Genomic DNA, 72089 nt, shown 5'->3' on the forward strand with positions numbered 1-72089 from the left:
AGATATACACACAATAAATTACGATAACTGCAACCAGTACCCAATTAGACAGCCGAGTAAGCACACTCTTAACTTTGCACCCAGTAACAGAAACAGATGACTGAGTGAGCACACTCTCACTTGGCACCCAGTAACAGAAATGGATTGCTGAGTGAGCACCTTTCAATTGGCACACAGTAACAGATACAGATGGTTGAGTGAGCACCACTCAATTAGCACCTAGTAACAGAAACAGACGGGTGAGTGAGCACAGTCTCAATTGGCTCCCCGATGGGAAATACCCAGGCATCCCTGGAGCTCCCTCAGACCTTCTGGGATGTCTCCCAGGTTGGCAGGCAGTTACTCCTGACACGTCTGTCAGTAACACTCCCCTCCATCCCAGACAGGGAATTTGTTGCTCTCATGTGCACAGGCTACTGTAAACTAAGAATACAAAATTCAAAAAAAGCCTGCAGACAAAGACATAGACAAAGACATAGACAAAGGCAGGATCTTACCACTCAGCGGGGATTTCTGAGAACTGGGGTAGGCCACAAATCTCAGCAAATGAGCACCCACATGTAAGACCACCAAAAGCTGGGCCTCCACTCAAGTCCTAGGATGAGCTGGCCAGCACCCCAAAGACTCAAGAGAAAACCCCCCCTGATGCCAAATTCAAGAGTTTTTACTAAATCTAGCTGAGGACAAACTCCTTCTGCCTTGCAGGGCAGGGGAGTTTGACCCTGAGCAGTAAGAACAGGGGGTTTTAACAGCTAGATGAAGAATTGGGAGGAGTTGGGAGGAGAGTTCGGAGGAGATGGGGAGAGTTGGGAGGAGTTGGGAGTAAACTTGGCTATGGGTGGGGAGTAGTCTGCATATCCTCTCTATCTCCATATCCCTATAGGTCTTCCTACAATTATCACATCTCTGGCTGTAAGGCACAGAAACAAAAAGGCTTTTTGCTGCCTATAGAGAACAAAGAGCTTCTTTCTGAATGTATTTTAGAGATTAGGGAAAACAAGGTTGGGGATTGTCCAGGGTTTTACCTTCCAGGGAGAAATGCTCTAAGCCTTGGCCTCATATTTCTCTTTTGTACCTCATCTTTCTGCATATGAGAGGGACTCTCAGCTTTTATTCCTTTCTCTGGCAGGGAGAAGCCTACTGACTTTTGTCAGTTTGAGGGACTCCTTGAAGCTCTTTGAAGGTGTTTGCCTTCCTGCTTAAAGAGCTTCCTGGATTTCTTTTGAGTTGTTTATCTCTCTGCTTAAGGAGCTTCCTGTAGGGTGGAAGGTTTCAATCCTCTGAGGATACTATTATACAAATGTATATTAAGGGCTTTTGGAGTTATAGTAGTAATAAATTCAATGTTTCTTGTATTGTACAGTTAATAATTTTATGTCACAAAATAATATTATACTAATAATTATTTAAACTGTGTCTTATACTGCTAATATGGTTTCACATATACATGGGAGTTTGGTAGCCTCAGGACTCTGTCCAGGTAGCTGGATCATGTTAATGAATTTTACACTCAGATTGCCATTCATTTTATTTTTAGTTGCCAATTTCAAGGGCACACCATTTACTTTGCGACTACCAGTACTTTAGATTTTTTTTTTTTCATGACAGGGTTTCTGTGTATACCCCCAGCTGTCCTGAAACACACTTTGAACAGCAGCCTGGCCTCGAACTCAAAAATCTGCCTGCCTCTGCCTCCAAAGTGCTGGGATTAAAGTCGAGTGCCACCACCACCTGGCTAGTACTTTAGATTTCTAAATGGTCCCCTCTGGTAAGTTGGAACAGGAAGAAAATTGTACAGCTAGTCCCCAAAACACACAATCCTGATTAGGTGAGAAAAAGTATAATCGAGGCTGTGTACCCAACATATCCAGTATAGCCCACAAAGGGCATGGTACCTGATACCTGCATTGACATTTTTTTTCGGTCCTGTCAGAGATTAGAGAAACTAGACAAGGAATAGATGTTTTGTTCAAAGTGGTTTGGGAATCCACACCATTGACTTTCCCAAGTGACTGCATTAAAGAATGTTTGGCCCAGGCATGTGGGGCTTCCAGCTGAAGTTTAAATCACCCTTCCATTAGGTAGGTCAGTTTTCCCCAACAACTTAAGTATTAGTTCAATTTTGGTTTTGGTTTTGTCCAGGATCTCATTATGTAGGTCAGAGTAATCTGGAACACACTGTGTAAACCAGGCTAGCCTCAAAATCACAGAGGATTCTGACTCTGGAGTGCTTAGGTTTAAACACATGTGCTATTACCACTCCTAGTCCCAATAATTGAAGTTTTAGTGAGTCAAGATTTGTAGCAGGACCGGGGAACCTTGTCTCATACAAAGGATTACAGGAATCCAGTTCTTTTTTTTTTTATCTATCCAGGCCATAGTTCTTCCATGTTAGTTTTTTCACATGCATGGCCAAAATACACCCTTAGCTACTGGACTCTAGTGTCTACCAGGATGCCGCACATGCACACTGTAGTGAAGTCTGCTTGGCAGTCCAAGAGCCCTGGAAGCACTCATGAGTCAAAGAGTTTCAAAATGAACTCAACTCCTGGAGCTTTGGCATTCTCATAACCCACATATTCATACCCTATCCCCTTGTTAGTCTGGTGTACAGATCCATGTGCTCTCTTTTAGTAATATCTTATTATAAGTGCCTTTTAAGATTGATTTCTGACATAGCTAAGCCTTTGCCAGTGTTCCAATGTCCTAGAAAGTCCTTGAGCTGACCATGGGTTTGGAATTCAATGTTGCCTATTCAGTGACATTCAGAATTGCCTTTGGTATTACACTATCACTTAGAATAAAAGCCAAATCACTCCCACATACAGGAATTTACAATGGTTTAGGCAGTAGATCTGGCTGTGGTTTTAGGGTAATGAGATGGTTAGCTAGAGCCAAACTCCCTAATTAGAAATATGACTTGGGTGTGAAAGCCATTGCCCTAGGAGTGTAAGACCTCACACCTGGCTTCTAAGACTTTAGGTGACCTTAGATAGGGCTGACTTTGTCTCAGTTGTTTTATTGACCAGTTCCTGCCTGTCTTTGTGTTTACATTCCTCTGTTTTGTGTAAGAGCCATTAAGCACCCAGTAACCTCATTTGTACTTTGCCAATGTGTCACCTAACTTCCCTATTTTCTTGTGTATAAAAAGTTTGATGCTCAATTTGACAAATGACATTCAGATAGTACACAATCTCACGTGTTCATCTTTCTGTCATTCGCAGACTCTTTTGCCCATCTCAGACTAGTGACTCTTTCCATGCAGAAAGAGGGACCCAGAGGGTCTGTGGCAACAGGACCAAAAACAGATTTCTTGCTATGGGAGCAATGAGAAATGGGCTAATTTTTATTTCCTCATGAAAAGAATGGAAGATCTGGATGTCACTTAATGCATGATAGAAACTCTCTTGACATTTAACACAGACCCTGTGATCGTGCCCTTTCCAATCTGCCAGCCAGTATTCTGTCAGGGGTTTCTTAAGTTAGTGATATTGAAATTAGAATGTTTCCAGGTCCCTAGTTGACAGTCTGATGCAGAAGGCTCCTTTTGAAGGAGCACCATTTTTGCACTTGTAGTGCCAGGTTGTTCATAAGATGTGCTTCCAGTAGGAAATGTAAAAATGGGCTTTAGGGGTACATCTGGCCAGAGTTGAAGGATGTTCACATATATAGTTATCATTTAGCCTGTATGCCCACTCTGAGTGCTACCACTGACTCAATGAAGTTGATCAGCCATAATCTAGGTTTGCAGAGACATATAAAATTATTGACACTGGTTGTCCTAGGTTAGAGAATAGTAACTTTTGGATCATTTGTCCCTGTCCTAAGGGATGGCTCTGGTCGTCTTGTCATTCCACTGTTGGGGAAAACTGCATATCAAAAAATAATGTCTCCCATGTTGGTAGATGGAGTATGTGATTTTTTTTATACTTGAAAAGTGGATGTGACAAATGAAGCTGGGTCCAAGTAAATCCTTATCCCAAATGAGTCAGACAAATACAGTAGATAACAGAATTAGCAGGCTGGGCCCACAAAGCAGGGGAAGATCAGTCCAAGCAAGTAGTTAAAAAAAAAAATCTGTTCATGCTGTAGGCAGCCAGCACCTAAAAGATGGTGCTGGTCTCCGGTACACCATCGCAGTAAACAACACCACTGAGTAGGTGCTAGACCAAATCTGGCACCAACCCCTCCTGAGTGGGTGCATGCAAATTAACATGTCTGCAGACTGACCAACCCTAGCAGAATGCATAGCCCTCCCCAGTGCTGGGGTGTATTTAAGCAGTCCTCCCTGGGTTCCTGGGGTTCCTGTAGCATTGAGGCATTCCTGCTCTTAAGCTGTTGAAAAGAATTCAACTGTGTTGAATTCTCTTTACCAGGAAGAGGTAGGCGAAACATCACCCCAGCAATTGTGTTCCTCTTTTCTTGCCTTTGGGAGGGCCTCAGCAAACCTAGCCCTTTCTGAGCTTCCTAAAACTTGGAAGTTTTATTTGCTTCTGAGTTGTAGGATCCTCCATCCTCCTTATAGGAAAAAATGTATGAGAATTTTGCTTCCTATAAAAACCCAGCAATGTTATATGTGTAGTTTTTTTTATTTTGTTTTGTTTTAATCTCATGTCTGTCCCCAGCTGCAGATAGTTTTTGTTTGAAATTCTAGTGATTCTTGAGAGTGAATAAAAGAAAGAGCTCCTGAGAGGACCTAGGGCAGATGCTGCTCCTGCTGCACCTGCTTTTGTTATCACAGGATTATATGAGCAATGCTCTTGTCAATGGAGCAAGTTTGTGGATTTATTTGTGTCAAAGGGCACTGATGGACATACATTGTTGCAAGGAGAAAAACAAGTGCATAATTTAGCATTCTTAGTGATTAGGTAAGGTTAGGTTATCTGAATTTATCTGAAGGCCAAGCCAAATGAAATGTTGTTTTGATTCCTTTTTGGGAATACAAAAATCCATGTCTCAAACTAATATTTATAGATTTTGTCAGTTGCTTTTAATGTGTTAGTGTTATGAAATATGACATGGCAAGGGAATACATTTGCTGGACCCATGCATGTTGTGACCTTCAGAAATTACACCACGGAACAGACCTGGTATAAAGGGAATGATTGGGAGAGGGTAGAGGAGTGAGGAAATGGGGGAGGTATAGAGGCATAGAGGCAGAAACAAAACCATTAGGTCAGAAAAATGTGGGGCAAAGAACAGATAGAGGGCTAGCTGAAAACAAAGAGAGAGACAGAGCTATAGAAACAAGAACAATGGGAACAGAGAGGTTGGGCCTAGAACAGAGAGAGGGGGCTAATCAGTCCTTTTATCCTGCCTTGAAGTTAGCAGTTTAGTTTCTTTCAAGAAAGAAATATACTTTCTATGAATTTTGTAAGTTAACAGGAAATATTTTCATCTCTGAGAGCAATGTTAATTTTAAAGTGTTTATAGGAAATTTTTGTGGGACTACTTTCTTAAGAACAATATAAGCCAGGTATGTTGTCACATACCTGTAATAATACCTACATGGAATGCTGAGATCACCTGGAACCTACACATTCTAGAACTTCTTGGACAATACACAACATACTATGTGCCTATTTCAAAAATGAAATGAAGTGAAATAAAATCAACCCAATGTACCTTCTTTATTTGTATCTCTTACCTTTGGAAACTAATAAGATAATGAATCAAAAAATAAATAAATTTCAATTATCTGTATGAATGAAAACAATTTTAAATGTTAAGAAGGTTAAAAAAATCACTACAGTGATGGGGAGGAAAGAGCCTGGGTGGGAAATGGGACAAGAAGGTGAACATGATCAGGTATTATGTGTGTGGGGAACATAACTGAAGTGCTGAGGAAAAGCAAAAAGAATGGAAACAGGCAACTTTTTGAGGTAGGAGGTGAGAAAACCCTCGGTTATATCAGAGACCTGGGAGGTGAGAGACCCTAAGGACTCAAAGTGAGGGACCTTAGAAGAAATGCCCTACAGTGGGGAGAGGGAACTTGTAGAGTCCTCCTCCAGTGGAGGGACAGGACATCAAGTGGAAAGATTGAGTTACCATCCCACAGTAAAAAGCTCTAACCCAGAATTGTTCCTGTCTGAAAGAACTGCAAGGAAAAAACATGGAGAAAAGCCTAAAGAAAAGGAGATCCAGTGACAAGACCAAATTGTGATAAAGCTCAAGGAGAGGCATCAAGGCCTGACACTATTACTGATGCTATTCTGTGCTCACAAAAAATGGGCTTATCATGACTGCTCTCTGAAAGACCAAACCAGCAGGTGAAAGAGTCAGATGCTCAAATTTATATGCAACAAATAGACAGAAGCTGGGAACCCCTGTGGATGAATTGGGGAAAAGCTGGAAGAAGCTGAGGAAGAGGTCTACCCGGTAGGAGGACCAACAATCTCAAATAACCTGGACCTCCCAGGATGTCCTCAGACACTGAGCCAGCAACCAGGCTTCATACACCAGATGATATAAAGCCACCAACACATATACAGAAAAGGACTGCCAGGTCTGGACTCAGTCAGATGAGGTCCATCTAATCCTCAAGGGACTTCAGGCCCCAGGGAGCAGGGAGGTCTGGTGGAGAGGGGACACGATGGTGGGGACATACTCTTGGAGATGGGGATTGTGGGCTTGGGGCCCTGGGAGCATGGGGGCATATAGGCAGGAGATATGGGGTGTGGAACAGTAAGAGGGGGAACTAGGAGAAGAATAAAATCTCGACTTTAAAAAAAGTATAAGAATAAATTTTAAATAATTCAACTATATTAGTGTGTGGAATTTCAGTCCACGGGACTATATACCATTCACATATTCATTTAGATTTCCTTTGGAAGTTAATATAAAGATGCACTTACACTTAAACAAGAAAATGATTAAAGATATTTAAAAATAAAGAAGTTCTATTTTAACTCTAAAGGTATAACTGCTAGTTAACTTTGTAATCACATCACTGGGATTAACTTCCTTCTCAGAATCATCAGAATAACAAGGATTAAAGAAACTTTAAAACTCTGTTTCATATGAAACAAAAAAGTTAGAGATTTTTTTATTTGTTTTATATATATACCAGCAAGTGAAAATTTTTCATGCTTCATTTTTCTGAAGATGGGAAAGTAGAAGAGTACTTCAGATTATTCTCCATGATGGCTCTTTCAAACATAGACATTTTTTTTTCTCAGTTCACCATCTACACCAAAAAGCATATCTTAGTTCTTGGTCCCCAAGTTCATCAAAACCTAAAACAGAAAAGTACCTCTTATTAAATAAATTCCCAAGGATACAAATATGAAAGATTCTGTGCAGATGATGTATAGGGTAAAGGTTAAGGTCAGGATTAGGATTAGGGTTAGTGTTAGGGTTATGTTTAATAAAGCAGGATAATTATAGTGTTATTAAAGTATGAGGTACATCTGAGGTCAAATTCCCCTTTTATCATTTTATATCTTTAATAATTCATACAAAGCCATTAGGATTTTATGGATAATAGCAGTCATTTCAGTAAGAAATAATTCAAAATAATAAGTAGTTAAAACTTTATGATTATTAAAACATATTTAGATTCCTAAGGTCATTTTATGGACCATGTGCAACATACCTCCATGGACTTCTCATGCATTTCTTTAACTGCTTCCAGGGTCTGGTTCTGACTACATTTGGACAGTTTCAATGCTTGTTGTTCTTTTTGACAACTATTCTACAAATGTAAAAGGAAAACATTAGTATAACAATTCTGTTTATTTTTGTTGTTACTGCCATGCAACATGCATGGTAGTCTAACAATAAAACACTAAATGTATATCTAATACTAAAACATTTATGTGAGCAAAAATAATTCTATATGAAAGTTAAAAGGAATAGTTTTCCAACTGATTTAAAATTTTAACAACTATTTTGACTAAATATATATATATTTACAATAATATGAAATAACATTATGCTACCAATTGTGGGGTAGGAATTTTTTTTAATGTGAAAGAGTTTTTCATAATGCACAGACTGGCCTTAGCCTCCCAAGTTCTTATGTTTATAGGCATGCACCATGTATACATGAACTCGGTAAAATCCTAGTCTTGGAAGCTTAGATTGGTTTTCTCTAGATTCCAATCTCAAGCAACATATAGAAGTAGTAACATAAAGTTCTCATTGTATTCTTTAGGGTTGCGCACAACCATGATAATTTGCATTTTAAAAAAAATTAAGACAAGCCCTTTACACCTTTTCACCTTGGGCTACTACAATCCTGTTTTGCCCTTTATTCACTGTGATCAATTTTTTACCTCACATTTGCACTCAAATCATCATAATTAAGTAAAATTACCTCTAATTTGCAATGCTTATCTTTAAAAAAAAGTGCACCTGCATACATTTGGAGACAAAGGGTTAATATTGGGTGTCATCTTTGATTTCACAGTACTGTTTCAGAGACAGAATCTCACTAAACCTAGAGCTCATCATTTATGCTACACCTGGTGGCTACAAAGATCTGGAGATCTTCTTTTCTCTGAACTAAATCTGAGATTGGTTGTTTTAAAATGCTCACAACCACACCAACTTTTTTTTGTTGTGGTGGTGGTGGTTTGTTTTTAGTGTTGCTAGTTTGTTGTTGTTTATTTTGTTGTTGTTGGTGGTGGTGTGGGCATTCATCCCAATGCAGGGAATATAAGCTGGGGTCTCCATGCCTACACGGGAGAAAGATTACCAATTAAACCATCTTCCAGCCCTGTAAATCAATCTTATTGGGCCCACATGCAGCATATGACACATTTAGGGATCTTTTCTTCTTTAAAACTTTCCTTCACTCATGGTAGTTTTCTTTCTACCAGTGGTTCTCTTCCTTTACTGGCTCCCTCTCACCAGCTGCCATATGCAGAATTACAAATTTTGAAGTACCCTGCTGTTCTGTCTTTAGACTCCTTATTTACAGGGATGATCACTTTCCCTTGAAATGTCATCCAGAGTCCAATGTTTAAAAACTGTCTTCAATTGGAGTATTTATTATTTATCTTTAGTTCCTATCTCTTTCCAGAACTGACTCATAATGGCAGGTTCCTCAATGCCTTCTGAGGCAAGAATGAATTTGCTGTTCCTTTCAAATTGAATACTTTCCAAACTATTAACCAGTAAATAAAATAAAATAGTTAATATGATTATCGTTGTCTCAGATCTTACTTGGAAACCAGGTGATGACTCTACAGGTAGAGTAATGGAGACGTGATCTAAAATTGTTTGCTGATATTCTTCCACAGGAAAATTCTTCCAGGGCTGTTGAGATTGTTTGTTTCCATCCTCTGTTGTTACTAAATCTTTACTAAATTTAGGACTGTAAGAACTGATTTACCAAATTGAGTTGGTTTTTTAATATAAACAACAGAGTCCAGGTGAAACCAATAAATAAGCTTTCTCTCTTCTTTGAACTCTGATATATTGTGGTTTTTTTGTTTTTTTTTTGTTTTTGTTTTTTTTTTTGTAGTCACTGGTAATCATCTCTTGATCTTTCTGCAAATGTCTGCCTCTTGAAAATTTATGATCTGGTATACCATAAAATGCCTAGTCGTTTTCATTGATATAGTATGCAATCAATAGTTTATATCTCAGTAAGACTAGAACAGAAGCAAGGATAGATAGATAATGGAACTTAATTTAGTTTCATATGCTCAACTCAAGGCTAGTTGTTCCATTCCTACTTAGTAATACTAGGTTAAATATTAAGTTTTTTTTATGGTACCAACCACTGATTTTTCTTTTTCTTCATTGAATTTCTGTACATCCATATCAGACTTCTGAAATGTAGTTATATACTGCTCACAAAATTTGTTGTTGATGTTCTTCCTGTAAAGCACAGTAACAAAAGCAGGCACATTTCATACCAATATGAAAATGAACACTCAGAACAAATTCAATTGAACATTTCATACTATAAAAAGAAAAATAGCAGTATAAAATATCTAATGGGAAATCATTATAGATTTTTCCGCTAACATATTATCAGAGAGGTTTTCATTTACGTTTTAGCTTTTCAAAATTAAAGAAATATAAACACACACAACACACACGTAACACACACACACACACACACACACACACACACACATATATATATATATACATGTACAAAATTTAATTATATTTCAATGTGTTTTTTTTTCATTATTTTCTACCAAATATAAGTTCTAATTTATTTTTCATACATTGCCTTAGTAAAGACAGTGCAAAACATGTCAACTAAAATATACAAATTGTCTGCATATGTAATTGTAGTTGTTCCTTTTGAATATTGTTAAACATAATAATCCATAAATTACATTCCTAAGACTATGTGCAAGACTTCTGTATTTCCACAATGAATGTAAATTAAAATTTAAATCTCATTAACATTGACTTAAAGCAGAAAATAAAATTTTCATAGATTTCTATGAATTAGATTTAGTTTGCTTGAAGACATGATGTTATAGGGTTAACTGTTTAGACAAAATCAAAGCCACACATTTTTACTAAAGAATCAGACATGATATAATTTTTTTTTAACTTCAGCCACATATAATTTTTAAAATGATACACATTTGACCCTACAAATATAACAACTCTACCTCTCTCGTTCGTTCGTTTTGCAAAATCTTTCTAATTTCTGGTTGCTGCCTTTGAAAGATTCTTTGACATAAGTTTCCATCCATTTTCTCTTTATGTGAAGCGTCTTATAAATGTCATCTATATTAAAAATAAAGGGTCATTTTGAAGAAAAAATAGATGATTCCATGTATTCAAGTAAAAATAGATATAGATAAATTTCATTCAATAATGCTATGGAAACAAAATTAAATGATAGATATCACAAACATGCTTCATACTTTAGAATACTTAGGGTTTGGTATGTTCAGATGAAGGATGTTCAACCTGTAAAGTCTACAGAAATGTTCCACAACATAGAAAAAAACAGTCCATGTATTTTGGATAAGAAATATCTAATCTTATCTGAATTTTAATTTCTGTAAGGAAAATAATTTTGAGCTTCAAGAACAGTTTTCAAAAGAACAAATGCACAAAACAAAGGATCAAAAGTATACTTAATTCTTCATAAGGAAACACTTTTAATAAAGGCTAATTCTTTTCCAAATCTAAAAAAGATGATGCAACTGAAAGAACAAACTTGACTGTGGAACTGTTAGACCCATTGTTTAAAATATTCAATTAAAATAAGAGGGCAACCGGTCATATTGGTTCCCATGTTAATCCTAGTATTCTGGAGGAAAAGGCAGAGAGATATTTGTGTATTCCAGGTTAACCTGGTCAACATACTGAGTTCCAGGACAGACAGAGCTACAAATGAGACCCTGTCAGGATCAAACCTGCGTTTGATTCCTAGCACCTACATAATGTGCACAAATATCTCCAACTCCAGTTCCAGGGGATGTGATGCCCTGTTCTAAATTCTGCATGCACCAGGTACATATGTATATGACTCACAGACATACTTATAGGCAAAATACCTATATAAATAAAAATAGATAAAAATGTTAAAATCTATGTTTAAAACAATGATCTCCAAGTTTTTTTTTAATCAAAATAAAATTATTTCTAAAGTGAATTGGTAATTATATTTCAGAACATATCCTTTAAAAAAACACTTGAAGAAAATTATGGTAGGAACTTTTGATCAGTAACTGCTGCAGTTCATGAAAATTGTAATGCTTCAGAAAATGTTTAGTACCTTTCTAGCATGCACAGTTAGCTTTCAGTAACAAGGATGAAGCTATATTTCGGTGTACATGTTTAATATTCTCACCATACATAGTACTAGACAAAATCAGATTATTAAATGATTATTCTGCCTCCTCTAAATAGAGCAAATCCTTCAGTTGAAAAAAAATAATTTGGTAAAATGGGTAACTTGAAAGAAGCAAAATATTATTTTTTAAAAATATAATATTGTTTCATGGGGGTAGAGATATGGCTCAGCAGTTAAGAGTACTTCCTGTTCTTTGCAAAGGACATAGGTTTGGTGTCTAGCACTCATATGGTGGCTCACAACTATCTGACTCCAGTTCCAGGTATCTGAAATAATCAACTGATATCTGAACAACAGGTACACATGTGGTGCACATATATAACTGTAAGCAAAACACTAATACACATAAATAAGTCCAAAAATAGGTATTAGGAGCATTGTTTAGTAAGCCATGTAAAGATTTTTTTTTTTTTGTGTGTGTGTATGATCCTAGTTTTGGAAGCTTAAGCAGGAGATTTCCAGTGTAAAGACTGCATAGGTTAAATAGGAAAATGCAGGCCAGCCTGAACTACATAATGACACCATATCTCAAAGACAAGTTACTGTCTTCTGAGAAAGCTCACTTAGCATTCAGTTACATATAATTTAAAACAGATACTTTAGAATCTGAGTATCATTCTCTCATTGTTTAGTAAGTTGTCTTCCACTTACAGTTACATAATTCATTTCATAAAAAGAAAAAAAAAACAATGAAGGGATTGGAGAGATGATTCAGCAGTTAAGAGCACTGGTTCCCTTCCAGCTTTCTGAGATTGGAGTACCAAAACCCACAAGGTGGCTCACTACCTATAACTTCAGTTTCAGGGGATTCAAGGCCTTCATCTGGCTTCCTCAGGTACAAGACACACTAGTTGTGCACATACACACGTGAAAGAAAAAAAAAACAATAACCATAACATAAAATTTAAAAATAAGTTATAAGGGTTACATTAAAGAATTCAGTTTTGCACTGTGCCATATAAAGAAGGAAGCACAGAAGACTCCTAGAAAAGAAACTGACTTAATATAAAATTAGCACTGGATCAATGAAAATATGTTTCATGTACAGAATTTTGTATACATATCACTTAGCTATGAGTACATGGAACTGTGAAATTGTTTACATCTATTTTTTTTTCCTTTTAAAATTCCTTCAAAGCTGTTACAAAAAAGCCTCAGTAGTCAAGAGGGCCTACTGTGAAAAGAGGAGGTTCACAAAGTACTTTTTTTTGTTTTTTAAGGTAAGTAATGTTACTTCATGCTTATCAAAGGATAATTCATCAAAGATGAACTCACAATTCTGAATATCTATGCTCCAAATACAAGGGCAACCAAATTCATAAAGAAATTTTACTAGAACTCAAAGTACATATTGTACCCCATATAATAATAGTGAGAAACTTCAACACCCCACTCTGAGCAACGCAGAGGTCCTGGAAAAAAGAAATGAAAAAGAGACACTGTGAAACTAATGAGAAGTTATGAAACAATCGGATTCATCAGATACATATATATGTATCTGTCACACACACACAGACACACACATCCAAACATGCACACATATATTGAAGCAAATTCACACACAGTTCTCACTAGATGAAGAGAAATTATTTGAAAAAAAATCAACAAACCTTCATGATAATAGTCTTGGATAGATTAAGAATTTTAAGCACATACCTAAATATAGAAGCAAACCAGAAGCCAACATCAAATTAAATGGAAAGAAACTTGATGCAATCCCACTAAAATAAGACAAGACAGGACTAGACAAGGCTTCTTACTCTTTCCCTACCAATTCACTATAGTACTACAAGTTCTAGACAGAGCAACTAGAAAACAAAAATTGGTCAAAGGAATAAAAATTGGAAAGGAATAAATCAAAATATCACTATTAGCAGATAATAAAATAGTATACTTAAGTGACCACAAAAATTCCATCAGAGAACCCATAAACCTGAAAAACAACTTCAGCAAAGTGGCTAGATATACAATTAACTCAAACAAAACAGTACCTTTCTTCTACTCAAAAGATAAACAGGATGAAAGGCAATTATGGAAACAACACCTTTCAAAAGTCACAAATTATAGTTCCTTGATGTGACTCAAACCAAGCAGGTGAAAGATTTCTATGACAAGAACTTCAAGTCTCTGAAGAAAGAAACTGAAAAATCTCAGAAGATGGAAAGGTCTCCCATGGTCATAGATTAAGTTAGTAAAAATGGCTGTCTTCCCAAAAGCAATCTACAGATTCCATGCACTCTCCATCAAAATTTAAACTCAATTCTTCGTAGAGACAGAAAGAGCAATATGCAAAACCATTCGGAATATCAAAACTCCAGAATATCCCAAAACTATTCTCAACAATAAAAGAACTTCAGGGGGAATCATCCCTGACCTTAAGCTGTATTATGCAGAAATAGTGATAAAAAATGTATGGTAATGGTACAGAGACAATGCCTTCATGAAATGGAGAGATCTAAAATATATCATCCTGTGTGATCTCAAAGGAAAAAAAAACATGGTATGCACTCACTGATAAGTGGATATTATCCTAAAAGCTCAGAATACCCAAAATGTAATTCACAGACCACATGAAGCTGAAGAAGAAGGAAGACAAAAGTGTAGGTGTTTCAGTCCTTCTTAGAATGGGGAACATAATATTCCTGATAGGAAATGTGGAGATCAGGGCAGAGACTTAAGGAATGACCATCCAGATTCTGTCCAACCTTTGGATCCATCCCATATACAGAAACCAGGCACAGTCACTATTGTGGATACCAACAAGTGCTTGCTGATAGGAGCATAATATGACTGTCTCCTGAGAGGCTCTGCCAGGGCTTGGCAAAAACAGAGGCTGATGCTCACAGCCAACAATCAGACTGATCATGGGGTCCCCAGGGGAGCAGTTAGAGGAAGAACTGAAGGAGCTGAAGGGGTTTGCAACCTTACAGGAAGAACAACAATATGAACCGAGCAGACAGACCAGAGCACTCAGGGACTAAGCCACCAAACAAAGAGGGGCACCCATGACTCTAGCGGCATATAGAGCAGAGGATGGTATTGTCAGACATCAGTGGGAGGAGAGGTCCTTGGTCCTGTGAAAGCTCCATGCCCCAGTGTAGGCAAATGCCAGGGTAGGGAGGTGGAGTATGTGGGTGAGGGAACAGGCTCATAGAAACAAAGCAAGTGTCAAATGGAATAGGGATTTCCTGGGATTAAACCAGGAAATGGCTGATATTTGAAATGTAAATAAATACACACACACTCACACACACACACACACACACACACACACACACACACACACACAGATGGCTTTAACTGTGTCTTCAGGTGGGTTTACATCTAATCACAGGATGATCTAAATTTTTCCCATTCCTGCTAGTTTTTTGATAAATTAGAGTAAATGTGTCTGCATCTCAATCTCCAAATAAAATCATAGTTGCTCTTATCACAACCAAGCTCCTCAACCTTTTTACCTTTTTCATCACAATACAAATCTAAGACAAATCTTAAATATAAAATTCTTCCTGGCTGGACAAATATTTTACTGCTACAGCAAGAAGCTCTGGTTTCAATCTTCAGGAATGAAAAATAAAAACCCCCAAAATTTAGATATAAAAAATAAAGAAGGCATGATTCCTCGGGCCCCATTACATTTCTGAGGCTGAGGACTTCAGGTACAAGGCCAGTCCAGGCTGCAATTGAGGTTTCAGACAATCCTGAGATATAGAGCTAGAGGTTACTTTCCTAAACCAAAACAACAAATAAATAAAGACAGCCTGGTCTGAATTATGTCTGAATTCCCAGCACTTCTGAGGCTGAGAGAAGCCTCTAGTATTTGAGGCAGTTTGGAACCTATATATAGAAATTTCGGCAATGTGGCATTTTCACAACACGTTAAAATGTAGACTGGTCTTCAGTTTCTTTTTAATAAATTCCTGGTGGGAAGCAGTTGCACAGAAGAGGGTTTTGTCTGTTTCATCCACTAAGTGAAGTTCAGTTTACTCACACCTCACATCCCCAGTCCCCAAGAATACTTTCAGGGTCTCCATTTCCTTGGCCTTCCTGATTTCTGCTAGGAGCTAGTCTGTTCAAACTCTTGCACTTACAGTGAAGTTCTCAGTTTTTCTCAGCAGAGGCCTAAGTGGGAAAGGTCGATTGTGAACCTGGAAGTAGCAACTTCCTGAGTCCAGTGAGGGTCACCTAATCTCATTACTCCTGAAGAAACACCTCCAAAACTCCACCTTCATCCCCACCCAGACCCCAGGCTGAACCAGGATTAACCAACAGACAATTGACTACCTCCACTGAGACTTCATCCTACCATGATTCCTCAAGAATTTTGCTTCCTCAAGAACTCTTTGTAGCCACCATACTGGGTAACAGGGTTTGAACAGCAGGAAAATAATCTCAGCCAAGCCCATTGCTGATTGGCTGTGTTTGCACATGAGTACTAAGGGTAAGAGAGGCTCTTTCAGTCATCTGTGATTAAAGCTTCAAAAAGCGGGTAGTATTTTAACTTCCACTACTACCCAGAGGCTTTCCATTTTCTAAGTTTGCAATACTAACTTGAAAGTTAAAATAAAATGAACTCCAAAGACGACTCTCCTACTTTGTTTCAGATGAAGGGACTGTTCTGTGTAACTCTAAATTGTTTTTTGTTTGTTTGTTTGTTTGTTTTGTTTTTTTGTTTCTTTTTTTTTTTTAAACTAAAGTGTTTTTGCATGTTTGTATTTATATAACATGTATGACTAGTTCCCCTAGAAACTAGAATAGGATGCCAAAATCTCTGGATCTAGAATTAAAAATGATTTTGAGAATTATGTGGGTTCTAGGAACTAAACCTTGGTTCTGTACAAAAGCAACAAGTGTTCTTAATTTCTAAGCCATCTTTCCATTCCTATCCTGTGTGTGTTTTAAGGTGTGCTGGACCATTTCTCACGATAGATGTTTAATTTTACTATATAATGGAGAGTATAAAAAATGACTTTGTTAATGTTGTCTATTTCCAGAAACAGAAAAACAAACAAACAAACAAACAAAACAGCAACAAAAAACATAATTTTAATGGATTGTGTAAATCATAAATAGTTTCAGGATAAAAATGGAGTGTATACATTTCAGTATATGGGTGCATAAGGAGGCCAGATATAGACATCTGTTTTATTCTCAATTATATTCCAAATTTCTTTTTCATTTTCAGTTTTTTTTTTTCAAGTCAGGGTTTATCTGTATAGCTCTGGTTAACCAGGAACTCACCCTGTATACCAGGGTGGCATCAAAATCAAAAATCTCCCTGCCTCTGCCTCCCAACGTCTGGGATTAAGGCATGTGCCACCACTGACTGACCCAACTTAAAACTTGAGATAGGTTCTCTCTGAATATGCAGCTAACCAATGCCACTACCTCGGCTAGCCAGCAAGCTGTCTCCACCTACTCAGCACTGGTTGGCAGCCTGCATTTTAGAAGTGGATTCTAGGCCCCCACTTTTATTTTCAAGAAAAACATTTTACTAAAACAGCCATCTCTCTAGCCACTCTTCAAGGTTTGTTCTGTTGCTATAGACACTGCAATTTTTTGTTTGTTTGTTTTTTGTTTGTTTGGTTTCTTTTTCTATTTCTCTAATCATGCCTAAGTTTAGGCTCCTAAAATGCTTAGTGGTGGTTTTGCTTGTTTCCTTACAACAGCAAATTGGTTTTCTTGCTCACTTTACAATTTGCAGCTAATTTGGCACACTGGACGAACTGACATTTCATTTACTAGTCTTATTGCTGTGTTTTGTTTCTTTGGTGCTTTTTTTTTTTTTTTTTTAATTTGCTGGGTTTGTTTTTTTTGCTGGTTTTTTGTTTTTGTTTTTGTTTTCACCACTGAAGATGAAATTTATAACTTTTAATGGTGCTTTACCACTGAGCTACATCTTTAGTTAATCTTTAGTTTTGAATGTTGGATGAGAAGTTATCTGTGTGTATTTTTTAACGAAAACTATAATTTCTGTGAAGCCTACAATTATCCCCCTATGCTATAGGTTCTATAGAGATCTGTTTCCCTCGTTTGGCCTCTTCAAGAAACAGGGAAATATTTCTAAAACACATACCTCCAGATTTATCCAACATACTGCCTACTTCATGTCTGTGAAGACAGAACAATAAAAAATTAAAGCAAGAAATATAGTAGACTGGTAGGCCATTTTTTTTACCACACACAAAACTTTACACAGAACCTTCTTTAATTTTTTATAATAAATATATAATGTTTGGTTTGGAACAAATGTCATATGCATATAAAATATATGGTGGACTACCAACTTGAACTTGGATTATTTACTTTTAACAATTCATACGTTTACACCCCACAAGGAGTTTATTCATAACTCTCCCACAATTGCCAAGACCCTTTTTTCCCCCAGATAGTCCCCTACTTATTTTTATGATGTTTCTCCTTTTCTTTGAGTGTGTCAAAGATCACATGCAGGTGGTCCTATTGTATGAGTTCCTATGTGTTTGTGATCACAAAGTCTAAAGGATCCCAAGCTGGGCTTGAACTTAACATATATCAGCATCTGACATTGAAATGCTGATCTTCCTGAATCTAGTTTTCCAGTGAAGGTAACACAAACACTACTTTTGAAGTACTCTATTGAACTGGCAAAAAAAAAAAAAAAAGAAAGAAAAAAAAAGAGAAAAAAAGAAAAAGAATTGAAAATATTACCCCATGTCTTCATCTCCTTTTACTTGAGGCGATATATTTTCATCTTTACCAATTGCTGGATTATTTACTGTATTGACAATAGAAAATGTAAACATTTGAAAGTATGCAATATTAGTAATAGTTAATAAAGTACTATCAATTTGAATTTCTTTGGAAAAACTGCCCATTTTGAGTTTTTGAAACAGATTTTAAAAATTAAGTAAAATTAAGTACATCCAGGAAATCTAGGACACAAGGAGAAGAAAAAACATAAGGATAACAGGTATAGATGAGAAGTAAGATTTCCAAATTATAGGGCCAGTGAATATCTTCAACAAAACTATAAAAGAAACCTTTCCTAACCTAGTGAAAGAGATGTCCATGAACATACAAGAAGCATGCAGAACTCCAAATAGTTTGGACCAGAAAAACAACAACAAAAACAAAAATCCCTGCCATCATATATTAATCAAAGCACCAAATGAACAAAACAAAGAAAGAATATTAAAAGCAGTAAGGTAAAATGGTCAAGTAACATATACAGGAATTCCTATCAGAATTACACCTAACTTCTCCCCAGAGACTATGAAAGCCATAAGATCCACGGTAGATATCATACAGACACTAAGAGAGCAGAAATAAGAGCCAAAGCTATAATATGCAGTAAAACTATTTTACCATAGATTGAGAAAACAAGGTATTCCGTGAAAAAACAATATTTACACAATATCTTTGAACAAACCAAACCCTTCAAGGGATAATAAAGGGAAAACTCCAATATAAGGAGGGAAATCACATGCTAGCAAAAGCAAGATATTAATCTTGAAGTAAACCTAAAAGAAGATAGCTACATGAACAAAATTCCAACAAAAATAACAGGAAGAAACAAAGACTTTGTCTTAGTATCTCTTAATATCACCATATTCTATTCACCAATTAGAAAGAAATAGACAAACAGACTGGATGTGTAAGCAAGACCCAGCATACCAGAAACAAACCTCAGGGACAAAGACAGACATTTCCTCACAGTAAAAGGCTGGAAAACAATTTTCTAAGCAAATGTTCCAAAGAAACAAATTTGGAGTAGCCATTCTAATATCAAATAAATTTGACTTTCAACCCAATGTTATCAAAAAAGACAAGGAGTGACACTTCATATTCATCAAAGTTAAAATTTACCAAGATGAATTTTCAATTCTAAACATTTATAGTCCAAATGCAATGGCATCCATATTCATATAAGAAACTTTAGTACAGCTCAAAATGCACATTGCACCACACACAATAATAGCAGAAGACTTCAACAACCCTCCTCATCAATGGAAAGATCCTGGAAAGAAAAATTAAAAAAAGACACAGTTAAACTAACAGAAGTTATGAAACAAATACATTAGTTGATATCTATAGAACATTTTATTCTAGAACAAAAATTGTCCATTCTGCTCAGCACCTCATGACGCCTTCTCCAAAATTAACAATATAATCAGTCACAAAACATGCCTCAACAGATATAAAAATATCCAAATAATCTCATACATCCTATCTAATCACCAAGGACTAAGGCTGATCTGAAATAATAATATAAATAATTGAAAACCCATGTACACGTAGAAGGTGAACAAAAATCCAGTCAGTGATAAATCAGGTAGGGAAGAAATAAAAAAAAAAAATAAATGTAAGACTTTTTAGAGTTTAAAAAAAAATGAAGTTACTACATACCGAAAGTTGTGGAACACAACTAAAGCAGTGTTAAAGGGAATCTCATAGCTCTGAATGCCTCTAAATAGAAACTGGAGAGAAGATACAGTAGTAGGTTGACAGCACACCTAAAACCCCTTGAATAACAGGAAGGAAATTCACCCAAGAGGAGTTGAAGGCAGGAACTAATCACACTCAGGGCTGAAATCAAACAAGTGGAAACAAAGGAACTATAACATAAAATCAAACAAACTAGGAGCTGTACCTTTGAGAAAGTCAACAAGATAGATAAAACATAAGCCAGACTAATTACAGGGCACAGGGAAAATATCAACATTAACAAAACCAGTAATGAAAAGGGAGACATAACAACAGATACTTAGTAAATCCAAAAAAATCATCAGATCCTACTATATAATCCTGTAACTTAGCAAAAGTGGAAAATCTGGATGAATTGGACAATTATCTAGACAGATGTCAGGTACTAAATTTCAATCAGGTTGAGATAAACCCTGTAAACTCTCCCATAATCCCCAAAGAAATAGAAGCAGTCATTAAGAGCTCCCCCCTCAAAAAAAAAAAAAAAAAAAAAAAGCCCCGTATCTGATGGGTTTAGTACAGATTTCTATCAGACTTTCAATGAAACACCAATACCAACAATCTTCAATCTATTATGCAAAAACAAAAGAAAATGAACACTACTTAATTTGTTCTATGAAGCCACATTTACTCTTATACCCAAACCATACAAAAACCCAATGAAGACAGGATACTTCAGACCAATTTAACTTATAAATATTGATGCAAAAGTACTCAATAACATCCTGTTAAACACAATCCAAGAACACATCAAAATGATCATCTTTCATGATCAAGCGGCTTCATCCCAGGGATACAGGAATGGTTCAATATATGGGAATCCATCAATGTAATCCAATATGTAAAGAATCTCAAGGAAAAAAACACAGTATTATCTCATTAGACGCTGAGGAATCATTTAAAAAAAATCAACACACCTTCATGATGAAGTCTTGGATAGATTCAGAAAGCAAGGCCCACAACTAAACATAGTAGCAAACCAGGATCCAACATCAAAATAAATGGAGAGAAACTCGATGCAATCCCACTAATATATGACAAGGCTTCCCACTCTCTCCCTACCTATTCACTATAGTACTAGAAGTTCTAGCCAGATTAAATAGACAACAAAAAGAGGTCAAAAAGTTAAAAATTGGAAAAGAACAAATGAAAATATCACTATTAATAGGTAATAAGATAGTATATTTAGTGACCCCAAAAAAATCCTCTAAAGAACCCTTAAGCCTGAGAAACAACTTTAGCAAAGTGATTGGATATACAATTAACTCAAATAGATCAGTAGCCTTCCTCTACTCAAAGGATAAACAGGCTGAAAAGGAAGTTATGGAAGCAACACTCTTCACAATAGTCTCATATTTTAATAACTTGGTGTGACACGAAAAAAGCAAGTCAAAGTTCTGTAGGACAAGAACTTCATGTCTCTGAAGATAGAATTGAAATTCTCAGAAGATGGAAAGATCTCCCATGGCCATAGATTGGTGTCCCAAATAATTTAGTAAAAATGTCTATCTTGCCATAAGTAAGCTCTGATTCCATGCCCTCTCCATCAATATTCAAACTTAATTCTTTATAAAGATAGAAAGAGCAATATGCAAAATCATTTGGAATAATGAAAATCCAGGATATTGTAAAACTATTCACAACAATAAAAGAACTTCAGGGGGAATCATCCCTGACCTCAAGCTGTATTATAGAGAAATAGTGATAAAAATGTATAGTGACCATAAAGAAAAAATGACTTCAGGAAGTTCACACGCAAACGGATATGTCTAAAGTATATCATCCTGTATGAGGTAACACAATCCCAAAGGAAACAATATGGTATGCACTCACTGATAAGTGGATATTATCCTAAAAGTTCAGAATACCCAAAATGTAATTCACAGACCACATAAACCTTAAGAAGGAAGAAAAAAGTGTGCATGTTTCCGTCCTTCTCAGAATGGGGAACAAAATACTACTGGGAGGAAATATGGAGACAAAGTGCAGGGCAGAGACTGAAGGAACGACCATTCAGAATCTGCCCCACCTGTGGATCCATCCCGTATATAAACACCAGACCCTGTCACTATTGTGGATACCAACAAATGATTGCTGAAAGGAGCCTAATAAGGCTGTGTCCTTAGGGGCTCTGCCAGAGGTTGGCAAAAACAGAGGCTCATGCTCACAGCCAACAATCAGACTGATTATGGGGTCCACAGTGGAGGAGTTAGAGGAAGGACTGAAGGAGCTGAAGGGGTTTGTAATCTTACAGGAAGAACAATAATATGAACCAAGCAGACCGCCCCCCTCCCCCCAGAGCACTCAGGGACGAAGCCAGCAAACAAAGAGGGGGACCATGGCTCCAGCTAAATACATAGCAGAGGATGTCCTTGTCAAACATCAGTGAGAGGAAAGGTCCTTGGTCATGTGAAGTTTGGTGTCCCAGTGTAGGCAAATACCAGAGCAGGGACATGGGTGTTGGTGGGTGGGGGAACATGCTCATAGAAGCAGAGGGAGGGTGGAATGGTAAAGGGAATTTCTGGGGTGAAACCAGGAAATGACTAATATTTGAAATGTAAATAAACACACACACACACACACACACACACACACACACACACCTAATATGATGGCTTTAACTGTGACTTCAAGTGGGTTTATATGCAATCACAGGATGATCTAAATTTTGGTCCCATTGTTGCTAGGGTTTTGATAAATTAGAGTAAATGTGTTTGCATCTCAATCTCCAAATGAAATCATGGTTGCTTTTATCATAACCAAGCTCCTCAATTTTTTTCATCATAATACAAATCTAAAGCAGATCTAAAATATAAAGTTTTTCTGGCTGGACAAATATTTTACTGCTACAGCAAGAAGCTCTGGTTTCAATCTTCAACAAGGAAAAAAGGAATAAAAAACAAACAAACAAACAAACAAACAAACAAACAAAAATTTAAATATAAAAAATAAAGAACACATATTTCCTCAGGCCCAGGTACATTTGTAAGGCTGGGGACTTCAGTTTCAAGGCCAGTCAAAGCTGCAGGTGAGGTTTCAGACAATCCTGAGATATAGAGTTAGAGCTTACTGTCCTAAACCAAAACAACAAATAAATAACAACAACCTGGCCTGAATTATGTCTGAAGTCCCAGCACTTCTGAGGCTGAGAGGAGCCTCTGTATTTTGAGGCAATTGGAGCCTATACATAGAAATTTCGGGAATCTGCCATTTTAACAACAGGTAGAGGTAAATGAAGACTGGTTTTCAGTTCGTTTTTAATGAATTCCTGGCAGGCAGCAGCAGCTAAAAGAAGGTTTTAGTCTGTTGGCTCCACTAACTGACTTCCAATTTACTCACTCCTCACCTCCCCAAGCCCCAAGAAGACTTCCAGGGTCTCCAATTCCCTGGCCTTCCTGCTTTCTGTTAGAAGATAATTCTGTTCAAACCCCTGCCCTTAGTGAAGTTCTCTGTTTTTCTCAGCAGAGAACTAAGTGGGAAAAGTTGATTGTGAGCCTGGAAGCAGTACCTTCCTGAGTCCAGTGAGGGTCACCTCCTCTCCTTACTCCTAAAGTAACACCTCCACCCCTTCACCTTCTTCCCCACACAGGCCCCCAGCTCAAACAGTATTAATCATCTTTCAACAGACAATTGACTACCTCTACTGAGACTTCTCCCTACCATGCTTCCTCAAGAACCTTGCTTCCACAAGAACTCGGCTTGATGACTACCACAAAGCATACTAGGTAACAGGGTTTGGATAGCGGGAAAACAATCTCAGCCAAGGCCCTTGCTGATTGGCAGTGTTTGCACATGTGTACTAAGGGTGAGAAAGGCTCAATCAGTCGTCTATCATTGAAGAGCAAAAAGGAGGTAGTATTTTAGCTGCCACTACTACCCAGAGGCTTTCCATTTTCCAAGTTTACAATACTAACTTGAAAGCTAAAATAAAACGGACCCCAAACAAGACTCTCCTACTTTGTTTCAGATGAAGGTGCTGTTGTTTGTAATTTTCAATTGTTTTATTTATTTAAGTAATTTGTTTTTGCATGTTTGTGTTTATAAACATGCATGTGTGGTGCACATAGAAACTAGAAGAGAATTCCAAAACCCATGGATATAGAATTAAAAATGGTTTTGAGCCATTGTGTGGGTCCTAGGAACTAAAACTTGGTTCTGTCCAAGAACAACAAGTGCTCTTAATTTCTAAGCCATCTTTCCATCCCTGTCCTTTGTGTCTTTTAAGGTGTGCTGATCATTTTTCTTGAAAGATGTTTATTTGTACTATACAGTGGAGATTACAAAATTATAACACTTTCTTAATATTGACAATTTGCTCATAGAGAAAAAACAAAAAGACAAAAACCATCATTTTAATGGATTGTGTAAATCAGATAAAGAGTATTGTAAAAAACTGATGCATATTAATTTCAGTATAAGTATGCATAAGAGGGCGACAAATAGACATTTGCTGCATTCTCAATCACATTCCAACTTCCTTTTTTTTTTTTTTTCAAGGCAGGGTTGTAGTCCTGGACCTCACCCTGGTTACCAACTGCTGGGATTATGGCATGAACCACCTCTGACTGCCCAAATTTAAAACATGAGACAGGTTCTCTCTGAATCTGCAGCTCACCAATGCCACTAGCCTGGCTAGCCAGCAAGCTGTCTCCAACTACTTTTCACTGGGTTGCAGCCTGCATGTTTAAAGCCGATTTTAGACCCCCTCCTTAATTTATATACTTTCAAATAAAGCACATTACCAAAACAGCCATCTCTCTAGCCCCTCTGAGAGGTTTGTTCTCTTGTGGTAGCCACTGTATATTTTTTTTTCTTCTCTAATCATCCCTAAGTTTAGGCTCCTAAAATGCTTATTGCTGGTTTTGCTTGTTTCCTTACAAGAGTAAACTGGGTTTCTTGCTCATTTTACAATTTGCAGTTAATTTGGCAAACTGGACAACCTAACATTTCATTTGCAAGACTTATAACTGTGTTTTGCTTGTTTGGTAGGATTTTTGTTAATTTGGTGCATTTGTTGGTTTGTTTGGGGTTTTTATTGTTATTGTTTTGTTTTGTTTCTTTGTTTGTTTTTGTTTGTTTATTTTTGCCACTGAAGATGAAACTCATCACTTTTAAATGGTGATTTACCACTGAGCTACATCTTCAGCTAATCTTGCATTCTGAATGTTTGCTGAGAAGTTATCTCATATGTGTTTTAAAGGAAACTACAATTACTGTGAACCCAAAATTATCCCCTTTTGCTATACAGTCTAGAAATCTGATGCCCTCTTCTGACCTCTTTAAAAAACAGGCAAATACCTCCAAAAACACATACCTTCAGATTTATCCAACATACTGTCTACTTCATCTCTGTGAAGAAAGGAAAATAAAAAAATTAATGCAAGAAATATAGTGGACTGGTAGGCATTTTTCTTACCCACACAAAACTTTAAAAAGAACTTTCTTTTAATTATTTATAATAAATATATAATGTTTGGTTAAGAACAAATGTCATATATATATATATATACATATATATATACATATGTATATGTATGTGTATATATATATGTATGTATGTATGTATATATATATATATATATATATATATATATATATATATATATATGTATATATTACATGGTGGAGTATCAAAGTGATCTTGTATCCTTTACTTTTACCAATTCATACATTTACACCCACAGTAGTTTATTCATTACTCTCCCACTCTTGCTGAGACCCTTCTTCTTGCCAGATGGTCCCCCTCTTATTTTCATGATTTTTCTCCTTTTCTTTGTATGTATATCTTGGAAGATCTCAGGCAGGTGGTCATATTATACTAGTTGCTATGTGTTTGTTATCACAAGGTCTGAAGGACCTCAAGCTGGGCTTGAACTCAACATATAGCAGTGTCTGATTTGTATTGCTATCTTCCTGAATCTACTTCTCCAGTGAAGGTAATACAAACACTACTTATGAAGTAATCTATTGAGCTGGCAAAAAATATTGAAAATGTTACCCCATATCTTCATCTGCTTCTGCTTGAGGCGATATATTCTCATTTTTATCAAATGCTGGGCTCTTTACTGTATTAACAATAGAAAACAGAAACATTTGAAAGGATTCTATATAAGTAATAGTTAATAAAGTACTATCGATTTGAATTTATCTGGAAAAACTCTCCATGTAAATTTTTGGAAGAGATTTTAGAAAGGAAATATTTACACCGAGAAAATCCAGGACACAAGGAGATGACAAAACTTAAGGATAATAGGTATCAATGACAAGTAAGTTTTTCAAATTTAGGGACAGTGAATATATTCAACAAAATTATAGAAGAAAACTTCCCTAACCTAAAGAAAGAGTTGCCTATGAATATACAAGTAGCCTACAAAACTCCAAATAGTTTGGACCACAAGAGAAATTTCTTCCATCATATAGAAATCAAAACTCCAAATGCATAATAAAAAAAAAAGAAAAGAAAAAGAAGAATATTAAAAGCACTAAGGGAAAATGGTCAAGTGACTTATAAAGGAAATCCTATCAAAACTATACCTAACTTATCCCCAGAGATTATGAAAGCCATAATATCCAGGGCAGATGTCATACAGACCCTAAGGGAAAAGAAATGCCAGACAAGGCTACTAGACGCATCAAAAAATTTTACAATAGATTGAGGAAACAAGGTATTCTGTGAAAAAAAAAACGATATCTACACAATATGCTCGAACAAATCCAGCCCATCAAGTGGGTAATAATGGGAAAACTCCAATATAAGGAGGGAAATTACACTCTAGAAAAACCAAGAAATTGATCTTGAAGCAAACCTAAAAGAAGAAAGCTACATGAATCACATTCCAACTCTAACAACAAAAATAACAGGAAGCAACAACTACTTTTCCTTAATATCTCATAATATCAGCGGACACAATTCACCAATAAAAAGATATAGAATAACAGACAGGATGTGTAAGCAAGACCAAGCATACTAGAAACAAATCTCAGGGACAAATACAGATATTACCTTAGAGTAAAAGGCTGGAAAACAATTATCCAAGGAAATGTTACAAAGAAACAAGTTGGAGTAGCCATTCTAATATCAAATAAATTCGACTTTCAACCCAAAGTTATCAAAAAAAAAAAAAGAGGAGGGACACTTCATATTCATCAATGTTAAAATTTGCCAAAATGAATTCCCAATTCTGAACATTTATACGCCAAATGCAATGTCATCCACACTCATAAAAGAAACTTTAGTAAAGCTCAAAAACACACATGAATAGAGCATTAAAAGAAACCTTGACTAAATTGGTTTTAGAGACCTGCAGAAAAGATTATGCAGCTCTTTTTCCCTTCACCTTGTTCTGAGTATGGAACACCACAGGGAAATTTAAACTTACACCATTCGAACTCCTCAACTGGGGACCCCCCCCCCTTTAACAGAAGCAGGTGGAATGTTTGACCCTCATGTTTCTTTTTCAGAACTCCCACTAGCTCACTTGAAGGACCTACAACTGGTCAGAAAAAATGCCTTGGAAATGTTGAAACACAATAAAAAACTTAAACAAAAACAAAAAACCAAAAAACATACGAACCAGAAACCATCTTGGTGCCACATAAATTTCAAACAGGAGTACCTGTCCTGGTCTGGTGCCACCATTCTGGCAAACTTGAACTCAGATCAAAAGGACTTTCCCTGATGATTCTCACAAGCCCTGCTGCCACACCTCCAGCATGTGCCCAGTTCTGGCATCCAGCCTGCCATGGCCCACTGGCCTGGCACTGCTCACACACAGTGGGCACTGCACAGGAACCTCCCTCCCTCCCTCCTCCCAATGGCAAGAGGCTCTTTTGTCTCATTCAATGGGCTTCTGAGGTTCTCAATCTTACATATCCTAAAGCTGTGACCTCATGTTGGCTTTGTTTGGCAGCTGGGCCAGAGGTTTAATTTTCTAACTTATAAGATCAGAACTATGTACTAGAAGGAGTGGGAAACGTGAGACCACAACTTAGAGCGTTTCTCCCTGGAAGGTAAAGCACCTGGACATTCTCCAAGATTGTTTTCCCTGATTTATAAAAATACAGCCAGAAAGAGACTCTATGTTCTCTACAGCCACCAAAAATCCTTTTGGTTTCTGAGCCTTAAAGCTAGAGATTCAAAATTGGAGTTTTGACAAGGACATCTGGGCAGAGAAGAACACTCCTCCCATCTCTTCCCAACTCCTCCAAACTCTCCTCCCAACTCATCCCAATTCCTCAGCTAGCTAATAAAAACCTTCTTCTGTCACATCTCAGAGTCATACGCCCCTGCCCTGCACAGTGGAAGGAGTTTGTCCTTAGCTAGCTGATAATAAAAACTCTTGCAGTTTGCATCAGGTGTCGATTTCTCTCAAGTCATTGGGGTGCTGGCCAGCTCATCCCGGGACTTTACTAGACTTGAGAGGAGGTCCATCTTCGGGGTCTTACACATGGAGACCTAATACCAAAACTCTTCAAACTAATATGCAAAATCAAAAGAGAAGGAACACTATTGAATTTGTTCTATGAAGCCAGATTACAATTATATTCAAACCATACAAAAACACAATGAAGAAAGGAAACTTCAGACCATTTTCCCTTATGAATTTCGAAGGAAAAATACTCAATAAAATCACTGCAAACCAAATAAAAGAATACATCAAAACGATCATCCATCATGGTCAAGTAGACTTCATCCCTGTAATGCAGGGATGGTTTAATATATGGAAATTTGTCAACTTAATCCACTATAGAAACAAACTCAAAGACGAAAACAACATGATCACCTCATTAGATGCTGAGAAAGCATTTGACAAAACACAACACCCATTCATAATAAAAGTCCAGGAAAGGTCAGGAATTCAAGGCCCATATCTAAACATAAAAAAAAAATACAATAGACAGCAAACGAGTAGGAAACATTAAACTAAATGAAACAATCTCATTAAAATCAGGGACCAGACAAGGCTGCCCACTTTCTTCATACCTATTGAATATAGTAGTTGAAGTCCTAACCAGAGCAATTAGACAACAAAAGGAAAACAAATGAATACAAATTGGAAAGGAAGAAGTCAAAATATCACTATTTCCAGAATATATGATAGCATGTATCAGTGACCCAAAAATGCACCAGAGAAATCGTAACCATATATATGACTTCAGTGCAGTAGGTGAATATAAAATTAATTCAAACATATCAGTGGCCTTTCTCTACTCAAAGGAAAAAGAGGATGAGAAAGAAATTAGGGAAAAATCACCCTTCACAATACTCACAAATAATATAAAATAGCTTGGTGTGACTCTAACTTAGAAAGTGAAAGATATATATGATAAAAACTTCATGTCTCTGAAGAAAGAAATGAAACAAGATCTCAGAACATGGAAAGAACTCCCATGCTCATGGATTGGAAGGATTAATATAGTAAAAATGGCTGTTCTGCCAAAAGTAGTTTATAGATTCAATATAATCCCCATCAAAATTCCAACTCAATTCTTTACTGAGTTAGAAAGGGCAAATTACAAATTCTCCTGGAATTTGAAAAAAACAAACAAGCAACAACAACAACAACAACAAAAAACCACCAACAACAACAACAACAAAAAACAAAAACCTGGTATAGGAAAAACTATTCCCAACAATAAAAGAACCTCTTGTGGAATCACCATGCCTGACCTCAAAGTGCACTACAAAGCAATTGTGATAAACACTACATGGTACAGGTATAGTGGTAGACAGGTAGATAAATGAAATAGAACTGAAGTCAGAGAAATAAACCTTTAGTCACTTGATCTTTGACAAAGGAGCTAAAACCATCTAGTGGAAAGGAGACAGCATTTTCAACAAATGGTGTTGGTTCAATTGGCAGTTAGCATGTAGGAGAATGTAAATTGATCTATTCTCATCCCCTGTGCAATGCTCAAGTCTAAGTCGATCAAGGGACTGCACATAAAACCAGAGACACTGAAACTTATAGAGGAGAAAGTGGGGAATAGCCTGGAATACATGGGCAAAGGGGGGATATTCTTGAAAAAAAATACTACCAATGTCTTGTGCTATAAGATTAAAAATGGACAAATGGGACCTCATAAAACTGATAAGGTTATACCCAGAAGTTCAAACTTGTAATAAGGAAACATGCTTCACTTTGTCCATAGCAGCCTTTTGTATAATAACAAGAAGCTGAAATGAACCCAGATGACTCTCTTTAGAGGAATGTATATAGAAAATATGGCACATTTACTTAATGAATTACTACACAGCTATTAAAAACAATGAATTCATGAAATTTTTATACAAATGGATGGATCTGGATGATATCTTCCTAAGAGAGTTAACCCAATCACAAAAAACACACATGATATTCACACATTGATGAGTGGATATTATCCCTGAAGCTCAGAATAACCAAGGTAAAATGTGCAAAACCCATGAAACTGAAGAAGGAAGACCAAAGTGTGGATATGCCGTTCCTTCTTAGAATGGGGAACCAAATAATCATGGAGGGAGTTACAGAGACAAAGATTGGAGCTGAGAATAAAAGAATACAGAGACTGCCTCACTTGGGGATCCATCCCATATACAACCACCAAATCTACTGAAGATGCCAACAAGGGCTTGGGTGCAGGAGAATGATATAGTTGTCTCCTGAGAGGATCTGCTAATGCCTGACAAATAAAAAAGTGGATGTTCACAGACATCCTTTGGACTTAGCACAGGGTCCCCAGTTATGGAACTGGAGAAAATACCTAAGGAGCTTAAGGAGTTTGCAGGCCCCTAGAAGAAAAAACAACATGAACTAACAAGTACCCCACAATTCCATGGGATTAAACCACCAATCAATGAAAACAAATAATGGGATATATGATTCCAGCTTCTTATGTAGCAGAGGATGGACTAGTCAGGCATCAATGGGAGGAGAGACACTTGTTCCTGTAAAGATCCTATGCCCCAGTATGGGGGAATACCTGGGTTAGGAATTGGTAGATGATGTGTTGGGGAGATGGGGGAGAGGGGAGAGGACAGGAGATTTTTTGGAGTGGAAACTAGAAACGGGGATAATATTTGAAATGTAAATAAGGAAAAGTTATAATAGAAAAAGAAAGGAAATAATTTATTTGAAAGTTTTATGAAATAAATTCATGTTTGGCAAACATATTATACGAACAATGTTCATGTCTTTTCTTGAGGTGAAATCAAGAAAGTTCTTCTCTCTCAACATATGCTGATATAGTTCCAAGAGTAGGTTTATGTGCTGCAAAATCTTGTATATAGGAATAGAGAGATATAGGTAAAATTAGAAATGAAGTATATGTAAACTCTTAACAAAGACTTCTTCCATTTCAGGTGACTAGGTAAAGTCTAATGAACTGCAGGACACAATTAATACTGGAAATGCGATACCTTCCGAAAGAGCCTCCTCTGAAACTTTTATGTCATCGTCCTCATCATCAAAGTCCAAAAGTAATAAGTAACCTTCCTTTGGTATCACCTTCAATTTCTTAAGAGCCATTCTTCTCATAAGAACTCAGTAGTCTTCTTAGTTTAAAAAAAAAACAATAAAAATAAAAAGGAAAAAAAAAAGAACTTAGTTACCTGATTAAAAATTATCATTTAAATAATTAAAAATAACAAAAAATCAAATAATTATTTTAGCTCAATGAAAGATCATTTCTTTTTTTACTTAACATGTATATTTTTAATCAATTGCCTTTATCAGAGAGTTCTGTGTACATATTCAATATGGTGATGCATATATATATACACTTACCCGTACCATTTCCTCCATGTATCCCATTTATCATGTCCCTCTCCCTCACAACTTGTTTTAAAAACTTCTTTAACTCACTTCTTTAAAAACCTCCTTTAGAACCTAAATTATTAGTCTGCCATTTCTCAGTTTAAAGAGAGACAAAAACTGGCCAACCTTCAACATATGAGTCCTCCCCTCCTCTTAAAAAACGATGAGCAACATCCTTTAACCTTTGAGGTATCTGAATTTTGGTCCTATCTCCCACAGAATATTTTTAAACAAAACATCAGCAATTCTGTTTACCAGTTTATCTCAGTCTAACGTAAACTCACAGTTCTATCCAGAAAGATAAAGAACATGGTAACTGTATATTCATATCAAAAAGATCCACCACTAAGTCTACAAAAAAACATGAACTACCACCACCACCCACACAGAAAGACCTTATATTGGAGAAATTAGGGATTTGGGGAAGCCGAGGATTTCAAACATCTGAAGATTGTAAGTTCAAGGCCAGGCCAAGCCGGGCCAGCTGAAACTACAAAGATAGATCCCATCCTACAGAAACTAAACTGAGAGAAAAAGCTGAACTTGGTGGTGCAAGTCTTTAATCCCAATACATGGGAGACTGAGACAGAAAGATCTGTGGTCAGAATCCATCCCCAATGACTTATGAATCTCTTACAATTATCTCCTCTTCTTCTTTTCATTCATCTTCCTATGCCATTCTACTGTCTGCAATGTTCATACAGTCTATACCAAAGGAACACACCATAGAGAAGACAATGAGGAGGGAGGAATCCTCAGTGTGTTTCTAAGGGATCCTGAATATCACACAGGACAATCGCCAAGGCATCTCACCAATGGCTCCCTGTTCCCTGACCCACAGTCCTGCAGCTGGTTCTCTGATCCTATCCCCAGGCCCCAAGCTTTTCTCTTCCAAGGGTTCCCAATTCTCTATGGCCCTGACCTGTTCGATCCTCTTCCATGAATATGGTCCTCCACCTTCCATTCACCCTCAGATTCCACAGAAAATGGCGATCAGGAGGCTTTTCCTCACATAGTGGCCTCCTGGGCCTGAGATTCCCCACCCTGTCACACCTCGATTAACTGTCCAACAACCCTGATCAGGGCAGACTATCACTTACAGCTAATCTAAGAGGAGAACACCTTCCAAACCGCACCCTTCTGTGCTTAGCTCCTCAATGGCAAAAAAAAAAAAAAAAAACCGTTGTCAGGGGCCACACCCAGACAGAAGCCTCAGAGGATCCTTTGTGATGCCAGCTGGAGCAAATAGGTCTCACCAAAGGACTGTGCTGATTGGCTGAATACAACCTGCGCATGCGTTCACGGAATACCAAGTACTTTGAAGGGAGATTTTAGAAGGTGGGAGTAATCTACTGGCTTTAAGACAAATGATTTCCAGTTTGTTGGTTGACAAGTGCTTGCAAACTTGAAAATCCAGAACAAATATGTAACATATGAAATACAGCAAATGGCTCTACTTAATTTCAGCTGTAGAGGCTCTTGTAAGCATTTTTGGTTTTTTATTTATTTATGTGCATAAACATTTAATAATGTGGACTTCTGCATGTACACACGCACACCAGAAGAGTCTATGCTGCCCTAAGAGTTCAGAAGGGAACATGCAGATTTTCTACAACCCCTGGTACTCTCCTTTCTCTACTTTCCTAGTCCTCAGCTTGATAGAAGAGTGTGCTAGGCAGTGCAGGCCCTCTCTCTCTCACTTATGTGCTTGGCCACTCAGGCCCACTCTCTCACTTAGGAGTTAGGCTGGGCAGGTCCTCTCTTTCTCTCTCTCTCTCTCTCTCTCTCTCTCTCTCTCTCTCTCTCTCTCTCTCTCTCTCTCTCTCTCTCTCTCTCTCTCTCTCTCTCTCTCTCTCTCTCTCTCTCTCTCTCTTAGGTGCTAGGCTTCACATGTTCTCTCTCTCTCTCTTATGTGCTACACAGCCCAGGGCCCTTCTCTCTCTTATGTGCTAGGCTTCCCAGGACCTCTCTCTCACTTAGATGTTAGTCCTTGCAGGCCCTCTTTTTCACTTATGTGCTAGGCTGGGCAGGGTCTCTCTCTCACTTATATGCTAGGCTGCCCAGGTCCCCTCTCTCACTTATGTGCTAGGCTGAGCAGCCCCTCTCTCTCACTTATGCCTCTGTTGCCTACAGAGGCCGCAAGAGAGCACTGTTTCTCTGAAACTGTGATTGTGCATATGTTATGAGCCACAATGTGGGTGCTTTGTGCCTGGTCCTCCGCATAGAATAGGTGCTATTATTATTATTATTATTATTATTATTATTATTATTATTATTATTATTATTATTATTATTATTATTATTATTACTAAATTTCAAGACAGGGTTTCTCAGTGTAGCACTGTCTGTCCTGGAACTTACACCAGGCTGATTTTGAACTCAAAAATCATTGTCCTCTGCCTCCCAAGTGCTGTGATTGAAGGCATGAACCACCACTGCCCAACCAAAAGTTGCCCTTAACAGCTAGTTTTTCCATTTTTTCAACTAGTCTAGTGTGTATTTCATGTATCCAAGAGCATTCCGCCCATTTACTTGCAGTGTTTTCCTACTTGTGCATTAGATTTCCAAGGCTGGTTTGGTGGAAAGAAATGAAAGGAAGTAGTTAGACACTTTCATAATAATAATAATAATAATAATAATAATAATAATAATAATAATAATAATAATAATTATAGAACCATTTTAATGTGTTTAAGTCTATCATTTTTAAAATGTATGAGTCCTCTTCTTATGGGATCACCTTCATGAAAGAAGGGGACATCAGATCACTTTATATATGGTAGTAAGCCACCATGTGGTTGCTGGGAATTGAACTCAGGAACTGTAAAATAATAGCCCGTTCTCATAACTGCTGAGCAATCCCACCAGTTCTAGAAATATGTTTTGATTTAATTTTTATTGCATTATGATAAGAAAATATACATAATTTCAATTTATCTGAATTTGTTAACATCTAAAAACATATTTTGAGTAAACAGACTTACATCACATTCTTCTTTTTATTTTGTACCCCAACTCCTCCAGCTGATGCCCACTCAAAACCTATCAAACCTTCCATTTTTTATCATGTTCCTTAATATTTCTAAAATATTGTAACAATAACAATGAATATTAAAAATGTTGTTTGATAGAAACAACAATCAATGATTAGTCTTATTTATATATTTGTCTGCAGCAATACTGAAAATACTTTTTTCTCATAAATTTTAAATAAATCCAAATATATTAACTGTATGATATATTAAAATAATATATCACTATTAGTTTTTTTGGTGAACATAAATAGTCTTTTGGTTTGTTTGTTGTTTGTTTGTTTGTTTGTTTGTTGTGTTTTTAGGAGATCTTAAAATTCTTGACTTACAGATTATGCTAACAGGACCCTGAAGTTGTCTTGTGTGAGGATAGTCCAGTGAATGGCAAATACAGAAGTGGATGCTCACAATCATCTATTGGATGGAACACAGGACTCCCAATGGACGAGCTAGAGAAAGTACCCAAGGAACTGAGATGGTTTGAAACCCTAAATAAGAACAACAATATTAACTAACCAGTACCTCCAGAGCTCATGTCTCTAGTTGAATGTGTAGCAGGAGATGGCCTGGTAGGCCATCTGTGGGGGAAGAGGCCTATGGTTTTGTGAAGGTTATATGCCTCAGCTCAGGGTACTGCTAGGGCCTGGAGGTGGGAGTAGGTATGTTGGGGATCAAGGAGAGGTAAGGGGGGAGGCAGGAGGGGACTTTTGGAATGTATACGAAGAAAGTATATAATAATTGTAAAATTAAAAAAAAATCTTGGCTTACTGTGATACAAAAAAAAAACAAAAAGAAAAAAAGAAGAACAATTTATGGACACTGGATTTCATTGTAATAAGGCTGTACTTGAATGTCCCTCACATCACCAAAGTATTTTACCTTCATAGTACTAAGGGTAGAGTTGACATATCTGCTGTGGCAAGGAATGAACTGTAGGCATGATTTTTGGATACTAATTTCCTGCTATGTTCAAAGCTATTTGATTTGAGTAATTGTTGTCATTCTCAGGCCACAGGTAACAGGGTACATTCACTTAAGGAATGGGTGTTTATTAAGATGGTCTATCCATGAAGTCATTGATCAACTGTTTCAATGAAGAATTGTTCTGCTTGGAGAGTGTCACAGAAGTTAGTTGATGATAGAATTCAGTTTCATTGGATGTGATGTTTTTTCAAAAGCATTCATCTTAGAATAATAGTAACTTATAAAGTCCTCTTCAGAATTTATACAATAATAATAAATATCAAGCAAAGCGTTTAGTCTCACTCTTTGCTGTTCTCTTATAAGCCACCTCCCAAATTAATTGTCTACATTTATTTTGGTTTATAAAGTGTTTTGAAAAATTTAAGCTGTTCTGAAAACCATAGTATAGTGTAAAAATATCAAATAAACAATCCTACTAATACAGAGGCTGAGATAGGGGAAGCATGTTTTCAAGACCATTATGTGGCACACAGCAATACAGTGTTATGTACAAAAAAGAAGAAAGAATATATGGATTATACAATATTGGACTTATTAATCCTATTTACCAAATTAGGAACAACATAATGAAAAACGGACAATTTCTAATTCCTCATATTTTTGAATTTCATTCAATTAGGTTATGATGGTAATATTAATTTTCATATTAATAGATATTAAGGTAAAGTGATTGTTACTTTCTATTAGTTTTATTCTTAGAGGTGGAAGCATGTTTTTGTGGATTTGTTGTAAGATTACTTTCTTGTTTCTTCTATGGTGTAGTTTCACTCCTTGTGTTGTTGTTTTCCACCTATTATTCTTTGTAGGGCTGGATTTAAGGAAAGATTATGTGTAAAATTGGCTTTGTCTTTGTATATATTGTTTTCTCCGTCTATGGTGATTGAGAGTTTTGTTAGGTATAGGAGCCTAGGCTGGCATTCATGTTCTCTAGAGGTGGAATAGATGCTGGGATTAATATCTTTTTTATGAAAATACATCCATGAGTTGAGAGAGGAGGACTTCCACTGGCCTTTGTACCCTAGTGCCATGTTCTAGGTGCTGCTAGTGAATGGGGAAATAAGTGACACCCCAGTGACAACAGAAACCACCTCTTTCAGAATCCAACCTAAGAATGTCAGGCAGAGTTTATTTTGGCTGACTCATGGTAAACAGATCTTATATAGAGAGGGTAGAACTCATGTATCACTTCAGAAAATGCTTTTAAGTTTAGTCTTATATATTTTACAGAGAAGGAAAAGAGAGAAATAACTTCATGAAGGATAACACCCAAGAAAGCAAATGATCAAGGCAGCTTTATAGCAACACACAAATCTGCCCAACACTAGTGTTTACTAGTGGTTTGTTGGTGTTAAATAGCCATGGAGGCTACTGGACCATAGAGGGGCTGGAGAAAGTCAGATTGCTTTTTGTTATTGTTTTATTTTATTTTAACATTTCCCTTTTGAATTCAGGCAGTCTCATTTTTGATTTTTCCTGCTGCTAAGACCACGAGTGTTCTCTGGTACATTCAACCTTACTGATCTCCAGGCGACTAGACTTGTCAGGATCAGAGTGGAAACTGGATATTTTACAACCAATTATCTGGTCCACTTGCCTACCTCTGGTTATCCCAGTTTCTCCACCTAAATTCGTTACTGATAATTTCCTCAGTATGCAGCCTGCCATGATTCACAGACAGGTACAACAACTGCTTCTGCCTCAGTATTAAATTCAAGTCCTTTCTCTTCTTCAGGAATGTTAATATTTGACGATATACAAATGTATTTATCTAAGGAAGAATGGGCTATGCTAACCCATGGAAGAAGACACTTTACAGTGTTGTAATGCTGGCCATCTACAAGCTAACCACCTGACTAGTTTATCTGGTTAAGTATAACTCCTTTCCTTTATGTATACATTGTGTAACCTGGACTGTAACAGTGAAAAATATACTCTGGGAGATATTGCCTTTTGGGTTATAATTGATTTAGATTGCTTCTTCACTGTTGAATCAGGAACTGCTACAGAAAAAAAAAATATTTTCTATGTTATTTTTTGTTTTGGGGTTGTTTGTTTTCTTTGTTTTTTTAACATACAATTTCTCTGCATAACCCTGGCTCTCCTCAAGATCAATCTGTACAGCATGTTTACCACAAACTCACCTGCCTTTGTCTCCCAAGTTCTGGGTTTAAAACACACACCACCACCATCCAGCTCAGCGTGAAAGTTCTTAATTTTAGTGAGGATCAATTATTTCTCTTAGAATGAATATTTCTTCCATGAAATCTAGAACTCTTAACTCTCTTAATCATACATATACTCCAATTTTCCTAAATCTTTTTTGTTCTTACATGCCCTTGTGAATTATTTTACATACAGTACGAAGTTGAGATTGAGTGTGAGGCTGACTCTTTTACCTATTATGTGTCACTGCTCTCGGGTGAAACAAAACATACAGCACAAATTATATATATGCATAATTTTATAAAACTATGGTGTATATATTATATATAATTTATTTTATATGTAATATATTTTATCATTTATAATATTTTGTTATATAATATACTTTAAATGTAGTTTAAATATACTTTAAAGTGAATTACAGGGTGTGATCCAACAATAGCTGTCTACCAACTGATATTCTAAGAACCTCATAGTTATTCAGTCAATGAGGTGGATTGTCTCAGGTAGTCTCCAGTGTATTATGGAATACTGAAAATGGCCTGTATTGACAGTGAAGGAATGGGCTTCCCAATGAGGGCAAACAGGCAAAGAAAACAAACTTTCTTCTTCCATGTCTTTCATATAAGTTGCAGAATATTTATATAAGTGTGTGCCAGGTTTACGGTGACTTTTCCCACTTGAAAGATTCAGATTCAAAATGGATCTTGCCATTTCAAATTATTAAGAAAAAAATCCTTTAAGGACTTGCCCAGTCAGTTGGATTTTAATTAATTCTTGATGCAGTAAAGTTCAAACCCAAGAACACTCATCACATTGTCCAATTGGCTCCCCATCATTTATTGACATTTATAGCCTTTCTTCATTGAATTGCTTGTGTGTTTTGTTAAAAGTTACTTGGCAATTTGTATACATATGTCCAGACTGAGCTGTTTGACTTTTTGTTGTTATTATTTAACTCTTAAACAATTATAGATAAGCCCTCATATCTATTATACAATATTTTTCTACTTTATTCATTCTTGTTATTCTTTGCATTGTGAAGAAAGAGATGGCTCAATTCTTAAACAGTACATGTTAAACTTCCCGTTCTGTTTATAGCATCAAATATAGTTTAACAAAAAAACTGTCTAATGTCAGGCAGTGTGGGAACAGGTCTTCAATCCCAGCATTTGGGGGGTGGGGTCATAGGCAGGCGAATTTCTGAGTTTGAGGCCACCTTGGTCTACAGAGTGAGTTTTTGGAAAGCCAGGGGTAAACAAACAAACTTTGTCTAGAAAACAAAACAAAACAAGACAAAACAAAACAAAAGAACAAAAAAACAAGAAGAAAAACCTACTTGTGTCTCTAAGTCTTCTGGTCTCTTTGGACCCTGAATACATATCACACACACACACACACACACACACACACACACATGCACCCTCACACACAGAAAAACATCGTTCAGATTTTAAAATATATTATCTGACTCACTAAGAAATAAAACTACATCTGTGTTCCTGGTGCCAGAAAACCTTTAATCATAATACAAATTTAGTTGAACATCAATGATTTTATACAGGAGAGAATCCTGTTTAACTGTATTGAATGTGGGAGACCATTCCTTCAAAAATGTCACCTCATTAAGCACCAGCTGACCCACATTGCTGACCATCCCTATACATGTAACCTGTGTGAGAAAATGTTTAACAGATGATCAAGGCTTCTCAGACACCAGAATGTACTTAGTCAGAAAACTCAGACAGAATTGCCAAGCTAAGGAAAATTAGCATATTGCAGGGACAGAATGTAAAGAAGGTTTAAAATCTAGAAAATTTGGGAGAGTTATGTTTCATATCATAAAAAAAGATACAATAGAATTCTACGTTGTTTCCCACTGTCTTTCATTATCTGTGTTATCCACACATTTTTTTTGTATTAGTAATAAAAGAAATGAGTATTTGTTTAACATTTGTATCCATACCTATGTTTTTGTTAGACATCTGTGTCCATAGCAATGTTTTCTTAGACACTATCCTCTGGTTTCAGGTACCATGGACTATGATTTAATTCTTCACTTTTCTCAGAAGAGATGTAAAATGCTATTAGGGCCCTTGAAGTCAGAAAGAATTAATATTCATGGCATAGTTTCAGTGGCTATAATGTTGACTGTCATAGAATACCAAAACAAAGATTCAGGTAAATTTATGAACAAGATGATAAGACTGTGTCTTCCTTCAGTGTAAGCATGGTAGTTGTCACCTCAGTTTCTCCCTTGACATTGTCTATTTTCAAGGAAGCTTGGGGAACACAAGAAGACCTGAAAGCCAGCACAAACCTAAGAAACTTGTAAGCATTTGAAGTCCACTTACAGATCTCACTGTCCATACTAGTTATCCATCTCTGTGGAAGTAAAAGAGAGCAGTAAAGTGACTTTGATTATTTTGGCTTTTATTACACACACTGGAATTTTTAAATGATTGCATACTACTCCTGTGCCTAAAGGGATGTACAACTTGTGATTTCTTAATTTTAAATGAGTATAGCAGTTTTCTCTATAGAAAAGTTTGAGCATTTAATTTATTGATAAGGTCAGTGCATGGGAGCTTATGTACCCTCTCCAACATGGTATGCATCTGGGATACTCGAGGGTCTCATCCACTAGTAGTCTGGCAGAGAAACACATGTGGCTTATACTTTTGGTCCCAATTAGAAGCAGGGTAGATTGAATCCCAGGTTTATGTTTAAATAACAACTGCTTGGCCAGGAGGATTCTTCTTAAGATGGCCATGTAGTCAGAGAAGTGAATCCTGGCTTGTGAGTTCATGAAAGACAAATTATATTGTGCTAGCTACTTTAAGCAACATGGTAGGTTCACACACCGAGACACACCGACACAGACACACACACCAATACGAATTCACTCTAGGATCACAGAGAATAAAATTCTCCTTAATAATAATTGTTGAGATGAGTTTTCTCTAAAACCAGAAAATAATCTGTCCTGGAGCTGATTTTTTAAATTAGTTAATCAATCAACATCCCAAAACTAGTATTCCTTCTGTTCTCTGCTCCCCGACTTCTCATCCACTCTTGCTACCCCTATCCACTCTTCCTCAATTTTTCTTCAGAAAAGAGATCTTCCATGATAACTCCTAGTTTTGGCTATTGTAGTTGCACATCCACTCATATTGATGATAGACAGGCCTGGCAGAATTTCATCCCATTGGCTATGGAAATAGAGCTAAGTGGAAGACAGGCTATGTGAACAAATCTTAACAAAAATGTACCCTCATTAACCATAAACTCTTTTTTATCTCTCTTTTTTTTTTAATTAGGTATTTTCCTCGTTTCATTTCCAATGCTATCCCAAAATTCGCCCATACCCATCCCCCCAATCCCCTACCCACCCACTCCCCCTTTTTGGCCCTGGTGTTTCCCTGTACTGGAGCATATAAAGTTTGCAAGTCCAAAGGGCCTCTCTTTCCAGTGATGGCTCACTAGTCCATCTTTTGATACATATGCAACTAGAGTCAAGAGCTCTGGGGTACTGGTTAGTTCATATTGTTGTTCCACCTACAGGGTTGCAGTTCCCTTTAGCTCCTTGGGCACTTTCTCTAGCTCCTGCATTGGGGGCTGTGTGACCCATTCCAATAGGTAACTGTGAGCATCCACTTCTGTGTTTGCTAGGCCTCGGCATAGTCTCACAAGAGACAGCTATATCTGGGTCCTTTCAGCAAAATCTTGCTAGTATATGCAGTGGTGTCAGCGTTTGGAAGCTGATTATGGGATGTATCCCTGGATATGGCAATCACTAGATGCTCCATCTTTTCGTCACAGCTCCAAATTTTGTCTCTGTAACTCCTTCCATGGGTGTTTTGTTAACTATATTACAAGTACAGCTTTGCATTTTTCTCTTTAATATTTTTACATTTTTTACATCTTCCAAGCCTGGTGGACAAAGTGTTCTTTTAGTCAAATTGTACTAATTCATACCAATATTGTCCAGGGAAGTTTCTTGGAAAGCCCTTTAGAGCATCAGTTTCTTGCTTTCAGCTGTTCCTTCATCGTGAGAAATAAAGTATAAACACAGTACATAGCCACAGTTTCTGTCATCGATGAGTACTTGGTCTGTGAAACATACTATGCAGATTCTTTGCCTCTGAACTTGGCAATGGTTTACCGATGCTGATGTGAGCAAAATGAGGAACTAAAGGACAACTTTGTTAGGTCTCAGGTCTGCTTGTGCACACTGTTACCAGATAATAATATGGGTAATGAGATCTAGTTTTTTAGTGCAGAGTCATTTGTCCCTGGTCAATATGAAAAGTTTTATACATTTCTTGAACATCACCTACTGAAATTTAATAAATTTTAAATTTAAATTATTTAATTACAACAAAAAGAAAAACAACAGCAATTATTATTAATAATAATAATAATAATAATAATAATAATAATAATAATAATAATAATAAATACAGTGAGACTGATGAGCCTGCAGTGACAGGACTTTAGCATCTATGATAGAATTTGAGTCAGGCATTGTGTACTAACACATTAATTATGAGGATCTTGCTTAATTTTGTGTACATAGAACTGGATTATCGCATGGATCATTTCCCCCTCTTAAATTCTGAGCATGTGAAGAAAAGTGATGTTTCTCTTTCTTATACAATTAAGAAGATTCCATAAAAGCTTATCTTTTCCCACTTCTAAATAAGCATTTTCTTTTAATTTATTGGCATGTTGTATGCTTTAACTGTTTGGTAGTTGTCTGTTAATTTTTGGTTGATCTTACATATAAAGCAAGTTTGATAAAAATTTGGTAAGGAATTTTATGCATTTTATAATTGTAAAAATTTTTTCCACTCACCTCAAAGTGCTCTGTGGTTATAAATTGGTCTCTCAGTTAGTAATACACAACACAAATTCAATTCCACTTAACCCTTCTGAAAATGAACTTTCATTGTATTGTCTGATTTGAAGCTAATAAATCTATTTAACTAAACCAGAGACATTTGTATTAGGAAGGAAACTACTACTGTCTGTTGTTTAGAAAATGGAAAAGATACTTCTACAGTAAAAGAAAGAAAGGAGGGACTGCCTTCAGCAATTGTGGGAAGTCTGTGTTACATGTGCATTTTTCAATTCAGCAGCATCTAGGGCACTCAGAATACACAGAGGATTCTTCATATGTGGTGAGAAAAACCAACTCTACAGGAATCCCAGGCAAGTGCTTCAAGCGAAGACTTACTCGTGAGAAAGTAGATGTAAAACCTCCCATCTGCATGGAAGGTTTGTAGGAAACAAACAAGCTCCAAATCCTATAAATGCAGTCTCCCTGAAACTTCCAGTAGGAGGTCTGCTTGTTTTTATATGATTTTATACATTTTAATGTACTTACATTATGGGTACATGTGTTTGATTAAGTACAGATGTGTGTAACTGTGCACAAACCACTGCACATGTGTAGAGATTGCAGGACGGTGTGGAAGAGCCAATCCTCTTCTTCTACCATGTATATTATTTCAGAGATGAAGTTCAGGCACGCGGTCTTGAGTGGCTAGTAACCTTACCTGAGTGGCTAGTGGGCCACCTCATACATTCCTTGAGCTTTAATTCTTTACATCCTCTGAAGATTGCCTGTTCATTCATCATGTCAAAACTCACAGAGACTATGAAGGTGGTCATGCTGCAAACCAGCATGAGTATAGAAAATGAAACAATCAAAGTTTAAATGAACCATTGATATTTCTTATCATCCTATTACTCCCATAGGTCGAAGTGGTTAAAACTCTCACCCAAGGCCTTCTAATATGAGTTGCATTGAACTAAAAGTGTCTGTAGCAGTATCTGCATGCACAGCGCCTGCAAGGTCTGAGATAGAAAGAGCCCACGCAATGAGAGGGAAGGACATGCATGCCACTATCTTTATCTCAGAAGTTATTTCTAGTTTGTAGCTTGGAAAGGAAAACATTCGAATTTCCACTAGGGTATCACTGGGTATGCAAACCATGCTTAAATCTAAGTCTCTAGTTCAGCATTGCCTGGCAAATGAAACTCGAACTGGATAACAATCTTGGAGGTCCTTTATATAATAAGGTATTGGCAGGGTTCTTTAAAGAATACCTTAAGGGTCCTTTGTTTATATATTATGGTTTGCAGTTTTTTTGTTTTTATGGGATTTCTGAGTGTTTGTGAACATATATGTCTCTGTGTCTACATGTATATTTCTTGTGCTTTTTCTTCGCCTCTTTTTTATTATGTTTGCTTTGTTCTGTTCTGGTTCATTTGTTTTTTTTGTGTTTTTTTTGTATCTTAATCTTCATTATTATTGTTATTAGTATCATTAATAGTGTCATTATTATTTAGATGCCTGTTTGTATTTTAATAAAGGAGAAAGAAAAAGTGTGAATTTGGGTGGGTCGAGAAGTGGAGAGGTTGTAGAAGGATTTGGGGGGACAGTAATCTGAATCTATTGAATGAAAAGCTGTATTTTAAATGAAAAGTCTCTTCCCAGAAATTTTGATCTTAATACTAGTACAAAGGAATCAAAACCTGATTTTTTTAAGAATTATATTTTATACAGAGGACAAAAATGAAAGCTTTTCCAACTGAGAAAAGTTTCATTTTGCAAGTATGGTAAGGACCCTAGAGTTAATAATCAAGAACACAGAACACAACACAAAGCAGAAAAAAGTACAAAGCACACACAAATATACAGGCAGGAATCAAATTAGTCAATTTATTGACCTTTTTAATGGAACAAAAATCCTCATCCATTCTCCATGCGGACAAAACAGATTTGCTGTTGTTTCCAATGACTTTGAGTAGGAATTCATCCAGTAACCTTTCTCATCTATTTCATTAGAGCTGACTCATCCCTGCCAAGATTCCAAGACAGGAAAAATAGACTCCATCATCCACTTGGGTATGTGTTTCCAAGTAGTTTTACAGATGATCACATGATTAAACAACTTAAATAGACCACATCTATTGTAGTACAGTTCTGGAAGGCAGAAAGTGTAAATATCAAGGAGCTGGCTAGTCTTACTAGTATTGCCTGGCACTGTGAATGGCAACCTACAAGTTGTAAGTCCTTGTGACACTTTCATGGGAGTTGTCTAAGACTATCTTTATGTCAGGTATTTATGTTAGGATTTATAACAGTAGGAAATTACAGTTATGAAGTAGGAAAAAAATAATTCTATGTAAGGGCTCACCAAGCATGAGGAAGAATATATATGAAGGAACTGTAGCATTAGAAAGGTTGAGAACCACTCTCTGGATGCTTGAAAACAGAAAGCATAATGGAGTCATAGGCTGGTCTTGGCATCAGTCTGATATCTGCTTCAGACTAATATCTTGCTTCCTTTTGTTTCTTGTGACCATGAGGGGAATAACCTAGATAGTATAGTCAAAGGACCAATCTGAGGACATGTTCAGAATCCATTTTGTGAAAACATGTGCTGTTGTATCATTTGGACAGGGCTGTCTTTGGAACCAGTGCATGCACATGAGTGCTTTGGTGCTTTGCTCTTTCTTTCTTTCTTTCTTTCTTTCTTTCTTTCTTTCTTTCTTTCTTTCTTTCTTTCTTTCTTACTATCTTTCTTTCTTTCTTATTTTTTTTGAGGCAGGTTTTCTCTGTGTAGGCTTGGCTGTTGTAGAACTCATTCTGAAAACCTGGTTGGCCTTGAACTCATAAATTTGCCTGCCTCTGCCTACCAAGTCCAGGGAATAAAGGCTTGCAACACCACACCCAGCTTCTTTGATTTTTTTTATTCTGCTATTAACTTATTGTTCCCAAGGTTTTTTATTTTATTATTTTATTTTATTAGATATTTTCTATATTTACATTTTAAATGTTATCCCATTTCAAGTTTTCCCCTCTAAAAACCCAATAACATGTCCCTCCTCCCCCTACTGACCAACCTAAGCACTCCTGCTTCCCTGTCATGCCATTCCCTTACACTGAGGTATAGAGTCTCTCAGGACCAGGATCCCCTCCTCTCAGTGTGTCCAACTAGGCCATCATTTGCTACATATTCGGTGGCAGCGATGGGCCCCTCACTTTGCATTATTTGGTTGGTCTTTTTTTTTTAATTACATATATTTTAACTTACATTTCAAATGTTGTATTCTTTCCCAGTTTCCCACTCCTCCAGAAACCCCCTATCACATCCCCTGTCCCCCTGCTTCAATGAGGGTGTTCCTTCACCTGTGCACCCTCTCCCACCTCACAGTGTGGTGGCTAACAAGTTTATATCTCTGTATCCTTATCATTCAACACCATATTGGGGATCCTGCAGCTTATAGGGAAAAGATGTCCAGATTCTGAGAACTGCAGGGTACCATCCAATACATCAGTCTCAAGCCACATGTGGGTACATCTTCCTAAAAAACGTGTCATCCTGTTAATAGCTTTCAGTTGGATCTTTAAGTACCTCAGCCAAGATTGAGGTGACTGCTCCCTGCATAATCACTGCCCACTTCATTTTGGGGAGCATCTGTGCCAGGAAGTCAGGGTAGATATCCACATAGTTGATGCGGATTTCAGTGGCCTGCAGGCACAGATGGAAGTCATGCATGTCCAAGCCTTACACATTTGAGCTTAGGAGATAGTATGTGAGCAGTTTCATGTTGTCATTTTGGATTTCTGCATAGGATATATTGTCTTTCATTAATTTTGGGATTTATTTACATTTTAAATGATAGCTCCTTTCCCATTTTCCATTCAACAAATCCCCAACCCATCCACCATCTCCTCCCTTCCCTTTGAAAAAAGGCTTAGTTTGTATTATATTTCTATATTGCACTCCATCACTGAGTGAAATCAAGACAGGACACATGTAGGAGTATAGGCAGGGTACATGGAGAAAGGCTGCTTATTGGATTGCTTTCTCAGCACAGTTTTCTCAGCTTTTTTTCTTACAAAATTTAAAAGCTTTTTTTAAACTTTTATTTTAATAACATACCCACAAACACACACACGCACACACACCCACACACACACACACACACACACAAGACATAAGATCACTAAAGAACAAGCGAAATGATTGTAAAGCAATGTCCTAAATGTATTTCATTATCTCCAGTGCCACATTTATAAGTCAATTCTAGAGGCCTTATGTCTAATCATATTTGGCAAATGGATATAACCCATTATGCAGAATTTGGAAAACTAAAATATGAACATGTTTGTATCGATACTTGTTCAGGATTTCTTTTTGCTTTTTTCTGCTTCTCTGCATAAAGGAAAGGTTTCTAAAAACGTAATTGATCATTGCCCACAAGCATTTAATGCAATAGGATTGCCTAAACATATCAAAACAGATAATGGGCCATCCTATTCTAGTAAAAATTTTATTTCATTCTTTAAGGAATTTGGAATCAAACATAAAACTTGAATTCCTTATAAGCCCATGGCAAACGGAATAGTTCAATGTGCTCATCAGACCTTAAAGAATTGGCCTTTTATGACAAAACAGTGGCAGTTATATCCCCCAAGGTCACCAAAGGCGCATCTTGCCTTTACTTTATTTGATCTAAATTTTTTGCAAACTGATATTAAAGGTCAGTCTGCAGCAGATCACCACTGGCATCCAGTTACTTCTAATTCTTATGCATTGATAAAATGAAAGGACACACTAACTAAGGAATGTAAGGGTCCAGATCCGATTCGAATCTGGGGAAGGGCTCAGTTTGCATTTTTTCATAAGAACATGGAGCACAGAGGCTGCCCAAGAGATTAATTTGTTAGCTGAACACAGATCCTGAATCTTCTTATAATTATCACTCTGAGAACTAAAATTCCTCTTTTGCATAGAACTTAGTTGGGGACTCAGCCTCCCAGAAAAGCTGTTTTCTTGCTACTCTCAGAGCTTTGCAATTTGCAACTGAATAAAGTATCTGGACTTCCCCAAAAGAAGCTTTGCATTGCTACTTTCTCATTGTCTGGGTCTCTTTTTCTTAAGCAGGTCAATCAACATCCTCCAATCAGACTGCAGGGGGAGTGCATCCCTGCAAACAAAGGCTTAAGGTGGCAACTGCTATTTTCATTCTAAAGACATTCTACCATGCATTTTGGCTTTAGGTCTGATTTGAAAAATAGGTTTATTAGAAGGGCTAGGAAGGCAGATATTTCAAATATTAGAAGAGATTGGTTTTTATTCTGATAGATGGTCTTAGTCCCTTTGCTGGTCTCTGGTTCTCCATCCTTGCTGTTATTGCAAGCTCCCCTAATTTCCTCAGGCTGTGGGAATAACAGAGATGAGGAGGATGACCTCCAGCTCCTAATATAGCCTAAAAGCCACAAATTGTGATGTTACCAGTGGTATAATTCTTGTTGAGGCCTTGCTAAATCTGCTGTTGGCAATACTCCTTTAGGAGATGCACAGTACTGAGAACTGTGCATACTGATTCGTGATGATATGAATACAGTATGGGTACAGCTTCGGTGCAGATATTTACTGTATAATATCATGGGTATTCAGTGTTCTTTGTCTAATATCCACGTAGCAGTGAGTGCATACCATGTGTGTTCTTGTCTTAGGGAGAGATGTTCCACATGTATCTGTTAAATCCATTTGGTCCATGACTTCTATAAGTTTCACAGTGTCTCTGAGTTGAATGGTAGGGATATAAAGTAGGGAAAGAATTTGTTCAACCCATATTACATGAAAAAATTAAATTAATATATACTTTTTTTAATCCAAAAAGCATGCCTATAGACCCATCTAATGTAGGGAGATCCTATTTGATGTTTTCTCTTCGTAGGTGACTCTAGATTTTCACAAGTTGGCATAAGATTACTAGCACACTCAGATTAACATAAACGCATTTTCAGTCATGTCTAAAACCATCACACCAATCGACCGAGATATTCTCTGTACATTCCATGGGCTAAATGTCAGAAACATGTGTGTTTTACAGTGTGTCTCAGCTTTAAAGTGTAAATCCTGAAAGGAGGGCCATGGTCAACCTTCCTACTTCCTGCTTCTAGGCCACTATTTGCTGCTCTGTGGCACTACAAAGGCTTCTTTGTTAATCAGGTACCACTGTGCCATAGATATCTTGAAGTGACAGAGTGTACAAGCATCCATGGGACCTAGATGCTGATGAGAACACTCTTACACCATCTCCTGCCTTCACAACATACTTATTAAGATGGTGAAATATTGGGAAAGTCATGGTAGAACAAATTCTTTAAAGCCCAGGGCTGTTCTCAACAGTCATCTCCTGATTTTCTATATGGACCTCATATGTTACACTTTGAAGTCAACCCACAATCTCATGTTTCTTGTGCAAGTCATTAGAGTGTCAATTAAATCTAGACTTTGGGAATATATCAATAAGTCTGCATTATCTTCATATTCCCTGCCCTTAATTATGGTAACCTTGCCAAGAATAGATGTCTCACCATTCTCACTGACAGTTTACCTGGTAAATAGATAGTTGAGAAAAAGACATTCTTCTAAGGCCCAAATAGCCTAGTTAATCAGTATATGAGAAGCAGGGCTGACATCACTCAGCACAAAAGCTAAAGAGAGTCTCTTGTTTTGTGGAGAACTGAGAGAACAGCAGGGACAGGGGCCTTAATGATAGTCAGTCCAGACCTGGAGGCTGGGTCTAACAGCATCCAAAGGAATACAGGCCAATTTCCTCCAGCTTCCTGGAGGAGCACTGTTTCTCTTCAAAATGTGACAGGGATGGCACCCACAAGGGGGAAGAATGCAGTGTGTTCTAGACTTATTTTGAGCCATCAGGGTAATGATCCTCCCACATTTCCCTTGCTATTACAAATGATCAACCTCAATAGGGGTCATGTAAGCTCTGCTGACACCAGAATCTCTAATTGCAAAACCCTTACAGGAAAGACCAGTTTTCCTCCACTCTAAGGATAAAAAGCAAGGATTGGGCTCATATGGCTAAGCATTTTCTGACTAGCTTTGAGAGAACAGCGTGGTCCAAGGCCCAGATTTCAGATTTGGTGATTACTGACAGTTTAAAAATAAGTACTTGTAACGTTTGCTCTGTGGTACTGAAAAATATTGTCCCCAAATGTATGAACACAAAACGGTGAGCATGTAGCCTAAGGAGCAACATTTCCCTGATTTAACACCAGGCACTTGGCATTCATTCTATACACAGAAATACCCCCCGAGTCTCCAGACCACCCTCCTCAACTGTACATTACAAGCATTACAAGTTTTTGTTATAGCCCATAAGATACAAGTCTTCAAGAAAACACAATCAGACACAAGGCAGAAACAAGAACTCATGTATTGATCAAATTGCATTATCAATAAAAAAATGTCAGCAATGGGTTGACATTGCTTAGTGTCTGCATAAAATTGGTATAAATGGACCTAAAAGTTCTGTAACAGTTCAGGAGTACAAGAAAAACAAGATTATAATTTCTTAGTAATAAAGAGAGAAACACTTTCTGTTAAAGTATTCAAAACCCTGTCTAAGGTAGATTTGTCACTCAATGGTAGTATTTGATTTGTAACTTCAAAAGCTGACCCGTCCAGCAGGTCCAGTTATTCGAGGGTCTCGAGAGGACTTTCTCCTAAGAAATAAATGGGGTGTAGAGAGAGATGAGGATATTGTGCGAACAAAGATATGGAAATGTTCTGAATTACATCAGGACCCCAATGTATTAGCCATGACCAAGGTTTAAATGCACAAGCAAAAGGGGAAGTGCCTTTCAGCAGGAGAAATGGGGCAGAAGCAATGCACCTCAGCAGGAGGGATGGGGCAGCAGGGTGGGGGGGGAGAGGAAGTACTTCTCAGCAGAAAGGAAGGGGCAGCGGAAATTTTTCTTTTGGCGACTACTGGTGGAAGCAGGAACTTGGCGTTATCAGGGTACATCTTTAGGTCAGGACATCCAGCACTGACTTAGGGTTGGAACAATCTGTAGTTGTTCTCAGAGCAGTGAGTCTGTGGCCTGCTTTTAACCCTCTTTTCTTATCGGGGGGGGGGGAGAGACCCAATTCAGAGATCAGGACAATAGCGTTGCAGTAATAGCTCCCAACAAAAAGCATAGATGCACTCCCCACCACCAGGAAATTAAAAAAACAAAACAATACAAAACAAAACAAAAACAAACAAACAAACAAACAAGCAAAAAAAGCAAAAGATACTCCAATGCACTGTATCTGCTTTGTTGTGAGTAAATCCACAAACATGAATGGATAGCAACACAGGAAGGAATTATGCACAGCAAGGCACACACACACACACACACACACACACACACACACACACACACACACACACACACACACAAAAGTAAAAAGAAACAGTCCAGTCAAGAAGCTATTGAAGAGAGTCCTTTAAAATTTATGATAAAGAAGATGAAGTGTATTTCTTCACAATTGATGATTTCTGGTGGAGGGCAAGGAAGATTCATTTTTATAGCTTGTGTTTGATATTTTCTAGGTTCTACTTTTTATACTCCAAAACACTAGATAGGACAGAAATAAAGGTAGAGAGAGGAATTAGAAAATCTCTGAATTTAATTTTTTTCGTAGTGCTTCTTCTTTAACTATGGATATGAAAAAACCACAACCAACTTGCGTAACCAACCACCAAACACCAGACAAAATGTACTAGCTTTGACACTCAATCTTGTGCAAAGTTAATGCAGCAGGAGTTTTTCACTAATGTATGTTGTATGTAAATATAGTATTCCACCAAACTTAGTAACTCTGTATTCCATACTTCCTGCATTCAGCTGTTCACTATTTTAATATTAGTCATACCTATTCCATGCTGTGCCATGTGTTTTGATGCAATTAAGTTTCATCTGGGGACCTCATATGAAATGCAAATATTGTGTGTAAATCTCCCTTAGTGTTACTTCATAAACATGTTTCATCTATGGAGTAACAGTATTAATGCTTTCTGTTTGAAGTACACTTTCAGTGTGCATAAGTAGATACTCCTCTTTAGTATTTTATGATACACTAAATATAACATATAGTGTATACTTAGAAGATGAATCCAGTAAAGGATTTTTAAAATTTTGTGTGAGGGCTTTGTGATTTAAAAAAAAAAAAGTGTTCTCAATAGTATTGGCTGAGATTCTGCAGTCTTGTGTGTGCTCTTTTCTAATGAATCATAATTAACGTTTATGCTGAGACTCGGGGAGGCAAGCTTATCAGTAGAAAGAAAGCCATTATCTTGGAATCTCTCCTTTTGTAAGTACTCCTATAAGTATATAAATGTCTGGGTGGCCAATTAGACAGAATGATGTTACCCAGAGAGATGTAACCCAAATTCATAGGGCAACAATGTCTAGGTAACTGTCTGGCATTGAACAGTCACTCCACTGTTCTGAACAAACTGATTGTAACCAGTAGTTTAAGCACAGGCAGATAGCATAAGTGTAAGTATGCAAGCCTGTCTTGATTTCAATGTGATAAAGATCGGGGCCCAAAACTACAAAAGGAGGTAATGGGTTCTTTCTGTTTACAAGTCTCAGCTTGTAAATTGCATGATCTAGGAAAGTCAGGACAGAACTTGATTCAGAGCTGGTAAGTAGAGGCAGAAACTGAAGCAGAGATTATGGAAGAACTCTGGATTACTTTCCTCCAAGTCATAGGTATGCGAGGTCCTAGGGGATGCAAAACAGAAAAGAAAGAAAAAATAAGTACCAAACATATCACAATGGTTGACCTACATGCATACTTTAAAGTCTGCTCTTGATAATATTTGTATTCATTTGGAAATCAAGTTCTACATGACAATTGGTAAACAGCATACTTTTCATTATTTCTATTGGATGGATATTTTTACCTGAAGGAGTGTATTTGTTGGATGTGAACATTCCTGGACTACATGGAGGTCCTAAGTTAGCTTGTATCAGATCCCCTGGAACAGGACTTACATGTGGCTGTGACACACAGGATGATCACTGGGAATTGAATCCCAGACCCTCTGCAAGAGCAGCCAATGATCTTATACTCTGAGTCATGTAAAGATCTCCACATTTCTGGAGAGAGAAGGAAGGTGTAGGAAGAGAACATTACTCAAAATGTCCAAATTCATCTAAGAATAAATTAATGCTTGCAAGGGTCTGTCAAGATACACAACAAAAACAAGAAAAAATTAGAAGGTGTGTAAAAATTTAAAAGAATGTTTGTTTCTGCTCTGTTGTGTGTTCTGACCAGGACTAAATGAACACACTAAATGAAGCTGCACTGAGAAGCATAAAGAAGGGAGGTACCACACTCTGACAAGTGCTAAGGTTGTTTCAACTGTATTTGTGTAATCCTTCAGGGGCTTCTTGTCAAAAATAAACCCCCTTTATCAAATCCCCAACAGTAAATTCTGTGTGTCTCATTTGGAGACTGGGCAGAAGATATGTGAGATGCACCAGGAATGATTAAACTTTATGTTCTCTTGCTCAGAAACCATTTTCAGGGATCCTATGAAATCCAAATGTCAGCTCCAGACTGCATAGTATCAGGTTTTTCTTGGCCAATTCAAAATTAGAGCCAATATCTAAAAAGATGACTTATCTGTTACACAAAGTTGCTGCTACCAAATAGGAGGTGGCTATGATTCCCAACACCAACACTGTGGATCTCTCTCTCTCTCTCTCTCTCTCTCTCTCTCTCTCTCTCTCTCTCTCTCTCTCTCTCTCTCTCTCTCTCTCTCTCTGTCTCACTCTCTGTTTCTGTCTGATTGTGTCTGTGTTTGTTTCTGTGTGTGTCTGTCTGTTTCTGTGAGTCTGAATGTGATTGAGTGTGTGTGTTATTATAATGTAGCCCATTCTTAAAATAAGAAAGGCACTTTCACTTTGTGTTTTTTTTTTTTTCTTTCCATTTTGGCCAAATTGTATTGATTAGCACTGGCTGGCCTCAAATTGGCTATGTATGTATGGCTTTCTTAGAAGTCAAAAGAGATATGATATAAGACCCATAGTCATCTGGTTAAAAGCAGGAATCACTGTGATACGCTTCCATTTTGTAATATTATAAGGTTTGAACTATATGAAGGTATGTAAGTAGTCTTCAAAATTAATTCCTAGGTGCCAGGGAATGGGGGCAAACACACATTTAATCCCAGGACTTATTATGCTGAGGCAGGAAAATCTCTAAATTCCTTGTCAGTCTCGTCTATAGAGCAAATTCCAGTTCAGCCAAAGATATTCCATGGAATGCAGCCTGGAAAAAAAAAACTTGAAATGAATAAACTTCATAGTTAAGTAATGAATAATTAAAAAAAAACGCTGCGAAAGATGAGTGAAATATGCAATTATCTAGACATATACCAAATCCATAAGATAAACCATCTAAACAGCACCTTAACACCTTAAGAAATAGAACCAATCATGATAATCTCCCACCAAAACAACCCTGGGACTAGATGGCTGTAGTGCAGAATTCTATCAGACCATCAAAGAAGAACTAATACCAATTCTCATGAAAGTGTTCCACAAATTAGAAACAGAAGGAACAATACCGAATTCATTCTATGAAGCCACAGTTACACTGCATATTCTCCTGTGGAGATGGAATGGTCACTGCCTAATGAGGAACTGGTCACTTCTTCCTTTCATACAGGACTTTGTTTGAGATTATTTTTTGCTTCTACCATGGTTAATATTACAAATAGATTTTAAATACAGTTTTAACATATATGAATTTTTGCTTTAGAAAATATCATGTATATTTAACAGGCTTTTAACAATCATAACTTATATTCACAACATAAAAGCAAAAGAAGTTACAACCTATTTAATCAATGAGAGAAAATTAGAGACTATTCTAACCAAATTGAACCAGGAGGAAAATAAGAACTGTACTGAAAAACTGATTTTTAGTAATAAAAATAACAAAAATAATGATAATAATAATAATAATAATAATAATGAAATACATTAGAAATTTAAAAAATGAATACATATATTTTGCTAGTTTAAGTAAAAAATACTAATGAATAATAAGAAATATGTTCACCTGATTTCGAAATCCCAATCCTCTCATTCTATGAAAATTTTGGTTGGAATTTGATTAGCTTTGTGAATAGTTGTCCAGGAAATTGACAGATGCCCTTAGGTTATGTTGCTTTCAGTTGTTATGGAGACAATGCCTCAATTACACTCCTTTCTGTGGCTTGCAATTCTAGGTCCTCAGTCTGCCACTGCCTCCACCTCCACCTCCATTTCCGCCTCTGCTCTACCTCTGCCTCCTCCTTCTTCCCCCTTTCCTTGTCCATGTCCCTGTCCCTGTCCCAGTCCCTCTCCATGTCCCTGTCTCTCTCCCTGTCCCTGTCCCTGTCCCTGTCCCTGTCCCTGTCCCTCTCCCTCTCCCTGTCCCTGTCCCTCTCCCTCTCCAGCTCCCTCTCCCTCTAGCCTCCCCACTAGCACACAGATAACCCTCAGATTATTTCAGTTTTAGTACTGATCTACTCTAGAATTTTTTTTCCTTCATGTCTACTTCCTTCCTAGCTTGTTGTAAAGCTATTTAATTCAATTTGAATCTTCCACATAATAAGAAATTTATTCAAAATTCATAGGCCAACTATTGCTAAGTAAGTGTCTGGTGTTCATCAACCACTCCACTCTTCTAAAGGAAGTGTTTTGTAATCAGAATTTTAAGCACAGGCAGATATCTTTAGTGTTAGTGTAAAATTCTGTCTTGTGTTCAATGTGATAAAGATCAGGACCAAAACTGTTGGAAACCAGGCCTTACCTAACTTGAACTGTGTTTCACCTGGGAGGCAAACAGAGGCTGAAAAGAGAGGGGAACTATATAGGTGAGAGAAAAATGGAGCCAAGACAATTTTCTGATCTAGGCTCAAATATTTAATAAAAGTTTTCACTTATAAAGGGGGAAACCCATTCTCTGCCATGCCAAGTTTCTTGCTTTCCTGATACCAAGTTGTCAGCACAACCTTTTAGCACTAAGTCACCAAATTCACAGATTGCAGTTAACTACAGAAAATCTTGGAGAACCAATTTGGCCTCATGGCAGATGGCAGGTAGTTTCACATCAAAGGAAACTAGCTGAGGAGCTGCACTGCAGGTGGCCCTGCCTCAATGGCATAAGGTCTGAACCTGCATAGGTTGGAGGAGGTTATACTCCCCCCCGTTAATAATATTTTAAAAAGTGCTAAACTGAGGCATAAAATGTATTTATGCTCTATAGTCTTGCTAGGGAGTTATGGTGACTGCAGGCCACACCTCCCTTAGGAAATCTTAGATCTTCCTGAAGCATCAAATTCCATTATGGATGCTACGTGCAACTAGTTTGTGTTATATATCACACAAAACATGGCTCTGTGTTGTGTTATCAACAGTCATGGATTTTGGCATGTACCTCTGTCTTAGATTGGTATGGTTCTGAGATCTGGATGTCTGTCATTGAATGTCCAGTCCTCATTATCACACCTTATTCCCAATTCAGACCAAAGTCATAATATGTACTAGAATGAAGATCAATAACTGCCACCTTCACTGTTGGAGGCAAGGCTGTACATCTGCTACAGTCAGGCTGAAGGACTTGGATGACCTGCTTGAGAAACAAAGTTGGGACAGTGATAAGCAAGAGTATGAAAGTTTCTTTGGAGAAGTCCAGGTACCCCATTCAGTTGCAAATTAGCAATGATCAAGCTTAGTCTTAGAGATTCTGGTGTGGGGAGGTGGCTTTGAGAATTGCAGAAAGGCTGCAGCCTCTCTGGGAGTGGAGGCTGTGCTCCAAATTAAATTTGCTAGCTAATTAAGATTTTAGCTATCTTCCCTAATTCTTCTAATACTGGAATTATTAATAGACCAGTCCAATATTGAATTAGGATACCTGGTCACAGTGAAGTTAGAAGATGAATCACTATAACTCTATCTTGAGACTAATCTTTCTAAAGCAGATTACACAGTCTCTACTGTTCTACATCCCATAATTCTTAAAAACCTTGAAGTAAAGCATCTTAGCTTGTCCAAACTGGGAAAATGATAAACAAAGGTAGGTCAAAAACATATACCCAATTCAGCTTTCTTGTCACTACAGTCAGGGCACTAAGCAAACACACCTGTTAGTGTGTCACAAAAATTAGCGTTCATATATCTGCAGCATTCTGTGAAGAGAACCTATTCTTGTCCCTTTCCCAATAAAGTAGCTACTTAGGATCAAGCCATATACCAATAAGTAGATTTTTTTCATTTGACCTAGACATGATTATGTCTCCTATTTAAGATATTATCAGGCATTTTTAAGTTCTTTGACATCCAAATTTCAAAGTTCTTAAAGTGTGATTTAAATAATGTGCATGGGGATATAATTTATCTTGTCCTTTGTTTTTTTAAAAAGAAGAGTTTTTTAAAGTTCCACATTACCCTGTATTAGATAAATTAATAAATTGTTTAAAAAACATTTCAAATGCTTTACTGTTATAGTCAGTATTAATATAACAAGGCCAGCGACTAATTACACTTTCAATTGTTTATCTTGAAGAGTGGATTTAACTAGAAAGCTTTAAAATGTATTAATAGTCCCCCTCTTCCTTTCTCTTTCTCACTTCCTCCATTTCCAGCAGCAGTCTTCTTGCCTCTGCAGGTATTTTACACATGAAGTGTCCAAGCAAAATGGCATGTACACAAACAACCATACCCAGCATCAAAGTTTATAAAATAAAAGAAATGATGTGTAGACTATGATAATAATTTTTCTGGGAAAGGTAGTATAGGAGAGAGGAATCACTGTGTGTGGACTCACAAAGACACAAAGAACCCCCCAAATAGATCCAATTTACCACTCCTTAGAAACACAAACACCACAGTCAGGAGGAGGGATTTTGAATGAGGAACACTTTCCTTGTCTTTCCAAGTGCTTTGGTGGATGAGCACAATTATAGGAAAAGGGTCTCACAGCAGGTAAACTCCCACCACCACCCCACACAAAGGCAAAGTCACCTTGGTCGAACCAGGAGCAAATCACCTGCCTCTGCAGGTTGTTTCTGTTTAGCTGCATTTGGAGAAAGCAGTTGGAGCAGTTGCTGCCTGCTCTTGAGAAGGGCTCTAAGGGTACAATGTATAGGTCTGTAGAATTGCAACAAGTTTGGACCCTAGAAAAGTAATGGGTTGCTGAAATGGTCCTGGACTGTGAATCTTAGGGTCTTGCTAGGGAATTTCTTAATCTACAGTGACATTTAGACATTGGAGCAAGCAGAGGTGCTTTGATCCTTATCTTAGGCACTCAAAGTTGTCCTGGAAGACAATCGTTGTGACTGTTTGTGAGGCTTTGCTGGAGGAGAGGGGATATTGACAGCCCTCTACACGATCTGCATGGCACACAACTAGAGCTTTCTTTCTTATGAAGCATAGAAGTGACTGAGGGCAAAACACCACAGGAGACAACTATATCAGCGTCCCTTAAGTAAAATCTTGCTGGTGTATGAAATAGTGTGCCTTGCAAATACTGAAGTGGGTGCTCACAGTCATCTATAGGATGGAATACAGGGCCCCCAATATAGGAGCTAAAGAAAGTACCCAAAAACTGAAGGGGTCTGCAACCCTATAGGTTGAACAACAATATGAACTAACCAGTACCCACAGAACTTGTTCCTCTAGCTGCATATGTAGCAGAAGATTGCCTAGTCGGCTATCATTGGGAAGAGAGGCCCTTGGTCTAGCAAAATTTATATTCCACAGTTCAGGGGAATGCCAAGGCCAAGAAGTGGGAGTGAGTGGGTAGGTGAGCAGGGGGCAGGAGGTATAGGGGACTTTTGGGATAGCATTTGAAAGGTAAAAGAAGAACATATGTAATAAAAAATGTGTGGGAAAATAAAGAGACGAGGTCGTTTCTACAATTAGGAAAAGTCTCATTACTTTATCCCATTAAATGTGCACATTAAAAAAAAAGTGGCTAATGGCTTTGAACAGGATCCTTGCTGAGGACAGGATCTTATAAAGGGTTCCAGATAGACAACTCATTTACAGTTTTACAAGCTAGTACTTATAAACAATTGATCATTGGGAGCCTCAAGCTGAGACACCCGATCACTGGGCATAAGTGTTGAGATAATTTGAAGATATTTCCATTGTTTTGAATAATCTGTATGATATTGGATATATTTACTCTATGGAAGGAGTATGTGTGTGGAGTCCCTTGTGTCACTGAAGTAGGAGTTGTAAAACACCTGTGGCGATGATGCAAGTTCATATCTATGATGTGTTTGTGATGTCAGTATTTATAAAGGAGGAGGCATCTCTGAGATGCAATAACACATTTAAAAAAGAAAACCACAAGACAAAACGGAAAGGGAATATTGCCTTATGTTGTTGTATTTCTGTTTTGTGTGTGTTGTGTGTGTGTTTTGTTTTTTGTTTTTGTTTGTTTGTTTGTTTGTTTTCTTATTTGTGTGTATGGTCTGATTTTTGGATTTTTTCGAGACAGGAATTCTCTATATGCCCCTGGCTGTCCTGGAACTCACTCTGTAGATCATGCTGGCCTTGTACTCAGAAATCTGCCTACGTCTGCCTCCCAAGTGCTGGGATTAAAGCTGTGCACCACCAACACCCTGCAAATATTGCCATTTTTAGTGAGATATTTTTAATGTTTTTTTTACTGATTTATGTAAGATATTTCAAATGGTGTGTCCATTTTTTTTCACGTTGTTGCATTATTCCTTTCAAAGTTTGTTGATTATTGCTAACGAATACAGGATTTAACATCAGGACACTGACATTCTTCTTTTTCATTTCATTCCTCTCCTTTTTTTCTGTTTAACTTATCTGGAAATGGATTTTTCTGTATAGTCCTAGCAATTCTGGGCCTTCTTGTGCAGTTCAGTCCTGAATTCAAATCTACTGGATTTTATCACCAAATCCTGAGATTAAACCCCTTTCTAAGCAGACATCAACATTTTTTTAAATTTTCTGTCTCACAATACTTCTTTAGAAGATGTCCTCATCACAGTTCCCAAGTAATGCCTTCAGACACTTCTAACTTTCTGTAGCAACCTTACCATATAGAGCCTATGTAAGGCATCCTGTTGGGTAGCATTCTGCCTTAAGCTGTCCACATCCAAAGTGTTTGTATTCTTCACAGTGGCCTGTGAGGTTAGTGTGATAAATCTGGGATGAGCTGTCAGGTGAGGAATTATTCACCACTGCAGCCACAAAGCTTGCAGTTTCCACTGCTCCTGATCATGATGCTGCAGAAGGTTTCTTTGATTATCATAGACACTGGCTTCTTATTCCCAAATCTTGGTAGTGGTACTGTATTCTGCCTGTCTGTGTAAACAATTAGACATGAACCATGTCTTAGTATACTGGTTGAATCTTGAGAAGTTTGTTGTTCTTTTCTGCTGGATAGCCTGTTACTGGGGAAATCAGGCCATCAAGATTATTCTTAGCCTGGAAGGTACAGAGTCAGGGTCAGAGGAAGTGTGAAGTCTGGGTAAGGACTAGTTCTTAATCCAGATATTCCCTATGTATATGAACCGTAATTGTCAACATTTCTCATTAAAAAAAAAAAAACACTTGAGGTTTATATGTGTTATTCTCAAATGACAGCTGTAAGTTTTTTCCACTTAAACACACCCCTCAATATACAATAACAGATATCTACAGGGCCCTTTATAAACTATTCAGAGTTGTGCATCCCCATGGTCTCTGGTCTGTTTCCATTGTGAAAGGACATATGTTGAGAGAGATTTGTTTACCTTTGTTCTAATGATGTCCCTGGTCTTAATGTCTCAGTATTCATCCTGGTGTGAATACTGTGGAAATCGAAAATGTTAAAGGAACCGTGAAGAAAAATGTTAATTGGTGTGAAAGAGTTAATGGGAACAGCCGTTAGTTTCCACTGACTGAAACTAAAATATTCATTACCTGTTATATTTCACAAAAACAGAATTATTGCTCATTTGTTCAAAGTGGACAGCCAGGTACAAATGAAATGATTTTATCCACTGGGCTGTTTTTTTTTTTCAAAGCCTGGGCATGCTTCAACAAAGGAGTGCCTGAGAGCACCTGAATGTTCAGATAAAGTTTACTGAGGTCTCCTTGGCCTGAGAGTGCCTGTCCAGCCGCACTTTTGAACAAGAGGAATGGGTGGGACATACTTTGATAGAAACAGCAGGAGCTTGGTTGCCAGTCAGAAAGTTGTTGAAGAACAGCAGCAGGCTGTAGTGTTTGAGATTGTCAGACACCCTGTGAAAATTGCAAAACCCAAAGTAACTTGGAGCTAAAAAGTTAGAGATCTGATTAAGAGGTAAAATCTTGGATGTTGTAGTGAAGAGCAAAAACTTATAATTTTGCGCCTCATAGCATTGTGGTATGTAAGTTCAAGAAATTCAGGGCTGAAGAATAGACCAAGGCGGGTCCAGGCACAGCCAAACCCACCCTGTAGCTAAGAATGTCCAGCCATAAAAGATAAAAAAGAGAATGCAGGAACTAGCCACTGCTATCAGGGCGGACCAAATGGCCATCTGGCAGGATGGCACCTCCCTATAGATCCCCATAAATCATACATTGACCAGGTGTCCTGCTGACCTCGAGAAGTCCCAAGCCCTTGTGCCTCCCTACACCTTAGCATGCACATATTACCCTGTTAATTTGTAATCATCCCGCCAACATTTAAATAAGCCTATCATGTGTAATGGCCCAAATTCTTTTGGCTCCCCTGTTTTTGGTTTGTGGTTTTTGCCTTTATATGCCTGTAAAAAGTTTGGGCCTGGGTTGAACTTCCCTGCCCCCTGCGCAGTGCATGAGATTCGACCCCAGCATGCTGGCTTGGGCGCTCCTTTTTTGTTTGTGTGTTTGTGTGAGATTAAAGCTTGTATAGTTACAGCGAGTTCCGCCTCAGTGTCCTACTGGGTGCGCACCTCCCTGAAGAGGGACTCACTGAAGGGGTCTTTCATGTGGTGGATCGGCTGGGAGATGTGTGACCACCCAGGGGTCCTAGACCCACTTGGAGGTAAGGCCCTCTATCTTGTCTTGGTTTTGTCTCTATATTCTGTCTGAAAATCTTGTGAGATCACAGTTTCAGTTTTGCAAACTCTCTTATGAGACAGTGCTTCGAAGGGAGAGCAAAGTGGATAAGGACAGATGTGTCTAGGTGTCCACCATTTGTTCGCCCTGGGAGACTTTCAGGGAAGTCAGGGGGAGGGCCAGGGATGCCTAGTGAACCTCCTCGGGAAAAGTCAGGGATAAATTTTCTCCTTGACAATCTGTTTCTGAGACCTGTTCCTAGGCCGTCTGATTCTTTTCAGGAACTCTGGTTGACACAGAGTAGGCGACTGGTTTTGCTTTTGAGTCTTGTAGCCTTTGTAATCGTTTTTAACATGTGTGTGACAGAGCTTAACATGGGAAAGACTGTGACGACCCCACTAACACTTACTCAGAACCATTGAACAGACGTTATGACTAGGGCCAACAATCTTTTCTTTGATGTCAAGAAGGGACCTTGGCAAACTTTTTGCTCCTCTAAATGGCCAGCTTTTGGTGTGGGCTGGCCTTCGCAGGGAAATTTTAGCCTGCCTGTTATTCTAGGTGTCAAGTTATTTTTCAGACTGCAGGAGGGCATCCTGATCCGGTACCTTATATAATTGTGTGGCAGGATCTGGTACAAAATCTGCCACCCTGACTGGGTTCCTGGACTTCCGGAGCTGAGGCAGCGATGGTGGCAGTAGCCATGAAACCGAAAATGATGCATGCGGGTCTGCCAGAGCACGTTCCATCGGCCCCCCTGAGAATCTATCCTGAAATTGATGATGCCTTTTTCATTGACTCCTTCCCACCCCCTTACCCCCAAAGAACTTCTAATCCTGATCCCTCACAGCTGCCCACCCCAGCAGACCCCAGGGTGGCCTCTGTGACAGGACCGTTGGGAGGGACTCCTAGCTGCGAAGTCCATAGTTCAGAGGGAAGTGAATCTAAACCAGATTCCACTGTTGCTTTGCCTTTAAGAGCTTATGTAGGAGGACCTGCCCATGCCCCGGGGCAGTTAGTCCCATTGCAGTACTGGCCATTTTCATTGATAGATATGTTGGCAGATATGTATAACAGATATGTATAACTAATCACTCCTCTTTCTCATAGAATCCCTCAGGCTTAACAGGACTCCTTGAGTTCCTAATGTTCTCCTACCAGCCCACTTGGGATGACTGCCAGCAACTTTTGCAGGTCCCCTTTAGAACTGAAGAGAGAGAGAGGATCCTGCTAGAAGCCAGAAAAAAACGTCCCAGGACCAGATGGGACCCCCACTAATCTCCCCAACCTTATAAATGCAGCTTTCCCCTTGGCCCGTTCTGCCTTAGAGTTCAATACTGTGAAAGATAGGGAGCGTCTCACAGTCTACTGATGGACTCTAGTGGCAGGGATAGAGCGGGCTGCATGGTGACCCACCAATTTGGCCAAGGTAAGAGAAGTCCTTCAGGGTTCAATGGAGCTACCCTCCATTTTCTTAGCACGACTAATGGAGTCTTATACGAGATAGCCCCATTTGATCCCTCTTAGGAGGGACAGCATGCAGCTGTAGCCATAGATTTCATTGGTCAGTCTGACTCTGATATTATGAGAAAGTTATAGAGGTTAGAGGGTCTCCAAGATTATACTCTGCAAGATTTAGTAAAAGAAGCTGAGAAAGTGTACCACAAGAGAGAGACTGAGGAAGAAAAGCAAGAGAGAGAAGAGAAAGAGGTAGAGGAAAGAGAAAACCGGCATGAACGCCAGCAGGATAGGAACTTGACTAAGATTTTGGCCGCAGTGGTAGGTGGAGAAAGTTCAGAGAAGGGTCAGTCAGGGTACCTGCGCAACAGGGCAAGAAGACCCCCAGGAGAACAGAGACCTCCACTTGAGAAAGACCACTGCACATACTGCAAGAAAAAAGAACATTGGGCCAGAGACTGCCCAAAAAAGAAGCAGAGGGGCCCCAAAGTATCTGCCCTTGAAGAAGACAAGGGAAGTCGGGGCTCGGTCCCCCTCCCCAAGCCTAGGGTAACTCACTCTGTGGAGGGGACCCCCGTTAATTTTCTAATAGACACAGGAGCTGAATATTCAGTCTTGACTGAACCTTTAGGACAATTAGGATCAAAGAAGATTTTAGTTATGGGAGCCACTGGTAGCAAGCTTTATCCCTGGACAACCAAAAGGATTTTAGACATAGGAAAAAATAAAGTGACGCATTCTTTTCTTGTGATACCTGAGTGCCCAGCACCCCTGCTAGGCTGGGACCTTTGTAAAAAATTGAAAGCACAAGTCCAGTTTACTTCTGACGGACCTGAGGTATCATGGAAGAAGAATCCAGTGGCATGCTTAGTTTTAAATTTAGAAGAAGAATATCACCTCCACGAACAGAAGTCTGAGACTTTACCCTTTAAAGAACGATTGACAGGTTTTCCAGAGGTTTGGGCAGAGCAGGCTGGGATGGAATTAGCTAGGCAAGTGCCACCCAACATAGTCGAGCTAAAAATGGCTGCCAAACCCATTTCAGTCAGGCAATACCCCATGAGTCAAGGGGCTAAAAACAGCATTCGACCACATATCCAGAGACTGCTATAACAGGGTATATTGGTCCCGTGCCAGTCCCATTGGAATACCCCCTTCCTGCCAGTGTGTAAACCTGGGACAAATGACTATGTGCCTGTTCAGGACTTATGAAAAGTCAATAAGCGGGTACAGGACATTCACTCAACTGTGCCCAACCCTCACAACTTGCTGAGTTCCTTACCACCTGAACGGTCCTGGTACACTGTCCTGGATTTGAAAGATGCCTTTTTCTGTCTCAGATTACACCTGAACAGTCAACTTCTGTGTGCTTTTGAGTGGCGAGTCCCTGAAGGAGGATATACGGGTCAGCTAATTTTGACTAGGCTGCGACAGAGGTTCAAAAATTCACCCACTTTTTTTGATGAAGTGGTCCACCACAACCTTATGCCCTTTAGGGAACAGAACCTCCAAATTTCTCTCCTGGAGTATGGAGATGATTTAATCCTTGCAGCTTCAACCCAGGAACTGTGCCTTGACAGGATCAAGAAGCTTCTAAATGAAAAAAGTGAATTGGTGTACCACTAAGAAAGCTCAGCTATGCCATATGGACTTGACCTACCTAGGATACTCCCTCCGAGAAGGAAAGCAGTGGTTCACCGAAGCTCGAAAGAAGACTGTGATGCAGATCCCAACCCCCACCACTCTGTGACAAGTACGTGAGTTTCTGGGAACGGCAGGCTTTTGTAGACTCTGAATACCAGGGTCCACAATGTTGGCGGCACCTCTGTACCCACTCACTAAAGAAAAAGTCCCGTTCACCTGGACAGAGGAACACCAAAAAGCCTTTAACAGCACAAAGGCTGCTCTGCTTGCAGCCCAGGCTTTGGCCCTGCCAGATTTGACTAAGCCTTTCACCATATACGTTGATGAGCCAGCTGGAGTAGCCAGCAGAGTCCTGACTCAGACTCTGGGGCCCTGGAAGAGGCCAGTGGCCTACCTGTCTAAAAAATTGGACCCAGTTGCCAGTGAATGGCCCTCCTGCCTAAAAGCCATCGCTGCAGTAGCCCTACTTGTTAAAGATACTGGCAAGCTTACTCTAGGTCAGCATGTGAGTGTAATCACTCCCCATGCGTTAAAGAGTATTGTATGACAGCCCCCTGACCATTGGATGACAAATGCCCGGATGACCCACTACCAGAGCCTGTTGCTAAATGACCGAGTGACTTTTGCCCTACCTGCCATCCACAATCCTACCACCCTCCTCCCCAAGACGGATGCCTCTACCTGGGTACACCAATGTGCTGATATCCTGGCTGAAGAAACTGGATCGAGAAAGGATCTGACTGACCGAACTTGGCCAGGTGTGCCTGACTGGTACACAGATGTTAGAAGCTTTGTGGTGGAGGGAAAATAAAGAGCAGGAGAGGCAGTGGTTGACAGAAAACATGTAATTTGGGCAAGTTAACTTCCAGAAGGAACTTCGGCTCAGAAGGCTGAGCTCCTGACGCTAACTAAAGCTCTGCGGCTGGCAGAAGGTAAGGCAATCAATATTTACACTGACAGCCACTATGCTTTTGCCACAGCCCACATTCATGGGGCCATCTATAGACAAAGGGGGCTACTTACTTCGGCAGGCAAGGAAATCAAAAATAAAGAAGAAATCTTGGCCCTCCTAGAGGCTATACACATGCCCAAGAAAGTGGCCATCATCCTCTGCCTTGGCCATCAAAAGGGGCAAGGTGCTGTAGCCCAGGGAAATCAGATGGCAGGTTGGGTGGCCAAACAGGTGGTACAAGGCATCCCTGCGCTGCCTGTAGAGAGTATAGAAGAACCAAAAGGGACCCCAGAGATCAGTTTTGAATACACCTCCAAAGATTATGAGATGATTGAAGATCTTGAAGAACAAGGGAAGTCCAAAGGATTTAGCTACCATGGGATAGCAAGAACAAAAGAAGGAAAAATTATTTTGCCCTATAGAGAAGGAAAGGCATATGTAAAACGCATCCATCCCCTGACACATCTGGGAGCAAAGAAATTGTGTGATTAAATCCAGTCCTCAAACTATTATGTGCTCAGGCTACTAGACGAACTAGTAACTAAATCCTGCAACTGTGTTCCCTAATTAATGCTGCACGCCCCTTTAATGAACAAGGAAAACGACAACTGGGGGATAGAACTGGAGTTTACTGGGAAGTAGACTTCACTGAGATCAAACCAGGAAAATATGGTAATAAATAGTTACTAGTTTTCATAGACACTTTCTCAGGATGGGTAGAAGCCTTCCCCACCAAGTCTGAAACTGCTCAGGTGGTGACCAAGAAGATCGTTGAAGAGATCCTACCCTGGTTTGGGATCCCCAGTGTAATATGCTTGGAAAATGGGCCTGCATTTGTTGCCCAGGTAAGTCAGGAATTAGCCACACATTTGGGGAACAATTGGAAGTTATATTGTGCTTATAAACCCCAGAGCTCAGTATAGGTAGAAGGAATGAACAGGACTCTAAAAGAAACCCTAACTAAATTAGCTTTTGAGACCAGTGGTAAAGACTGGGTGACCCTCCTTCCCTTTGTGCTCCTTAGGGCCCGAAACACACCTGGGTGTTTCGGCATTACTCCTTATGAAATTCTACATGGGGGACCACCCCCCTTGACCGAGTCTGATGGGATATTGAATTCCAGTGCTGACTCTTCCTCACCCTCTTCTCTGTTTACCCATTTAAAGGCCGTAGAAGTTGTCAGAACACAGATCTGGGACCAGATTAAAGAAGCATACACAACAGGGAGCAGTGCAGTGCCCCACAGGTTCCAGGTCGGCGACTCAGTTCTGGTCTGACAACATCGAGCTGGCATGCTTGAGCCACGGTGGAAGGGACCTTATGTAGTGCTGCTGACCAGCGCCAAGGTAGCAAAGGTAGACAGGATCGCTGCCTGGATCCACGCATCCCACATAAAAAAAAGGCATCCAACCAGGATGAAGACGACCTCAGAGAAAATTGGACAGTGGCCGCTACTGATAATTCTCTTAAACTGTGCCTTCGCTGTACATCAACCTTGGGTAATAATCCTCACACTCTTATGACCCTGACATGGGAGGCCATCTCTCAAGCTGGAGATACTGTATGGAGTACTTCAAAGCCCCCCCCCCCCCTTATACATGGTGTCCCCCTCTGTTTCCTGAAATCTGTGCCCTGATAGATGGATTAGATGCCTGGGATATCCCTGAAGAGTCACATGAAACGGTGCCCCAAGATGAGGTAATCTATCACAAGCAGCCATATCACCAGGGGTTAAGTTCCCAAGGAAAGTACATTGCAGATATACCAGGCTGTAGTGGCAGGTCTCAACAGAGGAGACTTTGTCAGGAGCCCTTTTATGTCTGTCCCAGGGATAGGGCAAATAAAAAAGAGGCTCGCTGGTGTGGGGGAATAGAGGGCAACTTCTGTAGTCAGTGGAGATGTGAAACCACTGGTACCACTCATTGGGACCCTTCCTCTAGCTTGATATTATTATAGTATCCAGATGAAATAAGGGCCATGATTCCTTAAACATCACTTTTAAGCAAAAAGCAAAAAAAAAACATCACAAAAAGCAAAAGAGACAAAAAAGATTGGATAAAGGGAAGACTGTGGGGCCTAACATTTTATGTGACAGGGACGGGCCCTGGATTCACATTTAAGATACGGCTAAAGATGAAGTGTCCCCCAACCCAGGCAGTAGGACCTACCCCCGTTCTTGTTAAAAAACCTCCAATGCCCCTTCCCAGACCTACTTTTCCCGGACATACCCTAGTTGGTCCAGCTATTCCAACAGAAGTCTATACCCCTTCCTCAGACCTGAAACTTACATTGCCCCTACTCCCCCAGATACTGAAAACCGTCTGTTTAGTATGGTACAGGGGGCTTTTTGGTACGCAATTGTATCAATCCCAACATCACTAAGTCTTGTTGGCTGTGTTATGCCTCCAATCCCCCATATTATGAGGGAGTTGCTCAAGTCAAGACATACAATAAGGCTGAGGACAATTCTCAGTGTTTTTGGGGAGAAAACAGAAAACTAACATTAGCAGCTGTCTCGGGAAATGGACTTTGCCTGGAACAAGTCCCACATGACAAACGGTAACTCTGTAATCAGACTCATCATCTCCAGTCTTCCAGTAATAGAGGTCAGTACTTAGTCCCTCCCTTAGTCACAGTATGGGCTTGCAACACTGGACTCACTCCCTGTGTATTTACTTCTGTTTTTAATACTTCTAAAGATTATTGTCGTTTAGTTCAGAGGGTTCCTAGGCTTCTGTATCATGATGACAGTTTTTTGTCAATGGATTCAACCACTGGACCCGGTATAAAAGGGAACCCATTACCATGACTTTAGCAGTGCTTTTGGGTCTAGGAACAGCAGCTGGGGTCGGCACAGGCACAACTGCCTTGATACAGACCCCCCACTATTTTCATGAATTGCACAACCGCTATGGATGCAGACCTAGGAGCACTAGAGCAGTCCATCACCAAACTTGAAGAATCTTTGACCTCGCTACAGAACAGGAGGGGCTAGATCTACTTTTTCTCAAAGAAGGTGGACTCTGTGCCGCACCAAAAGAAGAGTGTTGTTTTTATGTAGACCATTCTGGTCTTATCAGGGACTCCATGGCTAAGCTCAGAGAAAGGTTAGAAAAATGAAGCAAAGAAAGAGAAGCGTATTAAGGATGGTATGAAAATTGGTTTAACAGGTCTCCCTGTTTTACGACACTGATTCCACCCTGGCATGCCCTCTGATTATTTTTTTCCTCCTGCTTTCTTTTGGGCCATGTATTTTAAATAAGCTGGTTAGTTTTGTTAAAGATAAAATAAACACCATACAAGTCATGGTCCTCAGACAGCAATATCAACAAGAAGAAAGGTCGTTCTAAGATTAGAGCTATCCACTAAAAGAAGTGGGTAATGAACAGCAAAAACTTATAATTTTGGGTCTTATAGCATTGTGGTATGTAAGTTCAAGAAATTCAGGGCTGAAGAATAGACCCAGGCGGGTCCAGGCACAGCCATACTCACCCTGTAGCTAAGAATTTCCGGCCATAAAAGATTAAAAAGAGAATGCAGGAACTAGCCACTGCTATCAGGGCGGACCAAATGGCCATCTGGCAGGATGGCACCTCCCTATAGACCCCATAAATCATACATTGACCAGGTGTCCTGCTGACCTCGAGAAGTCCCAAGCCCTTGTGTCTTTCTCCATTTTAACAGGTACATATTACCCTGCTAATTTGTAATCATCCTGCCGCCATTTAAATAAGCCAATTATGTGTAATGGCGCAAATTCTTTTGGCTCCCCTGTTTTTGGTTTGTGGTTTTTGCCTTTATAAGCCTGTAAAAAGTTTGGGCTGGGGTTGAACTCCCCTGCCCCCTGCGCGGTGCATGAGTTTCGTCCTCAGCATTCTGGCTTGAGCGAACCTTTGTTGTTTGTGTGTTTGTATGCCATTAAAGCCTTGTATAATTACAGTGAGTTCGGTCTCAGTGTCCTACTGGGTGCACGCTTGCCCGAGAAGGGACTCCCCACGGGGGTCTTTCAGTAGGTTTTCTGAATAAGTTTGTATTACATGGCAAAAAAAAAAGATTTATTATATTCATTTCCTTCCTTCTCATGGTGTTTAAGGCATATATAATGCAATTGAATACTGCACATTCGGATTATTAACAGTTTTATACCAAGTTCCAAATTTAACATACCACGAAATGAGAAAGCGTACAATATATATTCCAATCATGAATAAGCAAATGAATGTAGGGAAATAGTTTTCAGGTACTAAGATACATAGCTATTAAGACATGATCAGAACAATTTAGATCAGAGGATATTAGCCTAACCCCTATGACTTAAATTTCCCCTTGGCTGTATACTCAGAGCTCTGTGTCCTGTCTGTTGCTGATTGGAACAATGCTTTGTTTTTCAGTAGCTTCCTGCATGAATTTAACATGGTCATACACTATAGACCGTCTTAGCAGGAATCAACTTAATGTGGATCTAGGAATCTGTTACCTGTAGAGAAGGGCCTCTCTGTTAAGAATGATCAGTGACCATTGTACCTCATTGTTTCTACAGAGGATCCTAAAGGGTGCATAACCTGCTGTGAAAAAGATCTAGGCCCTCTAATCCATGACACAAGCCTAGTTTCCATTTGTTCAGTTATGTCAGATTTTGTACTAATATATTCAGGCAAAGTAATTACTGTTATATATCTGTTCTATCCAAGATTTTAATACTATTGGTTGCTATTTTGCATTGAATCCTAGAGCTGATGAACCAAGTAAAGAACACTGGGAAATCACCTAGATAAAAGAGATAAAGTGTGTGATGGTTACACCTTGTAATGGCAATGACTCTTTGAATTAAGAGGCCTTAAAAAGAAATGAAATAGAAACTAGAGTTTCTCAGTAATGTGAGTCACTCTGGTATCAGGTCTCTTTAGCCTGAGGATAAAAGAGAAGACTCTAACCAACATCATTGACAGTCTTGGTCTTAGGTCATCATGATATCCCTTTCTATGATCCCAAGTGTATTACAATATAATAAGTAGACCCACTAAAGGCAATAAAGTAAAGACAGCACTAATCACTGAGTCCTAGGTATCCTAAATGCTAGGCAGTCACTCTGTCAACTGAGCTATGTACAGACTCTGTTCCCAATATTCACAGATTTAAGGTTTTCCAATGAAGCCTAGAAGCTGCTTTCGAAGGAAGATGTGTTCTATGACTATGTCCTAGAACAGTCTGCTGGAAATGGCACCTCAGTTTCTGGTCAGTACTAGGAGAGCAACAGCAGGGAGGTAAAAGCTATTCACTATTGCGTCCCGCTCGACCGGCAAGAAAGATACAACAAACTAGAATCTTCCACAGCAAGAGCTTTATTGCTTGCTTATCAGGAAGATCCCGAACCGGGAAAATGGCGCTGCTTTTATAACCTGCAGCGTGACATTTCAGCACCTGATATGGCATGACAGCTCCTGATTCATTGCTTGCCCATCACCTGAATATTTCACCCCGAGAATGGGAGTGACTAGGAGTGAATTCACTCTCGCACCTTCGTACAAGACTTCTTTACTAGTTAGCCACAGCAGAGGCCCGCGCCATCTTATAATGGCGATTGCTCGCGGCACACACGGCTCTCCTCAGAGATTACTGGTGGCATGCACGAGATTGCTTGCAGTACGTACCTGCTCTCCACATCTTCCCCTTTTTATTTTATTAAAACTTGAGGCTGGTCTAGGCCTGTGTAACTTTGCCCATCCACTGTGGCTCCTGTCTTAGGTCATTCCTCCAATGTCACAGCCTTTCCTGTCATAGGGTAACCCTATCGCCACCGGGCCCAGTGTCTTAGGTTGATCTGTGCATGAGGAAAGTTGCCCGTCCCTGGATACCACAGTGCTATGTGACATTAACTACTAAA

The 72089-nt window shown here is 38.5% G+C and overlaps 1 protein-coding gene across 2 annotated transcripts; it reads right to left on the reverse strand.

The window, feature by feature from the left end:
* Window positions 1-7205: 7205 nt before the first annotated feature.
* Gm20897 (predicted gene, 20897) lies at window positions 7206-31764 on the reverse strand. 2 transcript variants are annotated; one of them, XM_030251594.1, is made up of 9 exons: window positions 31647-31764; window positions 26247-26313; window positions 25563-25597; window positions 18473-18539; window positions 17859-17893; window positions 10587-10704; window positions 9729-9828; window positions 7595-7693; window positions 7206-7235 (listed from the first exon to the last, which is right to left on the reverse strand). In XM_030251594.1, the coding sequence occupies exons 1-9, from the start codon at window positions 31762-31764 to the stop codon at window positions 7206-7208; spliced, it is 669 nt and encodes a 222-aa protein (XP_030107454.1). The 2 variants fall into 2 exon arrangements, with proteins under 2 accessions (XP_030107454.1, XP_030107455.1); XM_030251595.1 differs by lacking the exons at window positions 17859-17893; window positions 18473-18539.
* Window positions 31765-72089: the final 40325 nt, after the last annotated feature.

This window comes from Mus musculus, chromosome Y (assembly GCF_000001635.26).
Source record: "Mus musculus strain C57BL/6J chromosome Y, GRCm38.p6 C57BL/6J".
Taxonomy (NCBI): Eukaryota; Metazoa; Chordata; class Mammalia; order Rodentia; family Muridae; genus Mus; species Mus musculus.

What these genes read in the sequence shown, in the direction of transcription:
- Gm20897 (XM_030251594.1), bottom strand. Translation starts at nt 31,764, where the DNA reads ATGAGAAGAATGGCTCTTAAGAAATTGAAGGTGATACCAAAGGAAGGT. An exon ending in TATGTTGGATAAATCTGAAG is followed by an intron (nt 18,540 to 25,562) that starts GTATGTGTTTTT and finishes TTGTCAATACAG; the next exon opens with TAAATAATCCAGCAATTGGT. An exon ending in AAGAAAAAGAAAAATCAGTG is followed by an intron (nt 7,694 to 9,728) that starts GTTGGTACCATA and finishes TTACATTTGTAG; the next exon opens with AATAGTTGTCAAAAAGAACA.